General features: G+C 39.4%; 4 protein-coding genes and 1 long non-coding RNA gene across 15 annotated transcripts in view; 3 read left to right on the forward strand and 2 right to left on the reverse strand.

The window, feature by feature from the left end:
• LOC121861306 overlaps nt 1-5,352 on the reverse strand; it is a 115,769-nt gene extending 110,417 nt beyond the window's left edge. The window contains exon 1 of one of the 2 annotated variants that reach the window (XM_042358953.1): nt 5,289-5,352. The gene's annotated coding sequence lies outside the window, so the exon portion shown is untranslated. Of the gene's footprint in view, nt 1-5,241 lie in introns of both variants that reach the window. The other variant, XM_042358952.1, reaches the window with a different exon arrangement.
• Nucleotides 5,353-17,387: 12,035 nt separating this feature from the next.
• Nucleotides 17,388-21,166, forward strand: LOC121861309. The gene is made up of 4 exons (XM_042358960.1): nt 17,388-17,598; nt 19,208-19,432; nt 19,660-19,776; nt 20,789-21,166. The coding sequence occupies exons 1-4, from the start codon at nt 17,524-17,526 to the stop codon at nt 20,840-20,842; spliced, it is 471 nt and encodes a 156-aa protein (XP_042214894.1). The 5' UTR covers nt 17,388-17,523; the 3' UTR covers nt 20,843-21,166.
• An 889-nt stretch (nt 21,167-22,055) lies between these two features.
• LOC121861308 (failed axon connections homolog) lies at nt 22,056-30,002 on the forward strand. Of its 4 annotated transcripts, none has more exons than XM_042358956.1 (7): nt 22,056-22,186; nt 25,726-25,899; nt 26,494-26,626; nt 26,951-27,147; nt 27,597-27,805; nt 29,004-29,120; nt 29,229-30,002. In XM_042358956.1, the coding sequence occupies exons 2-7, from the start codon at nt 25,766-25,768 to the stop codon at nt 29,339-29,341; spliced, it is 903 nt and encodes a 300-aa protein (XP_042214890.1). In that variant the 5' UTR covers nt 22,056-22,186; nt 25,726-25,765; the 3' UTR covers nt 29,342-30,002. The 4 variants fall into 4 exon arrangements, with proteins under 4 accessions (XP_042214890.1, XP_042214893.1, XP_042214891.1 ...); XM_042358959.1 differs by having other exon boundaries at nt 22,064-22,186; nt 25,738-25,899; XM_042358957.1 differs by lacking the exon at nt 22,056-22,186 and adding an exon at nt 24,538-24,645.
• Nucleotides 30,003-35,377: 5,375 nt separating this feature from the next.
• Nucleotides 35,378-36,832, reverse strand: LOC121861311. The gene is made up of 2 exons (XR_006088005.1): nt 36,580-36,832; nt 35,378-36,374 (listed from the first exon to the last, which is right to left on the reverse strand). It is a non-coding gene; the product is annotated as an uncharacterized LOC121861311 (long non-coding RNA).
• A 243-nt stretch (nt 36,833-37,075) lies between these two features.
• LOC121861310 (solute carrier family 22 member 21-like) lies at nt 37,076-60,689 on the forward strand. Of its 7 annotated transcripts, none has more exons than XM_042358966.1 (11): nt 37,076-37,095; nt 45,584-45,854; nt 48,744-48,926; nt 49,103-49,206; nt 49,512-49,666; nt 55,412-55,580; nt 56,007-56,267; nt 57,616-57,827; nt 58,048-58,229; nt 59,442-59,602; nt 60,074-60,689. In XM_042358966.1, the coding sequence occupies exons 2-11, from the start codon at nt 45,630-45,632 to the stop codon at nt 60,213-60,215; spliced, it is 1,794 nt and encodes a 597-aa protein (XP_042214900.1). In that variant the 5' UTR covers nt 37,076-37,095; nt 45,584-45,629; the 3' UTR covers nt 60,216-60,689. The 7 variants fall into 7 exon arrangements, with proteins under 7 accessions (XP_042214900.1, XP_042214898.1, XP_042214895.1 ...); XM_042358964.1 differs by lacking the exon at nt 37,076-37,095 and adding an exon at nt 43,000-43,053; XM_042358961.1 differs by lacking the exon at nt 37,076-37,095 and adding an exon at nt 43,458-43,586 and having other exon boundaries at nt 45,417-45,854.
• The last annotated feature ends 4,449 nt before the right edge of the window (nt 60,690-65,138 follow it).

A 65,138-nucleotide genomic window follows, 5' to 3' on the forward strand; every position in this document is an offset into this window, starting at 1 on the left:
CCGAGTATTGATTTTATCCTGGCAGAGCCGCGGGACTAAGACTCACCCTCCCACGGCGTCCTTGGAGGAAAAACCCTACGAAAATTACACTTTACTCTTCCACCCCAAGTGACTCCTCAACATGGTCCATAAATAATTATTATTTTTAATTCATTCATCAACAGTTTCCAAATATTTGCGCCAATTTGTAGTATACTCGCTAAACTTACAGGTATTTGTCAACATTAGTTTCTGTGTGATTAGTGTTTATCAAGAAAAGCAGATTGAATAATTATCCCTTTAAGCATAAATCACGTAATCAATACAATCTCCTAATTCCATCTTCACAGGAGTTCAGAGTTCAAGAGGATACGTATAAACATTTCTTCAACACCACCTACTACACCTAGCCCGGTATTGAAAATTTTTACACCGACACTTTTCAGTTGTTGGACTCGGACACTTCCGCCACCCGTCCCACACACACACACACACTACGGGCGGGTGAACTATGACAGAGGTAACGAGAGACGGAGACAACCACACTCAAACACCCATCATGGAATTTGTCACCATATCGGAAATTTTCATCAATAACTGGTAAAAGGTTATGTACGGCGCTGAAGATTAATATTCCATTCTATCGACACAGCTACCAGGACTTAACCAGTAGATGCTAAGCCCTATACAAAGACTCATAATGGACCCGCTAACTATTGTGTTACTAATACTCTCTGAGTGTCAATAAGGAGAACACATAATCCATTTACGATCTATGTTACAGTTACTATGATAATGTGGGGAAGTACTGAGCTAACCATAGCCTAGGAGGGAGGTGGAACAATAATAGGGTACTAAGCTGGGTGGTACAACACAAGGGTAAGGCAATGGTATGTACTAGGTAGAGATCGGCATATGTCTGGTAACTATATACACAACTGACTCGCCTAGATATTACCTACTGTAAAACTTAGTGTTTATGTCTTCATTATCACCTAAAATACTAGCAATATTAAGAGGAAATTATTTAAAATGCACAGTGATTCAATATTTTCTTTACTATTTGCTACTCTTAAATGTGTAGTGTAGATTTTACTTCAGACTTTAATTAAGACCATTTCATTTGCAATGCTTTTACGTGTTTAATTCTTTTTCGAATATTTGTTTTGTACTTTCTTCTAGCACTAAGTTTGTTGTGAGGTAAGGAGTGTAGGGTAGGAAATGTGCGGCAAAGTTAAAATAAGGACACGTATCTATGTCCCTGTGGGGTGGGATGGGGCTGTTGCAAAACAGCAACCACACGACCCTTCAGTTCCCAGGGACACCAAGAGTAGCATTAAGCCAGGCTGTGTCCTTGCACTAACACTTTTGGGGATCTTTCTTGCCATCCTCCTCGAGTATGTGTTCCAAAACAACGAAGGTAGAATCTAGCTTTAAATGCTACACCCGAGGGTAATCTTTACAATCCTGCTCGTCTCAGCACACTAGACGGAGGAAAACTTCCATTAGAAAATATATATAATCACCGAGGATGTTGCACTCGTCGCCCACGAGGAATATTAACTCCATAGCACTATGTTCCATGAATGTTAATTACCCTAACTGGACATCGGGGTGACGAAAATAATGGTATTGAGACAAGGAGTGCTTTCTTGATCATGGTTCCCATAAGAAATATCCCCCCTCGAAGAAGACCTCCCTGGGTTTAACCATAATTAGAACCTCCTCACTCCAAGAGGTACTCAAATCTGTGCCTGAGAAAAAAAGTCCCTACCTCTGGCAGTTTCAGCAAGTGGACCTGAACTACCGACAAACTACTGTATCAACATCTATGACTGAAAAGTGAACAACATATAACCACAAAGAGAACAATTTGAACTTCTTTCACTTACTGTCTTCAACGCATCTGAGGATGACAGGACAGAACCACCAATGCAAACAACCTTCCCCAAGCCAACATACTCACAACAAACTTATTTGCTTAGTTGAAACAAAATCGCTTGCGCTGGACTGGTCATGTGCACAAATTGTAGGGTGGCCAACTACCCACAGGAAGTACCTTGTGTGACGATGTAGCAAAAGAAGAGAGACCCATAAGTTGTCCCAAACTTTGCTTTATAGATGAATCCGAAACAAGACAAGAAGGCCCGCAGCATCAACAGTCGAAGTCTAAGAGCGCCTCTTGGTGAGATGGGGGAGTGGCTTCGACAACTGCGGTAAGGAATCAAAATTCACGACAGGGACTTGCGCAGAACTGGTCTACCAAGGCACTTCATCAGTAATTAGGCTACTGTAAGACTATCATCTCTCACTAACGACCGGAGGCCACATACACATGAACTGATGAACCAAACTCTTAAGTTATCTAAATTATCTATATTATTATCATTATAGTAACTTAACTACATTCTCAAACATTCCTAAGTTGTTATAAACAAACACTGGAACAACACACACCCTAGGCCATTTAGAACCATCACACAATTTCTTGTAAGTCCAGTCAAATTTATCACGCAATCCCCCCCCCCCCCAATATATATAATTATAAATGGAATTACCGTTAATCTGAACAGTGTAGGCTGAAACACGTACCGATTACACACCATTCATAATCAAACAAGTTAAATATATGAGTGCGTCGAAAGTGAAAAATAATCTGACCACGGACTACTTCCCAAAACTAACAAGAATATATTGGACGTTATCGTGTTTCTCAGCGTTATTAATAGGTGTTGTCTTCCCGTTATGTTAGGCCTTTAAGGTAATTATTGTGTTCAACTACGTTATAACTGTCTTGTGTCCTCAAAGCTGTGTGGTCATGTTGGCAGAGGCGAGAGAGACTCCACCAGTCTTAGTCTCCCAGGACAGGTGACCTCCAAGACTGAGCCAACATCTGGTAAGAAAAAAAACCTATCAATTTTCTTTCCGAGACTTTACTGTTACCTGCATTATTAATATTATAATTATTCACGTCTACGTCACAGCACTTTTTCGATGGTGTTACAAGGAACTGGAATCAGATTGTGAATGTTCGCCCACGTAATTCAGTTGTCTCTAGAGATTGTTTCCTTTTCCCCTGTGCATATCGTCAAGGTCACCCACGCTCTCATGGAGTGTGGGGACCAATGTCCCCGCCAAGTTATGGAAAATATATTCTTCAAGAGTCCCACAGAACTATCCTTGGCGAGGGCGTACACGAAATTCCTAAGTATCCTTAAAACTCGCTAAATGGCAATTACCCTCCTAATATTGTATACGTTATTCTGAACACTGTCAATAACAGTACCGCATTAATAATGTTGTACTTTGATTTATATGAGAAAAATGTCTTAATCTATTAAAGAAGTGTATTGAGGTCGATTGTGACACGAAATGACGTTCGAAACCGAGTTAGCTTCTTATTATCACTCAGATATCAGGTTACTTTATACTGAGGTCCAGCCGCTCATCACTGCAGGATCTTGTAGCCAGCATTTTTGACTGCTGGCTCACTGTAACGGTCTCCTCACTACTATGTGGTCTTAAACCCTGATAAGTTTCACAAGGCGTGCGTTAGGAGAGAAGTATATTAATGTAAATGTACGTTCACTTGTGCGTATGTGTCCAGGAGTCACAGGCCACCACAAGGACAAAATGGTTTGTCGATACATACTGTCAAACTGGCATTTTGTGGTGTGGCTTACTTCAGGTCTCGTTCGGTAACATTAAACCTACACTGGCGTATTCTTTCGCTCCTGTGATTCCATACATAGGTACGTTCGCACTTATTTCACCCAGGTTAGTACAACACTGTCTCTAGTGCAGTAGTAATACCCTGTAGGCTCTCTCGGTTTATTGTGCACGTTGATTATTTCTTCAAGCTGTTTGATTGTTTTGTTTTTTTCATTGACCTTATCAATATAATCGTTCGTCGGTTTTTGGTCTTTGACATTTGACTAACAATGAAGGAACACAAGATTTACAACCACAAGTTAATGTTTTTACCGTAAGAGGGGGGGGGGGGTAAAAGGTAGACTACATAGCTGAGCGTCGTGGCCGAAGTGACCTTGGCAACACTACTCCAGTATGCCACTCACTACTTTACCTACAAGTCGAACCTTTTACCATTGATGATGATAAAATATTAATAATAATTACGTTATAACATAAAACATACTATCGATACATACTACCACATTCACACACAAAAAAATCATAAATCTGATAACGACAAACCCAAATATTAATGAAAATTAAGATATTAAAAAAAATAATATAAGAAAATTGTAACAAAAAGTGAGAACACCTTTACGACGCTCGCTGTCTGATAGAACGGTGCACATAACCCTGGCTGGCAGTTGAGGAACCTTACACAAAAAACTGACGACAGCAACGGTAATGAGAGTTCGAGAATGAAGTTCAATCTGCCATCCATCAACACTGGTTCTTGTTGAGCATATCTTGTCTAAATGCCACCAGTACTGTTCTCACAAGTTTTTACAAAGATTGTTCGTAAGTGACCCCCTATAATGTTTTGTTAGATTTGAAGATATACAAACTTGGGTAAGAATTTAGTATGTGACTGAACCACAAATGATGAATTAATAAAAGAACCAAAATTAACCTTATGATTTTAACAATGTTTTTAGTTAGATTTGATTTAATTAACTCCTTCAAAAATATTTCAGCTAACTTAACAGAAATATTTTTAGTTTTTTATTGTTAATTTATGCATTTAAACAACTTAAGTCCACAAGTATTTAGGTAAAGTCAGTTCACTCTGGGATACAACTGTTAACACTGAAGGGCAATACTGGAGAAATTAAAGTGATTCATTCATCACTCTTGTGAGTCTCACTATCATTATGTGATCAAATAGAACAAAATGCAAAAAACAGGACATATACATACAATACAATATTTACAGTGCAATGGGCCTATGGATCCCCTTATCGACCCCATTAAACCTACTCACCGTTTCTATTATAAATTATTGACAAGACGCAATGTTATGATACGACAAACACCATTGACAATGTTTATATAAAGTAAAGCAATGCAAGCACAGGAAGGGGACTTCTCGTGGGCATCGATCATTGCACAGTGTTCCCTGCCTGGCCTACACCAACTGCCAAGCACGAAACTATTTCCATTTTTAACGTAATTATCACAAGCACAGCAGAGTAAGCCATCATCGTAAATATGGCTATGAAAAAGTAAATAAGTGTAATATAAAATATATGGTAATTTCTGAAATATTTCAATCATTAAGGAGGTACAGACTATCACTGGTTGTATATATCCAGGTGGCCAGATGACAAATCGATTACCTACACCACTTGCGAGGGCTGAGCCAAGACTGTACCGGCGCCACCCAGCTAACCTGTCTACGCGCTGCCACCTGATGGGAAAAATGACGTACCGGACAGAGAAACCACCTTGCCCGTCAAACGTCTCTCACGGGTCTTTACGGGTCCCTTAGGTGGTGGCTCCTGAGAAGAGTGTCCTGGTGAGGGCTGACAGATTGTACCATCAGGCTCTGCCAGTAGAAAGGGTGACTGACTGGGAGGTATGGGGGTGACTTTCTTCCGACAGACACTGACGCGGACACACGTGAGAAGGGTGTGTTATCCAGTGTGACCTTATCAAACGCAGTTTTCCAGACTCCGGTTGCCTCCTGTACTAACACTGTGTGGGTCAACCGCCCAAACGGCTGGTAAGCTGATAAGTGGTTAAATGATGGAAAAGAACAAATCTTGACAGCAGAGATGAGTTGTCTCTTTTGTACGAGATCGAGAAAGTCGTTTGGGGGGAATACCTGTATGGTTAGTTCTTGATGTCACTGTGTAAAACTCAATGCTTGGAAAAAATCCTACTCGCCATACTATACTAGTAAGAAATAATAAAAAAGATAAAGGATTGGGCGGAAGGACGAGCACAGTCTGACGAAGGGCAGTAATCTGTGACAGGATGAGGCAGAGATAAGGAGAAATATCCTCATACACTCACATCCTTTCCTTGGACGCCTCAGTACACGTTTAGTTATGGCACTCACGGTGATCCACTACACAGTAATGTTTTAAAGTATTACTGCCCGTCAACAGCTAAGGTCTTTAAACGCTATTCCATATTAGTAAATATTTTAGTCATAAAAAAAAATATTAAGAAAATTACAATTCCGTTTATTACGCAGGATCGTCACAATACAGGTAAACTCGCAGGTTTCATATACAATAGGGATTCTTTTGGCTGACTGGCGTAAAAAATGTCATGAAACACATCCTTTATTTGTTTACATTTATTTTTCATGAACTGTGAAAAATGGGACTACTTGTGACATCACTTACTGCACCTAATAGAGGAAATTATCACTATTATCTAAATGGTGTTTATTAGTTGTGGTAATTAATTTAATTTAATATATAATGCAGTATCTGTTTGCGAGTGTGGTGGTTCACTATGTACAGCTATAGTATTAAATATACCTATACACTGTAGAGCTGAACTTTGGCATGGAGCTGCTCATACACCCCATCAAGGGTTTACCTCCAACCCCCCATGGTGGGACCCTCTCATTTAGAATACATATAATTTTTCTGTTTCTCTTCTATTTATTTCCACAATTTTTAACATGTAAATAGCCCCGAGAATACTCACGAAAGTCTAAATTGTGAGGACCTCCGCGGGCCCTCCAGTGCACGACCACAGTTTTTAACAGGGACATGTCATGTTGTCGGGGTGTTTTGGCTGCAATCATTCTAGTTAACATCATTTGGTCAAAAACAAACCCAGTAGGTATGAAATTGAATGACAAGTTAAAATTATCAAACAATAAAAAACATCGTTGATAAACCACACTCTCGCGGACACCATATTCCGAGATGACGACAAACATACTGTCATTTTCTGTCGTGCTGGACAGTGTTTAACCCCTCCACTACTGGACGTCACTTTTAATACTTTATTTGGTTAACACCAGATGATTTTATTCAGAACAGACAGACCCCTCGTACCCAAGTGAAGCTCCCTTTATGGCCACTATAAGGCTTGTCTTACCTGTTAGTGTTTGAGGTCTTGTGGCCTCTATGCAAACACGCTTACAACTTATTCCTTGAAAGAAATACCAAATACTTGTGTATCAAGATAACTAGATGCACACAAGGAAACATAAGACTTAGTTATATTACAATCTGAAAGTGTGTAAAAGATAATATTTTAACACAAAAGAAGGAAGATAAAATGTAATGAAATATTAAATTTATCTTGAGTATTAACACATATTGCACATTATAACAAGAACACACAGTAGCAAGTTGTGAGTACTGTACAACCTTTTCTAGACATTTATTAGCCAGATCAGTTTTTCATGTCATAATTTATAATAATAATTCTCGTATTTTGTCCTGTACAGTAAGTGTGCGAGCGTGTCTGTTTTTGTTCGTCGGCATGTATCGGAAACTATAGCATAGCTCCCAGTGATCTGTGACACGGCCAGGAGAGGTCGGATGTCTTGACGTAATGTACCCAAGTAAGTACAGTGCGTCAGTGCCAAGGTGGTTTCACGTCTCTCTGTACGTATACAATTCTTATAACATGATACACAACGTTTATCATTAGTAATGTTTGTACGTCACCCAGATATAGACGACAATACAGAAACAACATTTAAGTTTTGTTTATACAGATACTATTTGTCATTTAATTACAATAGTTTGGATGAACAGTTACACGGCTTCACCATAATAATACACACTAACCAAATATCGATGTCATGTGTTAACTTATAATGGCGACGACATGATGCTCTCTCTGTCACGTAGAACACACGCACAAACTGGCGGCCTCATGTAGAGAGAGAGAGAGACAAAGACAGATATAGAGAGAGATATAGATATGCTGTAGACAGACAGACAGAGAGAGACAGACAGACAGACAGACAGATAGATAGATAGATAAAGTTTATTGACCACAAATTACATATTATAGTTTAAGAGCTCAACAGTATGTCAGTCAATTAATCTGACACATTCAAACTGATGATGCAGCCTTGTATAGCCTCCTCTCCCACCCGTGTAAGGTCAACCTCCTCACCCAGGTCCTTCTCCAACACTCAGTTACGTCACCCACCTCCTGAACATAACTCATGCAACACCTAATTTTAATTAGATCGTCAATGTTTCTCGTCCACTTATTTTGTCATCGCCACGTTTATAAATATTACCAATGGCGACTATCTATCTATCTATCTATCCATCTATCTCTGTCTGTCTGTCTATGTCAGTCTGTCTGTCTGTCTCTCTATACCTACCTACCTGCCTGTCAGCCTGCTTGCTTGCCTAATACACACAAGCGTAATCACTGTACAAAAGGGTAATGATAAATACCTCCCCCCCCCAACAAAAAAGTCTCTAACGTAATTAATTAATGCCCTTGTTGTCCACCAATCAGCCCCGAGGGACGTGATGTGTTAGGGCGAGATTGTCTGATGGCGGATACTCCTAAGGTGAGGCACTTGACGGCGTCTTACTCGAGAGATCCTTGAGAGTACTTATATGGTGAGGTGGGGGAGGTGAGACACACACACGAAAATTATCCGTAAAAAGACAACAAATTATTATAGGTATGAGTGTGGTAGTCATACAGCAGCAGAAGATTGCCACCCGCACACAGTACAGACAAGAACCGGCGAGTGTGAAAGCAAACCAGATGAAGATAGAAAGTAAGAGTAGTGTGGTGACGGTGGGAGGAGAGAGTAACAAAATTAATAAGAAAAATAGAAATCGTACAAGTTTTTGGCACCAACTGTATTGTAGGTCTTGTCATTCTGTTCTGTGGTACCATTCTTGCCGCCTCTTACTATTAACTCTTTTGAAATAAAATATGATCTTTGGAACAATATATATATATATATATATATATATATATATATATATATATATATATATATATATATATATATATATATATATATTAGATTTTTTTCCAATATACAGTATATTTGTACACTTCAGGCACGATAATTATTCTTTACGGACGATGAATAACAACGCGTGTTAAGCAACTGTGGGTAAAGAATTGAGAACGGAAACAAGTGCTTAGTGCTATCATTATTTCGCCTTTCTGAAACTTTTTTTTCAGATTTCTGGCGTTAATTTGTAGTGTCTCTTTTTAAAGTTAGTTGAGTTAACTTTAACAAGCGCTATTATATACGATACAAAACTTGGTGTATCAGTGAAGAGCCCCAAGTTTTGCACACTTCCTGAAAACATCTGTGTGAATTATAAAATTGGTGAAGATGTGGGAGGCGTAAATAACAAAGAGACGCCGGACTTGCTTCCCACCCACACTAACCAGCTTAACATGTGGTTGCCAGTATTGTCTCACTGGTGTCAGGGAAGAAGCTTTTGTTGTTTTGCGTGAGCGAGAGAGCGTGCAGGTGCCTCCATTCTTGGCTTGCCCTCCTCCGTACATATACCTGTACGCAAGTAAATCACTGTAGGTGCGCGTGATCCAAGTGTATGCTGATAACCTCAAGGAACTTCGTGTTTTCTTGTTTCCTTGTGGTTATCAGCATATACCTATACATATAAATAATCAAAAGCAATCTAACTGATTATCTTATTTTTCTTTCATCTCTCTTACGTGTGATGTCTAAGCCAAGTGTATGATCACATGGTTTACTAAACCATTTATCAAATCCTTAAATAATACCGAATATTGTGTTATTATTCCGTTTTTTTTCTGGAGTATATCATGACCATAATACTGTACAGTACTTGAGAAATGTTCATTGGCGGCGAGACGATCGTACGTCTGGCAGATGCCCCTCCCGGCGCTGGTGTGTCGCCAGTGTTGCCACAATACCGCTGGTGACAAGAATGGGAGAGGCATCACTTTCTTTAATTCCCTAAATACACAATTAAGCACATTTTTATATGAATTCTAGTCGTTAGTTTCCAAAATGCTGTATACTGACTTCTTGAAATAATATTGTACTACTATTTCTGTTTAATGATATCAGTGGCCTGTGGCCACAAATTATGGATTTACAGGAGTGTTATTAGTGGTTAAGGTGATGTTGCCCGCCACACGTGGTGTACCAAGACCACCTTCACCGTCACCTTTAATAGAATGATTCTCAGCTGTATTATTTCTACCATATTCACAGTAAAGTGTGTTGGGTGTCTCAGTTATAAATCAACGAATGATGCCTCAAGTAAGATTATAAATAAGAGGCAAGTGTAACCATTTAAGCAATTTGTTATAAATAAGGATGTCCAATATTTACCCGGCAGAGGGGAGCCAGGGAACTCAGTATATTCTTAGGGGTTGTCAGGTAATTCTGTATAATCCAACGTGCTCTCGGTTACGGGTTAAAGAACCGAACAAAGACGTGAGCCGTGCGCACAACACTGTGGCAGCAGCAGCTTATGCAAACGACAAGTGTTGACTCACGACGAGGGTGACTTGTACACAACAGGAGGTGGATATCTAGCGGAGGGAGAGGAAGAGGGTGAAGGATCTTATTAATGGAAACTAGACAAAAAATAAGTACTTCACCAACAGAGAAAAAAAAAAGAATAAATGACCTGAAGCGGAGAACTATATAGTGTTAGGAGGAACTGGTCATTGACGGCAGTGGCGGGTTCCCCCAGCAGGGGGCACCATGTTTACCGAGCAGCTGCCGGAGCTGTACAGTGTGTTAGTTCTCACGGCCGGGGTGAAAACTTATGGATATTTATTCTATTACCTCGCCTTATTGTTAGAGGATCACCACCCTCGTCCCCCTACTGTACTGCACAGGGCTGTGTGGTTAGTCCTAGCGGACCTCTGCTAATCATAACACAGTGTAATACTTCTGTCTGTTTCTGTCCCCAGAACTGAAGTAACAAACACATTACTATTAAAAGACACCCATAATAACTAGTCTATATAAAACAATATTAATGCCGCGTCACATTGTCGCGCCTGACTCCCCTGCCCGTGTTGAAAATAAGTCATAGATCAGAGCAATGAAACACAAACTTTGTTAATATTATGCAACATTTACATTAGTACTAAGGACTATCTTTACCCTCAAAATATGTACAACATTTCACCCTTGGAGAGAAGTGATTTAGCTCACCCACTTGTATGAAAGGAACTTTATATGATCAAGAAAAGTCCTAGCCGATATAAATATAAAATATCAGATAAATTAAATTCCATTTCATCACTGGATGTCTTGAGGAGGGAGACTTCCAGTAGGAGCAAATACTAAGGCGCAGATCACATTCCGAACATTTACCACCAAGATCAGCGCAGGTTTGTCGTTGTTAAACAAGACATTGACAATTATTATAGGCCGCCGAGAAATTTTATTAGTGTTACATTAAGACTCTTTAGTCAGTGCCTTCAATATAAAGGTGGAGGTGTTGGGGTATGTGGGGGTAAGTGGGGTTTGTGGGGGAAGGTGGGGTACGTGGATGTGTTGGGGTATGTGGAGGTGTTGGGGTATGTGGAGGTGTTGGGGTATGTGGAGGTGTTGGGGTATGTTGGGGTATGGGGGAAGGTGGGGTACGTGGATGTGTTGGGGTATGTGGAGGTGTTGGGGTATGTGGGGGGGGTGGGTGGGGTATGTGGGGAAGTGGGGTGTGGGGTATGGAGGTGTTGGGGTATGTGTATGTGGGGAAGTGGGGTATGTGGGGGAAGGTGGGGTATGTGGATGTGTTGGGGTATGTGGAGGTGTTGGGGTATGTGGGGAAGGTGGGGTATGTGGATGTGTTGGGGTATGTGGAGGTGTTGGGGTATGTGGAGGTGTTGGGGTATGTGGAGGTGTTGGGGTATGTGGGGGTAAGTGAGGTATGTGGGGGGAAGGTGGGGTATGTGGAGGTGTTGGGGCAAGTGGAGGTATTGGGGTAGGTGTAGGAAAGTGTTTGGGTGGGTGGAGGTGTGTGTTGGGACAAGCTAAGGAAGAGGCTGGGGCTTGTATTGAGGATGTTGGGGCAAGTGGAAGGAAGAGGAGTTGGGACAGGAGTTGGGGCAGGAGGTTGGGACAGGAGTTGGGGTAGCAGGTGGTGTGGGGTAACACTACACTAGGCACAGTAAGTAACCTGAACAAGCCTCTGGCTGGGCCGTGGTTCGTGCCTGATTCAAACACCTCGACTCGAATTCCCAAAGGTTTCTTGAATTAAAATATCTGCCTTACTGGGGACGTGAGAGTACCCCAGACAGGACCGCCTTTACTTTAACTAGGACACACAAGAAAAAGGAAACTGTAGTTCAAAATGGCGTTGAAACCAATCTGAGACTTTAATGGATGTCTCTTGATTTTTGGTTGGGTTACTCTCTCTCTCTCTCTCTCTCTCTCTCTCTCTCTCTCTCTCTCTCTCTCTCTCTCTCTCTCTCTTTCACAGTTTCTTTCTGTCTCTTTGCCGAACTATCTGTCTCACACACTTTCAGTATATGTCATACTATACCGCCATACTGTCTCTTTGTCTCTCACATTTCTTCTCTTTATGTCTCATGCAATTTGTCTGTCTTCGTGTGTTTGTCTTAAGGTCCTTCCACATGAGCGTACCTTTTATCGCCAACATGTGATCAACAGGAGGAATCACTAATCTAGCGCACGTGGCCGCACCCTACCAGAGTCGGAACCCTGTGCCTCATTTCGTCTTGTCGATCACATGTTGGAGACAAAATGTACGCACGTGTGGAAGGACTTTTACGCATTCTGTCTGTGTCTTTTGTAGGGCGGCGTAAATGCTCCAGCAGTGCCCCGCCCACACCACGCCCAGCCTACCAGTAACGCGAGTAATAAATGAATAAAAATAACTCCACAAAATAAAGCTAAATTTATATAAAGTTTCATGAAACTAAAAATGAACAAAATACAAAATAAAGTTTGCAATAGTAGGAAGAAATAAAACCAAGTAAAATCATGAGCTTATGAAAAAAAAGCCGGAGAAACAACAACAACAACAACAACACCCATAGAATTAATACATCATATATGCAATAGAAGGAAACAAAATTTAACAATAAAATAAAAGCTTGAATTTAAAACACTATGATGAGGCTTCGAAATGTAGGAATTACTGGCGGATAATTTTAGCGTCTGGGCCGCCCCACCAAGATTACTTCCGCTAAGTGACGTCAACCAGGTTCACTGTACCCTGTGTATGTGTGTGTGTTAACTTTATTACCTTAACAACGTAAACATGGTAAAATTATTAAAAGAAATTAGGTTGATATTTCGTGTATTAAATAATGCTGGTTATTAACAATTGTTGTTGTAATATTTAAATTATAATGTTATATTCTGTAAGCTGATAGGATTTAAAAGTCATAATATCATTCCTTTTAGTTAGATAATAATATATTATAGATGTCAAATTTGTGTTGTAAACAAATGCTCCCGTCTACTCCTGCCCCCTTCCCCATAGATCCGCCAGCGGACAGGGACGAAATAATCTAAAGATCGAGTTAAGCGCAAGAACAGTATTGATTCCCCCGACAGTCAGTCAGATGATGCCGTGAATAAGATTACACACATGGCATAATGAATATTCAAACATTTATAGAGACAACCTGAATATGTTTGTCGTTTTATTACTGTAGATTAGGCACATCAAGCTAAAGACTCAGGAGTATAAACAACGTCCCGTCAGTGGTAAGTCACCGTACAGGCGAATTATACACACGTTGACACCTGCCAAACCAATTGTAATCTTATGTGCTGATTTTACTGAATAGATATCGAAGACTATCTTCATGGTTGTAAGTAGTGTGTGGTGATAAATGGCACGAAATCGTCATGTGTACCCATGACAAGCTGGGTACAACAGGGCAGTGTACTGGGCCCGTTGTTGTTTGTTTGTTTCATAAATGACATGCCAGGAGGCATACACTCCTCATACAAATATTTGCGGAAGATGCTAAGTTATTCAGGAAAATTAACAAGCAAATGCATTGCGAGTTATAGAAAGAGCTCTGTGAGCTTCAAGAGTGGTGGAAGAAATGGCTGTTAAGATTCGATGTCACGAAATGTAAGAGGCTACACCTGGGTCGTATCAACGGTAAGGAGGCGTATCACATGTCCCAACAGTACGAAAAAACTGCATTAATAGAGACCGAATGTGAATAGGACCTGAGTGTGTATGTTGACAACGAACTGAAGTTCTCGGGCTATTGTGAGAAGAAGGTAAATGAAGCAACTAAACAAGTAGGTCTTATAAGAAGGTTGTTCAGATATCTAGACGGTCTGTCCCTCGTAACGCTCTTCAAGAGCGAGGTGCTTCTTCTCCTGGAGTAGTCACCCCGCCTGGTTCCCGAGATATGCTTGGGACTGTCAGTTGATAGAAAGTGTCCAAAGAAGGGGCACCAGACTAGTACTTGCACTACGGCACCTTAGTTACCCAGAGGGATTAAAAAGCCTGCAATTGTCTAGCTTATACTATAGGTGGGCAAGAGGTAACTTATTAATTGAAGTTTATAAACATCTCAGAGGGCACTACTCAGTCGTGTGTTCATACTGGAGCTGGCTGATGCCCACCCTCTACGGGTAACAATTCAGTATCGAAGAAGCAACAAGTTCGGACATGTGTCAGGGAAAACTTTTTAGGAGTGAGAATTGTGAACTCTTGGATCAATATTTACAGTGTTATAACGGCACCGAGTGTGAGCTCATTCAAGACCAGACTTGACCAATACTGGCACAGGTACAGATGCAGTCTGGTTTCTTGAAGCAGTACATGTCCAGTACTTTCCAAGAGTATATAACAGAGACTCAAGTGACCGACCGTCCAAGAGGCTAACGAGTGGATCAGTGATGAAGAGGATAGAAGTAAAAGGTAAAAACTAATTATTTTAAGGTGTGGCGTCACTTAAGTCAGTGTACCCAATTTTATCGTTTTCTTCCACGTCAACGATACTTTAAGAGAACCAAGAAGAAATTGAGGGAGCTCTGAACAAGAATTAGATATTGACTAATTTATATTATACAACGAGATGGCGAAGAATTGTACTTTCAACCTTGTGTCAAACGTTGCAACAAATAGGAGAAACTGAAAAAAAGGTTAAGATTAGTTTTAACGTCCCCGTCAGTTTCTTTAAAAAATATAATATTTTGCTATTTGGACTTTACAGTAGATATAGGTTGCATAACCTTTCAACATTCTTGGATAGTCATTATTTTGTAGGTAATGTTGAAAGTTGAATTATTTACAGTAAATACTCCTCAGAAAAATCTGCCAAGTCTCCGCGTTTCATCTGTTAGTTTACCACCGACCCGCTCAGTCCGAGCGTGCTCTCACGTCCAATAAAAACGTAAAATTACACCATGATGCCTCAACAAAGTTACTTCCATTGGTACCAGGTATCAAAATAAGTACTTTCGGTTTAATTTTACCAAATAATTCTCGGAGAACATGAACCCACAAGTTTATTGTTACCTGCCTACACCAAGACATGTATTTTTGCCATTATAAATCTAGATAATATGATAACTTTCTCTCTCTGTTACTGAAATAAATATAATGTATGTGAAAAATAATAATAAGAGTTAATATTAGTTTAAAATATTGATAATGATTAGTCTTATAGTATGGGGTTTAGTGTAAGGGCAGCAACTCTGGCCAAATTTACATTTATATTATCCTGAGGCGCATCGAATGACCTCCTTTCACTGTGACGTCAGATAGTAGAGTACCAAACCTGCTGCTGAGCTGCATTCTATTATGATCAGGGGGAAGTGACCGAGTGGATAAAAAATTTGCCTCCTGTCTTGCGGGTCGCTGGTTCATACTAAGAGCATCCTTATTCAACCCAACATTACTGTTGGGATAGAAATGGCGGGCAAGTGCAGTGCCGGCCACACCGTCTCCTTGCAGAATCGGGAAAAAATAGTTTGCTGTGTGTTGCATCAACACTGCCTGTAAATACACGGTTATGTTAGCTTCGTTAGCTTTATGGAGGGTTTGGTTGAAATGATACGATACGTTTGAAAATAGGTGAGGGGGGGCGGGGGGGAGTCACTAGGAAGCAATCATGGTGGTTGAGGTGAATCAGTGAATACCTTGTCCGCAAACGCGTAGATTCTGCTGAAGGCCGGCCACTTATAGCATAACCTCCTAATCTCGCTGACCCGGCAGCCAACACGCTCCTCCTCTCACTAGTCCCACTGATCCTAATCCTAGTTCATCCATCATGTCCGAATTTATTGAACTATTGACACTCTTATACTATAACTAATTGCTGGTGCATATCATTAAATTATACGTGCTACTACGACTACCTTTTTAACGTAGCCTCCAGCCTCCCCTAATAGTCACATCTACGCCTCCATTTTATTACTTTAATATTAAATATATTATTACTACTACTACTACTATGCTACAATTACTACTAGACTGATCAAGTAAGAAAACCCATTTCGAGCTTACAGGTTGTCAACAAGCATGTAGAACGTGTTTTTGACAGGAAGAAAATCTTGAGTTACACCAACGACCCTCAGTAACACCGTGAACTTGTCAGCGTGATGAATATGCTCTCATAAACACAATTATCAAGAATCTCTGGATGCAAACACGTTTCATTTTCTTTTTATCTTAACTCGTATGACCATGATGTAATACACAACAAGCCTTAAGCCGCCATTCATAGAAGATGGATTCATATACTGTACAAGTCTTAAGTATGTTGTTTAAAGTTGTTCAGGATTTACAAAACATTTTACTTGTATATTGAGACGAATAATATTAACAGTTTAGTGGCTGACCTACAGTGAATATAAATAGAAAATATTGAAAACCAAAAATTATCCTGTAATGAGTAATATTAATATAATATAATTACGATTTTTATGGTAGCTAGTGGGGCCAAGGGACAGATAGGTTATTGTTAGACGTAAAAGATTTAACACCTTCAGTACAGGGACGCCAGTTTTAGATGTTATTTGGCTAACGTCAGACGATTTTATCCAGCAGAGAAAAGACCTTTATACAAGTGGCGAATTGCAGCGTAAAATTATGACTATTGAACTTTCTTTGCTTTGCTTTCACTATTAAACACACAATCCCGGTAACTCTTAGGTAACGGGTCATCCATATGTTGGTGTCATAGTCACCCGTGTGTTGGTGGTGTCACAGGTGAGAGCTGGACCATCAATATGTGCCACCTGTGGAACACCTGAGGGCCACATGTTAATGCTCATATCCTCCACACCTGTGATCTTTTCACACTCCAATAATCAAGTACAAGTTTGAAATATTTTAAGTACAATGTTTAAGTATTAAGAGAGATGCATCAGCTTCTAGTTATCACTAAAAGTAAGGCCAATATCGTTCTCACAGAGGAGGATGTGTAACAGTAAAGCTTTCTTAATCTATGGCAGTTAAAAGAAATAACAACTTAAAGCTCATGCTGGCAGTTGGTACCAAAGACACAGCGCTCGACACCTGAGCGGGAGTAGGTGTGGCAGTCCGCCCCCAACAGCGGTAACAGCTTCGTCAGCAGCAACAGGGATAAAATCATCATCCTTATCTTTTGGTGGACAAGAAACAGCGGTCGTATTAGTGATAAAAAACAATGATGACGCAGAAGGTTGTGTTGGTGATGGTGTTGTATGGTGTGATGGCAGCCAGCCTCGTACTTGCCCATAAGGTAAATATAACTATCACACCCTCCTGACTCACTATGTTATGTTATGATGTATTACTGCTCTTCAACCACTAGGATATTTCAGCTCTTAGTCACCAATACCGTTTTAGTGATGGGAGGGGGGGGGGGGCTTGCAATATTGAGTGTATTTTTCTTGTTATTGTTCATGAGACAAACCGGTCATAGATGTAACCCACCCGTCGGTGTTCGTGCAGTGTTGACAAGAGTCGGGGGAATTTTTGACAGCGACTGTGCATACTAATTCATGTTGATAAATGTAAATAATGATCTAAAGAAAAAATGCCATAATGTAAATAATGTAGAGAAAGATATATCAGAATATTAAGTAGATTTTTTTTACTCATGTTACTGAAGAAGACAAAAAAGTAGCTCATAGCCAAGCCTGTCCTAAGTAGACAAACAGAACCTAACGTAACATTAATTTTGTTATACATGGGAATTCGGAAAATTAATGATCGGTTGTATCTGTCTATCTGGCGACATATTTATGCTTAGATTAAGAACCACTACGAATATTAATGTACAGAGTTACTTTGGCTAATGTTGCACGTATCGAGTTTCTACAAATGAAAATCAATTCGCCTTTGAAAGTTTCATCAATATGTAACCAGAGTAATTATACTCGGTAAAAACTAATAATGTGACAGAGGAAACAATAGTGAGACATTGATGCAGTTCACGTTGTGGCCTGGTTGTAATAGGTGTAGAAACTTGGCCTGGGGACATATTGGCCACTGTCATTGTTTTGATGGCGAGAAAATGTCCAGTACCAATATAACTACTGTACATGCATTTGACGGGCCTTCCTCGGTGACACAGGCTTTCTCACATCACTCTACGTCTTGAACAGTAGAGTAAACAAAGTTACCAGAGAATATAACATACACTGAGAGAGATACAGCAACGCTAGTATGGGGAACTGATCGGTGGTATATACGGATTGAATCACACCGAAGAAAATCCTGCAAATTTTCACAGAGAGTATAATACCCATCACCAAAATAATAAAATGGTTATTATTTTGGTTTCAGTCATCTGGGGAATCTTATGAATTAGGTTAGTTCGGTTAGGTTAGGTTAGGTTAGGTTAGGATATCTAAATTGTTTTTCCGATGTTTTTGAGGCGTTTTGAACGATTTTAACCTTTATATCTGTTATAAATCACATAGTTTGGATATCTAAATACAGGGATGACTGAAACTAAAATTTTATCATAGAGCGATCAATATTCCATCATCTAAAACGATTTATGTACGATTACTTGCTACGAGGGTTTTGGTTAATTATGAGAGAAAATAAGTTAGGTTAGGTTGGGTTAGTGATAGGACATTGAGGTTATTAATTCGGATAACTTTTAATAAATGTTGATATCATTGTTGTGTAATTATATTCATACCTGGGAAGACAGTAGTTCAATATTTATGATATAGATTAATTACACTCACGTACAGTATATATTTCGGCTTCCTTAATTACATTATTAACTAAAAAAACTAAAAAAAAAAATGTAGGACTTACTTACACAGCTGTTCAGACCTCCATTAATGAGAGCCACTGAATCTTAACTTTTTGAGAACATTTGTGTATTAAAGGTGGAGGAAAGGAACCCATTGGAAGAAGAGATGGAGGAGGATGACGAGAGCGAGGAGATGGATTGGACACTGGAGGATGAGGTCTTCGGTCCAAGTGAGAATAGGCATCAAGGTATACACATTCTGGACGAGGACCACCAGATCATCATGAGTGAACCTTCTGATCGAGTCTTGAGGCTGATAGCTCCACGTGACGGCCAACCAAACGATATCACCATTAAACAGGTCTGTGCTTGGGGGCGAAAAATATTTGACTCATAGTAAAATTTTTCCACTAATATCATGTATCATACACCATACATAACATACGTCATACACAACACAAACAGTGGAGGTACATACATTGTTTATTTATACTGAGATTGATGAGTGTCATATGTTAGTTATTTCTCGCCTACTGTTTATTAGTGCACACAAGCATCCTGTTCCTCACATGTTATGATGGTGGACAGGTGAAGGCCCTGTACCGGAAGCTGAACGAGCGCAACGCAGACCACAGCCAAGCCCGTTACTCCAAAGACAACTTCCTGGAGATGCTGGCCATGGAACAGCAGGCAAACAAGGAAAAGGTGAGGGTTAAAGGCCGAAGGGTTAAATGGATTCCAGTTATGATAGTAATCCAGCTTAACCATTAGGTTTGCATACCCTTTACTGGGGCACTACATTTAATAGGCACCAACCCCATTAGGCATCAGATTTGATGGGAATTATTTCTAGTGGGCATCAGACTTAATGGGTAGTAATACTAATGTTTCTTGAGGAGTTTTGGGAGTGAGAGGAAGACAAGAGTGAACAGAGGTGGTGGAGTATGGAATTATACTGAGATGCGCTCCGTTTAAGTGGAAGATGGAATACCTGTTTAAGTGGAAGAAGAAACAGTTGATTAAGTGGGGGGTTGGAATACTTGTCTGGGTGAGAGATAAAACGTTTCTATAGGAGGAAATTTAAATGCCTGCCAAAGGGAAGAATGAAAGATTTAATTAAGTGGGAGATGAGGATTTTAAGTGGTTCAGAGACAGTTTATTGAAGAGGTATATGTGTGTGTGTGTGTGTGTGTGTGTGTGTGTGTGGGTGGGTGGGTGTGTGTGTGTAGTTTTTAGTTGAGTGTGGTGTGTGTGTATATAATGTACAGTTTATTGTGGCATATGTTTGTGTATGTGATATGTATATTACTTGTTGTATGATGTACTCTGCTTTACATAAGTCCTGTCAGACGTGCTATGTACACTACAACTATAGAGAGAAATGGATACACGTTAATATGATGTTTGCTGATGTCCATGAGAAACTTTGCTCCATGTGAGTTAATCTAGATAAGTTGGAAGATGATACGGGGTATGGGGAGGGAGGCGGGAGACTGTATTAGAGAAATATGTAACAATATATTATGTAGTTACGGGTGTCTGAAATTTTAATACCGATTGTTCAGTGGCACAAATAGTTACATTTTTTAAAATTAGGACGATTATATCCAGGTACGTACACAAAATCTCATATATATCGTAATTGCACACACTAAAAAAATATATAATACTTTTCGAATGTAAGAAAGTAACAGATATTTATACTTTCCCCCAACAGGACGCCAAACAACAGGACTCTCTCTTGAAGCGCCTCATTAATTTGGTTTGGTAAACACATCATGGGAGATAATATTGGAGAGTCAAAAGGATATTAAACACTTAAATAAAGCTTGACAATATCTGAAGCACCTGCACACAAGGTAGAGAGACTAGCCCGACTTGCATTTAAAGCTATGTGACAGTTAATGTTTGCTATCACAAAGAAGTTATCCAGTTTTCATTATTTTGGGACAAATTATATTTCTGGGTGTAGTTAATGGAAATAGATGACGCTATAGTTGTTGTATTCATGTTTGATCTTTGCGATATACTGTACGTAACTATTTCTGGGAATAAATTATATGACTGACTGTGTAAATAAACACTTTAAATGCTATACTGTGCGAAGTCTGTTATTACCTACGAAGACATCATTTGTTTTCGTCTTGTGGTTTATGAATGATCAAAATTTTTAATTTACAAAGGACTGTAAAATCCACCATAGGCCTATACTCGTATATATTTATTTTTATTTTCTATAAATATTGAGATATTATTGGAATAAAACTTGTCTTCAAGATATTTTCAAAAATGCTATAAAATGTACTTTAGACTCACAATGAACAAGTTTACCAGTGTGTGTGTGTGTGTGTGTGTGTGTGTGTGTGTGTGTACGCGCAGAAATAAACAATAAAATTAATATCCCACACGTAATTTAGCTTTCAGAGCAGATAAAGTTAAATGTTTTCTTTTACACACAAAAAAAGAAAATGGGTAACAATATTAAAGTAAGTGTTCCGTGTGGAATAATGAGAACATTGTCGTCTAAAGTGATTCTAAGACTCACATCTGAGTCACTTCCTATATTTTCCGGAATGTCTCCTGTGGTCGAGTGATGGACACTTTAACAATGACCCCCATAACGTCTACACCTTGGCCTACTGTTAACACTAACACAATAAGTATATTAGTAAATTAAGTGTTTCAGGGGCACTAATCCGGGAACTATTACAATTGCTACTAGAACACTTTCGGCCGGGTCTCAGAAAGTAAGTACTGGACAAAAGGGCTCCAAATGCTGTAATTTTTAAACAACAAATTTCTTATATCATGCAGTCAAGAAACCTTTGAATTTTAAGTTTTAAATATCCATGAATATAAGCCTTCCAATTTATTTGTTTAATATGTATAATTTTAAGGAGGCGATCAGAGTCTCTACGCTTCCCGCCCAAATATTTAAATTATCTCTATTGTAGTTTCTGTAGATGCCAACAGATGACTCTGTAGGCGTGTAAACATTAGGTAAGAATATATTCGTAGACTTGAGTTCCGTTGGGTGATTGCCTTTTAACTATTGGGGGGCAGTCGGTACTCAACCGCGACTGCAAGCAGTCTTCAAGAACGTCTTCATTATTCAGTAAGATAAAATTAGATGTGTAAATGTAGTTTATTGATATCAGAATATAGAATAGCTTAAAGTGATAATATACGTTGTATAATCAGTGTGTTGCTTGTGAGATGAGTTTTCAAAATGTATTTGTACCGAACATAACAGAAATCAATGCGTCAGTTACGCTAGGCCACCCATAAAGCGTTGTTCTTGCTTGTGACATGAAAAATGCAGTTACATAATCAACTTTAGAATATGGTACTATGAATAATGCCCCAATATGCCTGTTTTTACTTGTAATTTATTTGGGTACTATTAATTTCAGATTGCAAACTTGGAAATCAATAATTTTCTGGATAAGTTGAACTTAAGTTGGAGTCTTGAAAAATAATCCGTCTTTATTTTAGTTACTCCCATCAGGATAAGTTTTCTTTTATAAAATAAGGGGGAGACTACAAGAACTTCAGAGTGCCAAGGACGACGTTTCTGGGAATAAGTGGTTGTTTGGTGCCGTATATGAAGATTTAGATTCATACCTCAGTAATTATAACCTTATCATTATAGTTGATTGCTAGTGGATTCGTTAATTTTAATGTACGGTTAACCTTTAGCCACGATGGTGGTAATTTTGACGAGTAATTATTGAAACAGTTGAAGCAGGGATTTGAAGTAACAAGATGCTTTTATATAAAACTTAGCGACATAAATATTTTGCAACATAAATTGGAAATTAAAATTATAATTCACTTTATTTTCCAGGAATTTTTCAGTCATGCATAAACTACTATTTTTATGAAACCTGGACAGCTGTGCCTTTTAATGAGATTTCCCGCCAAGGTAAATTTAAGTACATAACCTACAGTGATGACCTCAGGTACTGACACGTTGTTACTGATCTTAAGATTTTTAAATGCACCATCATCTAAAAAACGTTCATCAGTAATAATAATAATAATAATAATAATAATAATAATAATAATAATAATAATAATAATTGTTACCGCAAGCAGTAATGAGTAGGATGACACAAACAAACATTATGTTAGGCTGTAAGTCATGTCATGTTTATTGGGTGTGCCTGCCAGTATACAGTATATAGAGTATCGAGATGGTGGACATGGAGAGACCCAGAGGAGGCTGGGGTGTTCGGTGGTAGTAAGGGGAGCATGTTTGCGTAACTATCCCTATCACAGAGTCAACACTTAACCTGATTCTCTTGAGACTTTCATCACGTAAGTTTAACCTGTACTTAAGTTTACACAGGTGGACTGTGTCCACTGCATCGGTTATCATTGTGACAACATAGAGATATGGCAAATTAAGTACTCGTTATAAGTGTTAAGGTTAGACTAATTACATAACTATGATTGTTATGTGAATATATATTGGATTAAACATTTATGTATGATTGCCTATGTATGATTTATTTGAAATAATAAAATGAATTGTATTCAACAGGTTTGACCGAATTATAACGTTAGAGTTCAACGTGAAGAATCTGATTAACCTATAAACACTCAGAAGGCGTTTATAATAATAATAATAACAATAATAATAATAATAATAATAATAATAATAATAATAATAATAATAATAATAATAATAATAATAATAAAATATTGATTGATTGATCATAAGTCTAAAAAATATGGTAAGATAGGCCTAAGCTATGCTATCTCTTCACCTTTGGCTTGACAGATTACACATTGTCGTCTCGTAAACTAACCAACCAACAAAAAATTTGTATCCTCGTCTCCACATCCCGATTAATATTCCCTCCTGATAGAAGAGACGTCACAGTATATTTTTACCTTGTACTTGTTCCGACTTTATTCATTCCATCCACCGCGAACGACTGCTGGAGAGAAAAGTTTTTTAGCCCACCGTGAAAAAAAAAAATCTATTGATGATCCGTTTTGGTCTGGGGGAATTCAGAGGCTAAGTATTACATAATATATTTTATCTTGTAAATCCTTTGAGTATGATTAATTCCAGAAAAGGTTTAGGTGGAGGGTAACTCATAACACCTCTTGTATCTTGAGTCTATAATGAAGATATTTTTTAATGTTAAGAGACAAAAAATCCAAACAAATCGGTCGCCTCTGATGTGGTTTTATTAGTATTTTTATTAATTTAATAAGATCATGCATATAAATTTTGTTGATAATTCCTTAGAACATCTGTAACGGTTTTAGGAAATATGATATTCTTAACATTTCGCTATTAACTATGAACTATATAAAGCCATATTATATTCGACCATTCGTCTTTCTTCATTAATACTGGTTCTTGCGTTTAGATCACATTTTCTTATAAATATGTTGTGTGTTTTCTAGTTCAACATTGACATTTTCATCTGTGGTATAGACGTGTATCTTCTCGCGGTATCTGTTGGGTATTAACAAGATAACCGAGATGCTGGCAGTTGCTGTTGAGAGTTTGTCCACGTAGGGTCGCGCCTCCACTCTTATCTGAACCCTACCAAGGTAAACTTAGAAGCGGACTTAATTATCTGCAATTGTGTTCGGGATGATTATGAAGTACATTGATTCTTTGTTACTAATGTGTACATGCTTATTCTGATAGGAGTTACGTATGTTATGGAAGATTATGAAACTGGCTCATTCTATTTGGGCTGTACTGTACGTGGGGTTGAGAACATCTATGATATGTTTTAATGAATACGTTACCCAGGTGAATTTTATATATGATTCTGTATTTGCACTAATATTTTATGAGGTGTTGGTGGATGGTTGTATGTGATGGTGGTGGTGGCGTTAGTGGATGGGTGTATGCGGTGGTTGTTGCCGGGTGAGTGTGCATGAAATAAGTTCGTGCCACAGAATAAACAACAACTGTGAGAATGTGAAAGGCCGCTCGTGTGAGGTGTGTTAGATGTTTTGGTGACCTCGGCTATATCAGGCCACGTATCTGGCCAACACCATCATCACTTTAGCTAGAAAACACATTAAATCGCTAAGAATCATTTGTGGGATATGAACTAAATGATAAAAAAAAATGAACTAAAGAGATGGACATATTAGTCGTTTCAGCACAGTGGCTGATGACCATGAACGTCTTGGATTATTATTGGTTTCACTTTAAAGATTCATTTTGCACGTTAAAGATACGATCACTGTCTACATCATACATAAGTTACTTCCCCCAAACAATGTAAATCGTCCAGTATTATTTTCTCTTGCTATAAAACTATTACCCATTGCTCATAAATTAATTCTGTACCTAATGACCAGAGTTATTAGCACTTAACATTATTTCCACTCTCTGTTAACATCAACCTTCTACTGATAAATATTTTTCATGAGATTAAGTTGAAGCTTCAGTACAAATGAGAAATATTTTATCAGATGGTCAAGGAATCAAAGGCTGTGATATACAGTAAGTCGTAGGAAAAACAAAATATACAAAGTGTAGTGAAAAAAGCTTATCTCCCTGATTATTATTGTGGGTTTATCATATCTTACTATTCACCCATTAAGTGAATTTACTACTTCTACTTGCAGATGGTGATGTTGGAGAACTACTCTATTAATTAATATATACAGAATTTCTTACAGGTGGTGCTACTGGGAGAGTTTGGTGGTGATGGGGGTGACGGAGGTGTTGGAGGTGATCTGGCCGGGGGACTGGATGGGGCGAGGCCGAACTCTCCTCACTACACTGGGAGTCATTGTCCTAACCACCAAGATCGTCAAGGAGAGGAAGAGGCGGCGGCTCAGGTATACCTTGAACCCCCCAAAACAATATCTTTAATGTGTTAATTAACCTTTTTTTTAGCAGGGCGATGATTTTGTTTTGAGATTCACTTAAGTTATATACTAACCTAGGCAACACAGGGAGACAGGTGTAGTGGTACTTTAACTTAACTGGGTCTATGGTGATAAGGGATATGGCTCCATGTCTAATAATAGTACTTGCAGGGATAGTTTATTAGAGACATGATAGTTCAGGGTGTGATTCTTTGAATAGTAAGACACGGACATCTGATATATATATATCCCAAAATTTGAACATTTAAGGTCAATGAATTATGTCTTTGGGTTCCTATACTCTCGTGTTTTGTTAATATGGAGACTATAGGCACTATGCTCTCGGCTGCTCACCAATTACAACATAGACGAAGAAACCCTCACCAGAGAATAATAAATGTGATGATTTTACACCGGCATATCACACTTACATTGTATATACAAAAACCCACCACCACACACTAGACTTCACAAAACAAATTTAAAAAGTTCACCGAAGAATCAAGATTTATAATTAATGACGCCATAGAAGTGTGATATTCAATGTTTTTTTCCTTGCATAAGGCGGGAGTGGGACAGTGCAGGGAAGGACGTGGTATTACTCCATCAATTCAAGTCAGGCAAGTATTGCCCCAACCTCAGCCCCTTCGCGCTCAAGCTTGAGACTTTCTTCAGGTTGGCCAACATTAAATATGTGGTGAGTAATGCTGCACAGACAGACAGACAACTTATTTATAGATACTGTGTGTGTGTGTGTGTGTGTGTGTGTGTGTGTGTGTGTGTGTGTGTAACATCTTTATCTTTAGAAATAAGAATTCAATAACTCATTTATTTCAAATTCAAACCCAAGACAAGTGCACCCTGACAGCGTGGTGAGCCTTGGACACTAATGCCTTACTTGCTGGAGGTGTTCTCCTGCTCCATTGTGTGAGTGCTCTTATTCTCTCCCGCCCACATTCCTCCATTAATCTGACGACGTTTCTGTGTCATCAGAATTTTCCTCTTCATTATCCATCCTCAGGTGGACACCAAGAGCCCCTATGGGTCAAAGGGGAAGTGCCCGTGGATCACCGTGAATGGGACGGACGTGGCCGACTCTGAGTTCATTGTGGAGTATATTACCGAGCACTTCAACGTGAACATTGACGCCCATCTTGACCCACGGAAGGTGGCCATCCTGGAGGCTGTCAGAGTCCTGGCTGATGAACACCTTTTTTGGTGAGTTTAGTGGTAATGGTGAGGCAGCATTGGCAAGGGACGGTGATAGAAGGTAGCAGAGGGTTGTATTAGTGAGAGGGGTGGTGGTGGAGATAATGATAGGTTGCACACCGGAAATAGGGGATGCGGGATGGTTGGGGCAGCGGTTGTAGTGGCTGTGTACTGTAGGGTAGGGGTAGAGGATAGTCGAAAGGAGGAGGAGAGGGTGAGTATCAGAAGGAACACCAAAATAATACACATGTAACTGCACACAACCTTGCTGAGGGTGTATAAAACTACAGGGGAAATCTATACATACAGAAGAATGTGTGGAGATACACGGGGAGGACAGGAACTTGGAACAAGCAGTAAAGGGAATGTCAGCAGACTTCTGACATGTAACGTAGGCCAAGAGAGGTGCTTTGTTGTTCACCTTTTTTGCAGATGTGTCAGTGTTCACCGTGTTCCAGGTGTGTAGTGGTGTGGCGCTATTGGCTCGATGGATGCGTCACCTTCCTCAAGTCACAGTCGTTTAGTCCCTTCCTGAGGTTTATTTTCCCGATATTCCTGAAGCCCGGGATGAGGGACCGCTCTCGGCATCACGGCATTGGCCTCCACTCCCCAGAGGAAATCTACCACATCTGTAAAAAGGACTGCAGGACTCTGGCCGGAGTTCTAGGTACGTCCTCACTTCTGCAACACTTTGACTTCTGCCACACCATGGCCGACCACAGTCTGTATTGAAGATGACATTCTTCTTGTTTCAGAATGTTGGTATAGATTGTATTAAGAAACAGTACTGCAGTTCATTGTTCGGGCAATCTTTCACTGTGTGTACTATACTGCTCTGCTGGATCAAAATTAGTTGCTGATCTAAACATAAAGTTGTATGTACAGTCCTTCCCCCCCCCCCTAAAAAAATATTGATATTTTTTTTGTCTTTAAAATCTAAAACGCAGGACGAAATGTTTTGATATCTTTGCCAGTACATCGTCATATGTTGGTATGACTACTGCCCATATCGGAAACAGTATCCAAATATACAAAACATATATTTGCTGAAATATTTACAGTCGATAATGATGTATACCAATACCGGTGGTCGACTGTGCAAACCGTTCCGAAATTAGTGGACCAACACTGCTTACAAAACTATGAAACACATCGACTCCCACGGGTAACGATACTTTTTTCGGGACTATACAACAAATTGAGGTTTATGACCACCTGTGAGGGCATACGATGATTCGCACTGAACATTGGGATTTTCCTTATATTATTTAGCAGAATGTAAATGGTCCTACGAATGACCTTCCTACCTTCCTTCCTACCTTCCTTCCTTCCTTCCTTCCTTGAGAATTAGCTTTCTTTCTCAGATCGCTTCCGTAGTTCTGCTAGATGTATCTTTAACTCGTCACTTCATCCAACAGTGACTAATTTTGTTCACTATTTCAATTTTATTTTCTAATAAAGATTATTATCAAAGTGTCCCTAGAATTAGATATACCGAATTAGGTCATTTTGTAAGCATTTTCAGCAGGTTCTGGGTCGAAATTACAATCTATTCATGTTAAATTGAGGAAATATTCACTTCCAGTTTTCACGTAATAACTAAGAGGTGCGTTTATGGGTGGTCTCGAATGTCGTGCCTTAAGTTTTTAATTCTAGTCTTCGATATATGTAAAGGGATATTGACTAAATACATCAGAATTAATAGATTTTTTTATGATTTTTTGTTGTATCATCACCATTTAATTGCCTTCATATCATTAAGACTTAAAGACTTTTTTTCGATTATCTAGATTAGAAAGTCCCACAATTTCGTAAAAAAAAAAAAAATCTTAAGTTTATATAATATACGTTTATCTTAATATCAGGTGATGATAAGTTCTTCGGGGGTGATGAGCCTTGCACAGCTGACTGTACTGCGTTCGGTCAGCTCGCCCAGCTCATGTGGAACGCTCCGGGCTCACGCTACCAGGCTTTGGTTACTGGTGAGTGCAGCTAAATAAAATCTGTTTGTTGATGCACATTAATTCTCAATTGGTTTTAATGGAAGGTTTTTAATGTGTTAAAGGGTGTTCCTTGTGTGTTTTGGCCAGAGGTGTACCCGAGTCTCGCCCGCTACTGTCTCAACATGAAGGAACGACTCTACCCGGACTGGAACAAACTGCTCAAACCTCCTCAGCAAGACCTGCCATCGCCTCCTCAGTAGCGGGTCATCCCCTCAGTAACACCTTGTTGCCCCTCAATAACATCTGGCACTCCCCTCAGTAACACCTGTCACTCTCCCCAGTACCACCTGTCACTCCCCTCAGTAACACCTGTTATCCCTTTCAGTAACACCTGTTATCTCCCTCAACAACACTTGCCACCTCTGTCAGTAGCATCTGCCGTCCCGCTCAGTAACACCTGTCATCCCCCCAATGACACCTGCCACTCCCCTAGTAACATCTGTCACCCCCTTCAGTAACACCTGTCATTTGTTATTGCTCGGTAACATGTGCCATCAATGCTATTCAATTACAGTTATTCCACCCCTATTTTGTTCAGTAACTTCTGCTCTCCTCCTTCCCATTCAGTGATACTTACCACCCCACCCCCACCCTCCCCCCAGTGATCCATGAGTGAGGGATGTACTGTCTACCTCAGCCACGTTTGCCATTCCTACATAATAAAAATCCGAAACTTCTCGAGAATCATCAGCAAATAGCACAGCAGAACTAAGAATGTAAATGATCCTAATGTAATATCACTTTCTTGTATATACTGTATGTGTATTGCCTCCTGTAAGTTTTCGTAAGATAGTTTGAGAGATGTGTTGTATGTATAGATTTACAAAGGTATCTTACTTAGAAATAAAAAGAGTCCTCCCACATGTTTGGTTCTGTACTATCATAAGTCACCTGAGTCCTGGGCAAGCACTGGTTTCGTACGACTACTACTACTATTTTTTTTTTATTTTTTTAACGTGGCCTCCAGCCTCCCCCAATAGCCACACCTTCGCCACCATTTAATTACCTTAATATTAAATATCCTAATACATAAATAGCCATCCTATCTGTGTTAAATTAGTTGAGCCGCAGATCTATGCGGGATTCAGCGACAGTAGCCTCATAGTCAATATCTGCAGCAGTTGTCGGAGTTGGGGCAGAAGCTCTCGTTCCCCTGAGGCAGAGCAAAGCCAACCGAAGGAGAGAGAAAGACAGTCGACATCTCATCCAGGCTGTAACATAACTTCTGGGCCGCTGCTTCTGTTCAGAGATCACCTCCGCGAGTCTGGCGTAGAAACATCTTGCACCTGGTCCCATCCCACCAGAGGTTGTGAGCACTAGAGTAGTGAAGCTGCCTTGATCAACGTTTTGAATTCTCTCCCCATATGCCCTTCTCTTGTCGTTCTCGTTCCTCCTATGTGCAGCATCGAGAGCTAGGTTACGGTGACAAGCGGCCATGGGATCAAAAATCCTGATGTCGAAGAAAGCTCGCTGTCCCAGCGTCCAGAATCCTTGAGCATTGACGTCCACACGGGCTTCGTTAGATGTGCTTGAAGTCCTGTGTTGGAAGATCTCACCATCCAATGGAAGGAGGGTCGGTTCTACCATGACATCCTGGCAGATTTCCTTCAACATATTTGTTGTGAGGTCCCTTACCTCGTCATGCCTCATGCATATGAAGCCCCCTTTCTTGCACACCATGGCGTGATCGCCATCATAGGAAGAGCCACACACGCATTGGGAGGGCAAACCTTCTACTGGCCGACAGTATCCTTAGAGTAATGGCATCTGTAAATTCTTGTTTATTAAGACTGAAACCATTTGCCCTTATCGGTAACGTAGTTAAACAGTTCGAGGCGCCCACCTCCAGCGCTATGGCTACTTTTTTTTTCAAATTTTCTGGTACCTGCAGCAACAGTTGCTGCAACTTATCATTTTGGCAGTGCTGTCGATCTGTCGTAATGGACCTACGAATCTTATTTACCTCACTGGTATCCACTTCCCCTGTTGCATTCTGGGCTATTATGTGGGCCGTGAGGGCTGCCGTGAGCTTAAGTGAATTTTGATGTTCAGTGGCAGCAATCTCCTCTGGATTTGTTAGTCCCATCCCTCCCAGTCTTGATGGAAGTTCAAGAAGTGCTTTTTCTGCTGGGGTTAAGTCAGGGTGTTTCACTAATTTAGGAATGAAATTGACACTGATAACTTCTTCCAGAGGGTGGATACTACTACTACTACTACTACTACTACTACTACTACTACTACTACTACTACTACTACTAATAATAATAATAATAATAATAATAATAATAAATAAAAGAATTTAATTGGTTTGGGTTTATAGCTAATATATTTTCTCATATGGACTTATTTTCTTTTCTAAGAGTCTCTAGATTTTCGGAGAACATGTATAGTATAGAGTTTTAATGAACCCGGTCCTGTGGCACAGTGGGCATCCAGGGTGGCAAGGAGTGGTGGTCTGGAAGAGGCTGGGTGATTTAGGAGGAGGGGATTACAGATCTAAGTCAGGTTGGGAGATTACTGATCTGTAATAAAATTACTTTCATGCACTTATTATTGAAAGTGCTTTAGGCAGGCTTTAATAGGTCAATTGTTATCTAATTGTGAAGGAGAAAACCCAGTGATAAATATACTTACTTTACTTTTACCCTCTTCACCATTGATCGGCTCGTTTGTCGCTTGGGTGATAGGTCACGTCTCTGTGACGGACTGTTGGCAAATACTGGGCATGTACTGGCTTCTGAGTGTATCTGAACCTGCTCTAGTGCTTGCCAAGTCTAATCTTGAAAGAGCTCACACTCTGTGCCGTCGCTACATTCTCTGGCAGATTGTTCCAAGAGATCACAACTCTCATTCCGAATAAGTTACACCTCACAGTTTTCTGGGCTTGCGGTTTCTTCAACCTGTGACCCCTTTGGAGCGAGCGTCCGCCAGCTCCATGTAAGGGCACTCGACTAAGTAGTAGTTCCCTTTGAGATGTTTATACACCTCAATTAGGTCTCCCCTTGCCCGTCTGCAGTATAAGCTAGGCAAGTTCAGGGGCTCCAATCTCTCAGGGTAGTTGAGGTGCCGAAGTGCAGGCACCAGTCTGGTGGCCCTCCTTTGGACATTTTCAATCAACTGACAGTCCTTAGCATATCTTGGGAGCCAAGTACTCAAGACGGGGAAGCACTTCACTCTTGAAGATCGTTACGAGGAACGGACCCCGTCTAGACAGCTGAACGACCTTCTTCTAAAACCCAACAATTTAGTTGCCTGATTTACCTTCTTCTCACAATGGCCCGAGAACTTAAACAAACCAATATATTTACAGAGAAAACTCACGCATGAACATTACAAGACAAAACAGAATGGTACCTTAATTTCAATTCCTATTAAACATCCTAAATATTATACCTACAGTCATAACAAGAATAACTTATCTGTTGAGTTGAATCCAGGTCAGCCACACAAGTAAAGAAAATAAATACCCAGGCAACACCAAGAAAATTGGAGAAGCAGCTCCGACACACAGCAGTCGGTGTCAGAGTAAAACTGACTCAGCCGGCTTTTTCCAACCCGACAGGTGAAAGGCAGGAATTTAAGGTGCTCTGGTGTTCATTACCGGGACCACAGTAACTAGTTTAATGGCTGTTATGCATAAACTAGATGATTAGAGTAAATCAACTAAATAAATGTACTTTACATGTCATATTACTACAAAATAGTCAAAATAATATAATTAAAATATAATATATACAATACACCTGCATCTATATGAGCTCCACTGAAATCACCAATAACTGATTCACTGGAACTCTCCGTAACCCCGAGTCATCTTGACTAAGGATTCATGATAGAGGGATGTAACAAGCCGTTGAGTGAAGCAATAAATGACACCCCCGCCGCCACAGTTACTATTACATCTAAGTGCTTGTCTTTTTTTGTTCTCAACCACGCCACACCACCACTCTGCCTCGCCGTTTTATTGGAGTCATGAGTTTTGAGGTGAAAGAAGATTATTAGGGATTGAAGAAAAGTGGTGAAACTGAAATACAGTAGGAGTAGAAAGAATCTGGGCTCAACCAGGTCTCGTCATCTGATCTATTAGTTTTTTATCTTCTTTTTTTTTTTGCTCCCTCGGGCCGTCAGAAATTTGTATTAATATTTGTTTATTATATGGTGCTGCTAATTATACTTCTTACTTTACTTTGTGTGTGTGGAGTTAGTGAGCCCTCCCAGGTCCTTGTGTGGCTGGTAGGGTAGCATTTCTTCTTTTTTTTTTTGCTTATAAAATATGCTCTTCAACGGATGGTGGTGCGGAGATGGTGTAGAATTGTAGATGATAGTGTAAATGATTGTGTACAGTACAGTACTTTATTTACTTACTTATTAGTGTAATAATGTTTATAAGTGATTTTATTAAGTAGGCGATGAAGTTCTTACCAATTCTAAACTGACTGAGCCTTCTCCAAAGAAAATGAAATTATATTAATGGGTTGACATGCTAATATTAGATGTCTGCCATTACGATATATGCTTTGGTAAATTTGCATTAGTTCACACAACTCTGTTTGAAAGTAAAAACTATGTTTTTCTGGTGTATTTTTGTGTGTTTTGATTGGTTTTGATCTTGATTTCCGTCGGAAATTGCCTGTGTTTTAGTTAACGGTGGTTTTGGATGGGCCGTTTTCCGACAAAAATCATGGCCAAGCAAATACAAAAAAAAAAAAAAAAACACTAGAAAACATATAAACCTTACCTAACCTTACCTAACTATCACCATATGATGGAATCACTTATATCTTACCTTATTGGCCTGGTTCATGCCAACTATGTTGGTCTTGATATTTACACTCATTCTTAAACTAAAGAAACTTTACTGAGGTCGGGAGAACATCACGAGATCTATTAAATGCTATAGCTTGCTCGTTTTTTTCCCCCAAACTCGCAATCAGCTCCATATAATTGAAGTGACACCCATGGCAGACTTCCATGGTCAGAAATTAATTTGAATTTCGAAAAATAAGAGACCCAAAATCACAATCGAATCTGATTAGGCAAAAAATACCGCGAATTAAACCACAATATATTTTAATTGGTGGCCCCCCCAAAAAAAAAACACTTTTGATTGGCCGCTTGACGTGTACGGGAACGCATGCGCATGATGATTTATGAAGGAAACACGCAGTGTGGGAGGTCGGGTAGGCGATAATGGCGGAAGAATAATGGAAGAAAATAGAGAAAGATTTGGCATGTGCTATCTCCGTTATTATACGTTTGCGACGGTAATGTAATAGAAGAAAATTATCTTAAAATTAGACGTCTTTTTCGAATATGATAATAAATTTGGGGTAGGAAAGTTGTGTGAACTAATGCAAAAATACCTTTGTTTTTAGGGGCTTAGAATATGAATGTTATTGATTTTAAGGTCACAGTAATTTCAGGAATGATGTTTTCTGTTTTTTTTTCTTTTGTGCAATCTGTTCATGCTATTTGAGAGAGTGTGAGACGGAAAAAAACTGGAGGAGCTGATACTTGTCACCATCTTATTAATAAAAATCACAATGGATATATGTACAACAGCCATATTGACGTACTTTGTTGTTGGTAAATTTATAGTAGAGGATTAATTAAAATATCAGGAATTTTATCTTTGCAATCAAGAGTTTAGATTTCAGACAATTCTAAGACATTTTTCTTCTATAATCTTTCCTTTGCCAACGACCTATAGTAAGTCCTCTTCTATAAATTGACTTTGTTGTTAATAGTCAGGTTAGGCCATCTTAGTAACTTTCATTATATAATCTGCTTCCGTACTCATAGACATCAATGTTTCGTTAATGGCTGCCGCACCTATATCCTGTGCCAATAAAAAAATCTACAAGAACAACAACGACAATTTCTTACTAAAAGGTCAAGAGTTGCTCCTCCATGTACAGAAAACTGTCCAAATTTTTCAAAGTAAAGTGACACAAAACACTTTTCTTCTCCATTTTTTGAATGTTTTTAAAGGAGTGAAAACTTTTATCATCAATGAAGAAATTTTGTCAGCTCCTAAAGCCAAATCGCACATATCAAGTATTACTAGGCAAACATATTATGACAAACTCTTATCATATTCTTTTGATGTTATAATGTTATTGATGCCCTTCAACAACTAAGTTCTTTAAGCACCTAACAAGGTTTGTAAACACTCATCTCCATCAAAAACTAAAAATTATGAGATGGGACACTGAGTTGGAAGGACCAAATAATGCTCTAGGTCTAGATGGTGTATTAAAGTAGACATTGAATAAATTTCTCACAAAACATTTGTGTAAGAATGTAACTTGGTGCTGCACATCAGGCAGTGTATACGTAGTGCTGGATGATGTACAGTAGCCAAAACAACTATCTGTGCATACCTTGTGGGAAACAATATGAGACCATGAACGATAAATTTTGGTATATGAGGGCTGTCACTAGTCACACGTAAAATTTCGGAGCATATCGACCCCCTCCTGCACAAATAGTTGTTTTAGCTACTGTACAACTACCCGTTTGACTGCCTATATTTACAAGCTATAATAATAAAAAGGTGTCTGTGAGTTTGTCTGTCTTTCTGTGTTCAATCATAGCTCCAAAACGGTAGCAGTTAGAGACTTTAAACTTGGCACGAATATTACATGGGTCCCAAAGTTATGTCTCTTTGTATTACAGTATTTTTAACCACTGACCCATGGGTGGTCCAGGCAAGAACCAAAAATCTTCCACGACTGAGATATTGTCACAGCAATTGCAAGAGGTGTTACCTGTGTCAGGGAGGACAAGCTGTGGCAGTTCAGGTTATACGGTACCTATACTCGTATACCTAACCTGAGTGAAGCCAGATATGTTTATTTATTATTTTGTAAATTTATCATTTGTATTTTTGTTACTCGTTAAATTTTGCAAGTATTTTCAATAACACACACAAGCTATTATCACTAAACACGTTCTTAATTAAATTACTGCACTTGCCCAGGGCACAAAGATGTATGGCTACGGCTCTGACAGGTGCCACGGTGGCCAACACAAATGCTAGAGCGGATGGCAAAGGTTGACACAGCAGCGAGGTGACCACAAAGCTGAGGTGAATCTAGTTGCCTCAAGTAAAGATACAGGTCAATGGTTGACGCTTGTGACCTGTGACACCTCATGACCATACTCCTGGACCGTCTGGGCACCACGGAACTGTAGGACGATCACCAGGTAGGAGATGATGAACCCTGCAATCTGGGGAAGTAGTGGTATGAGGGATCCTTAGGAAACGCGGGGAGTGCTGTATCCATTCGGCAGTCACACTCCTTTGAAAAGTAAATAAATCGACAAAATATTCTGAATATAAATATACAAGACAGCGCTCTAGGCTTAAACACACACACACACACACACATGGAGACGAGGATCACCATGGTAAAAGACACGCCACGTCACCCACCGATGTGAAACAGGCACGACTGAGACAGAAGAAGCCGAGGATGCTGAAGTGTGGAGGGCGATCCAGTAGACCAAACACCAGACCTGCCTGTAGGAGGGAGAGTATGAGGCAGGGCGTATTGTTACGTGCAATGTATTTCATAAGATAACCTTAGAACCCTTAACAACCCATTGCTTCATCAGCTGTACTTAACTGTTCGGCCACTACCCTGGCGGACGTACTGTACCGTTTGTTTATTCTTCATATGTTTTGTCAGTACATCATCACATTGGATATTGTCTGAGTGAATATTTATAATAACTTCTATAATCTAAAATTAACAATGACATGTTGAGTACAATGTTAAGGCCAGGCTGCTCAAAACGCCCCGTAGAAGCAGTCAGCAGATGGTTTGAGATCCGGGCGAGTCACACACATAACCTTGAGTCGTCACTGGCTTAAGTCGTCAGTTCACTTGTGTCTTCGATCTGGTGATGTACTCATGGCAATCACTGTTGAGGCTGGCTGGCTGTTATGGTAGTTTATGTATTTGTGTTACTTGCATTTATAATTGTGTATTAATTTGTTTATCAGTGATGTTTGTGACCCTAGAGTAACTTTGTATGTTCAAGGTGATTATATTCCATTTCATTGTTAATTGTGGTAAGAGATGTAAACATAGTTATATATTTTACTTCAACTTTCTTTACTCCAATCATCATGTACTCACGTATAAAAGGGGCCACATTCAATCCGCATATTATACCGTAGTTGGAGCTCTTCCCAATACAAACATTAAGAACCATATACAGTAATTCACTTTAAATACATTCACTGTTTGTTTGTTACGAAATTTACCCCTTTGACACATAACAGTATGTACCGTAGGGGAGACTATGTAGGATGAACGCTTTTACCAGATAAGGATAACTTATATATTTATTGCTACAACTCAATGGAAATTGATTCGTAAATGGTAAAATTTGCTCAGTTTCATTTAAGACATCGTCTGCCACCATTTAACAGCCAATGGTAAGGTCAGGTTTGCTGTGAAACTAGCCATTGGTATGTACAGAATTATGACGATCTATAATTCAGTGGTTCCCAAACTGAGGGAGCGAAGTAAAAAAAAAGAAAAGAATGCTTGATTCTTGTTAAACATTAAAAAATTGATAAATTTAGCTACAACAACTAGACGGCTAGATATTTCTACGAACACTAACATCCTTTGCCTTGCAATACATCTACAATCAGTACACCATAACAAATAATATAAATATCAGTACATATACAAATTGTAAAACTTAGTTAAATGAAAAATAAGGGACATGAGGGTTTTGTGAAAACCAAAAGAAGGTCTTCATGCCAAAATTTTTGGTGACCATTTATCGCTCATGGCTAGCCAGAATTAAGACAAAAATATTGAAATTAATGCCATGAGATAATTATCCCCATGTAGCATAATATATATATATATATATATATATATATATATATATATATATATATATATATATATATATATATATATATATATATATATATATATATATTGCTCTAAGTAACTAAAAGGTAGAGATAGAACGTACCTGAAGGTCTCTGAAGTTGTTTACTTGCCCACGTAACCTGAGGGCTTGTCGCCGCCGCTGTAAATATAGAGAAAAAAAGATTAAGTAAATAGGGAAAAGTTAAATTACTGAATAACTCCTGAGAAAAGTTCATAAATACTTGTTGATCAATGATTATGCAAGCGTGCATGCATACAAATGTAACACACCATATTATATATATATATATATATATATATATATATATATATATTTCATTAGCCCAATAAAGCACGCGGATTCGAACCCACTGCCCACAAGCCTATGACTGACCGGGGAACGCTAACCGCTGGACCACCAGGATATATATATATATATATATATATATATATATATATATATATATATATATATATATATATATATTATATATATATATATATATATATATATATATATATATATATATATATATATATATATATATATATATATATATATATATATATATATATATATATATATATATATATATATATATATATATATTATATATATATATATATATATATATATATATATATATATATATATATATATAATATATATATATATATATATATATATATATATATATATATATATATATATATATATATGTATAAAGACGAAAGCTAAGGTGCTCCGCTGTTTCCCTTTTCCCGTGTGTTTTTATCAAGATATATGATAGCGCCACTTGCCTGGTTATTGAAGTTATCAGGCCCAGAGTTCAAGACGAGGAACAAGGTCGCCATGATGATCGCCGTCAGCAACAGCCTCCACTCCACCTGACCGCTGACCATGTACTCATCGATGACGAAGTAGAAGGAAAGAGTGATGCCGGTACTCATGATGATGAACACTGTCAGTAAGGTGGGGCCGTAGTAATGTAGCACACACTACTCCAGGGCTACCAGCTTTCTCTCCATCGTCTCAAACGTCCTGAGGCTGAGTAACGCTTCTTGTTTCATCCTTCCGTCACCACCTGATGTTCTGTGACTGATGGCGAGGTGTTGGTGACAGTTTCTTATTCTTTCGGGAACTTGGAGGTCATGGGATTCTATTGTTTCGGTGGAGAATTGTTTATCTTCTTTCATCCATACATCCGTAGTTGTGTCTCCTCTGTCCACAGATGAGCGGTTGGAAGCGTCCTGATGATCCACTTCACGATTGTATCCTGTGATTTTCTCCTGAGATTCTTGCAATTTTCTGATTATGATGATAAACAAACCTATTTTGACCATTAAGGAGAATCCGCCAATACCCCACACAATGGCGTAGGCAATAGTGTAACAAATATTATTTACGGTTACGTTTTGTGGGTTATCAGGCGTCCTGAAGAAACCAATAGACTCGAGTGTGTAGGTTGCCAGGACCACAGCACTGGCTACATAAACGCAGATGTCAAAACAGTTGGTCTTTTTTTCCAGCTGGTAACTTACTTCGAGATTGTCCAAGGCGTGGAGAAACTTTGCCAGACGTGGGCAGGTCACCACCAGGAGAACGCTGAAAGTGGTATATGCGACCATGTAACAATAGGACCAAAGTCTGTCTATCACGACACTGGTGTTATTCTCGAAGGCGACGTATACCTGAGGGAGGAGCAACAGCACGAAGGTAGTCACAAGAACAGCGAGTCTGAGACACAGCATCCATAACAGCCACCAACACCCAATTTTACACTTCCCATCTTCATTTTCCTTGGTATAAGGAAACCCTCCAAACACCTTGAGCATCAACAAACCTACCTGAAGACACTTTTAGCCACCTTCAGTCCTCGTCTAACAACTGGGGGATGACAGGGGTGTTTGGCTGTACTGTACATTCACTTCACGTCTCGGTCTACGCTTAATGTTCCTCTGGCGACAAGACCTTTCGTCCACGTCTGTTCCTCTGAAAACTCGGGCGTTGACGAAACTATCTACCGCTCTTCCTCCGTCTCAAGCGTCCTGTCCTCAACAAGCACCAATAAATAATTCCTAGTAATATATGCATGCAATTACGAGTTGTTTGTAAAGAGAAGGACGCATAACACAAAGTAACATTGGTAAACACAATTATGAAGTAAGTGGTATATATTGCCGTTATTTTAATCGATATATCCCAATTTCACCGGTAATATGTTAATAATGTAAACAGCTCAAGGCGTGGTATTTTCGTGGTGTAGATTAAAATAGTCTTTCTCTTTTCTATATTTAATTTCTTTTTACCTTTATTTTTTGCCCCCCCCCCGCCCCACCAGGCTCCGTTGTGGGTCGATGACCTGTGTTCGGGTGGGCTATTCCCCGTAAAAAAAATAAAAAATAAAAAAATAAGTTTGTTGTGTGGAAGAAGTAGAAGAAAGAAAACAATTTGACTCCCTCCTTATGGGGCAGACACAATAACAACAATCATTATAACGAGGATATGAATTCATAACAGCTGTAATAATTGTATTAACAAATAATAATAATAATAATAATAATAATAACGGAGGCACCTGTACCTGTATCCCTGTATGAATCTACCTACGTCACTGTACATTAGGGGGCAGGGAAAAACACTTTTATTTGAGTTGCAGGCTGCACTTTTCAGGCATCGTTTGTATGGCTGTAACAAACACCTGTGCAAAATTTCATGCCATTTCATGCATACTTACCCTGCCGCATCGCGAACGACTTTTTGTCAACTTTTAGTGTACAGTATACCAAAAATTAGGTGTCATTTAATGTTTTCCAGGATAATGATAAATTTTACATGGGTGACATCGATTTAATTCACATGTTATTTTACAGGTACACCGTATAGAAAATCATTACAAGTTCATATTGAAATTCTTTTTTGTGCGGAACCTTGGCATCATTTTCCTAGACAATAATCTTTGCCTAATATATCCATCTCTCGATTCGTATCCCGTCACTTCAGTGCAAGCTTCAGTCATCACTTTTATGCCTCTCTCGACCGCCTGAGTGCTGTTTGGCCACTTGGGCACCACTAATGGTGTCTCAAGAATGTCATTAACCTGTAGATTTGACAGAGAAGCAATGTAAGGAGGCTCAGTCTTGAGTTCATTCCTCCAGTTAATCATGGAATGATAGTTTTTTGCTTGCCACTTTAGTTTCGGAGTCACCACCTTTCTCATGTTGACTACAGGAGGCACATCCTCATTCCCATCTCCATCTTTACCCTCCTCATCAGTATAGTTTAACAAATTCTCGTCAACAGCAGCATCAGAATCTTCCTCCTCCTCTTCAGATCTGCCAGTGCATTCTTCCTTTTGCTGATTCTCCTCTCTAATTTTTCTTATCATTGAGACAGCTTTTTCTCTGACAGTCATGTCCTCATCTGCACACATACCAAGAAGAAGTTGATCTGTGTGGGCGAAGTATGCATTTCTCTGGACAGCCTTCTTCACTATCGTCTCCTCCTCACTATTCAGGTGTTTCATATATAGCAGGGACTGGAATACGTTCCTTGAACCGTGTGTTACGTAAGGGTGTATCTTGATGTAAAACCACATTGGAGCACTGAACTTTATTATTGTAATGACAATTCTTTTCAACTCATGGCTGGGTCTTGATGTTGCTACATACAGCCTGAGGATTCTACTCCATAAGGTGTTCCACCTTGACACACAGGGAGGACCTGGCTCAATAGCAGCCAAGTCATCTTCAACAACACCTGTGATAACTCCTTTACAAATCCTATACAGGTATTTCTGATCCCAGGACAGATCTTTCTCCACTTCATCATTAAACACAGGGAAATCAGGGAAACTGACTGGCTGGAAGGCGACAACTGGAAGCTCAGACAAAGACTCCTTGATCTGCTTTCCAATGGGACCACGCCAATGCTCAGGACCACTTGGTTTACCATCATAGTGATAAAAAACTGCGCGGAAAGGCAGCTCATTTCCGTGAAGCTGACATATGAAATAATGGAGCGGGTGACCAAGTAACATTTCAAGATGATGAATGACTCCATTTTCTGATCCTACATTTACATTGGTTCCATCATAACCAACACACACAATGGGCTGCTGGGTTAGATTTTTCTCCACCAGAAACTCGTGAATAGTTTTGGCAATCTGCTTTCCGTGTCCAGTCTTGGGAGTCACATGTGTGAGATATTCATTGTCAGGCTCAACCATGATGACATAATGATCTTTCACCATCATCCTCGAACTCCATTTCTCGGTCTTCTCATTCTTTATCATCACACGAGTGGCGGTCTTCCCTACATTACAGTACAGTAACACAACATTGAGAAATGAAATGAGAAAAGGCTGATAATCAATATAGACATAGCACCATACTCATCTGCAACAAGACAACTTAAATGAAATAAGAGATATGAAAAAAAAGTTGATAAACACTGAACAGAACATTGCACCGCCACAGCGGCTGTTTGGCTAGTACTGTAGGTAAATTTAAAAATTTCAGTAGAAAATGCGGCAGACTAAACCTCGACATATCAGCTTCAAATTTGGCATGGAGTCTTAGATATGTATAAGGAACAATGCCTGAAGAGTGCAGCTTTGAGCAAAATTTCACTGCCCCCTACTGTACATCATAGATACAAACATATATGCATACGTAAATTTATAGTACATACAAAATTTGCCCATTCAAGTGTCAGCTGAGGGTGGTGGATGAGGGCGGTGGGTGAAGTTCGTGGGTGGATGTGGTGGATAAAGAAACTGTTGAAGGTGATGAGAAAGTGGGTGGAGGTGAATATGGGAAGGTGGTGTGTGGTAGTGGTGTGTGGTAGTGGTCTGTGAAGTACAGTTGATATATGGTAGAGGGTGGGATGGAGGGGGAGAAAGAGAGAGAGGGAGGGGAGCTATTGTAAGATGTGGGTGGGTGGGTGGATGGTGCATCAGTCGTGTTTTTCATCCTACATAAGACGCTCCTCTTCTACATCTCCACCTGTGAGTAGTAGCTTAATTAACACACCTGTCTTAAGTGCCCAGCCATCTCTCCGTACACGTCACTTTAAAGATAAATCTACACTTATAACCATAACTATTTATCAATATGACTCAACAACAGTGACCATTTAATAAGTAAATCAGTTTCAAATCTATTTCTACACTTAGCGCTCCGATCCTTTTGTTAAACACTAATATGACTCCTTCATTGTTTCCAAAGTGCAGTGAAGAACTGAACAGTCAAAGGTATAATGTTAGGATGAAATATTGAACTCAAGATTATTCATTAGCATCGTACAGTAAGTAAGATGCAGTGAGTGTTTTATGTAAGCTGTGTTTACCTGCGTCTTAACTGTCTTATCTATGAGTGTGTAGATTTTATCGTTGTTGATAATTACCTGTAAACACGTCTGAGTACTCGCACTTCACTGTTAATTAAGTCTCGTAAAGACTCTGAGAGTTATAAAGTGTGAGGTGTACAGTACAGAACAAGAATTACAGACCTACTAGATCGGCGAAACCGCATTTATGAGGTATTTAATGACAAAAATTGCAGGTCTTATGAAAGTGTTCAAGAATGCAGGAGAGAAAGATAGCTGTACAGAGACACAGTCGGTGTTCATATATAAGTTTCAGGCGTAAATGTACGATTAATGACATAATTACCTTATTTTTCGTACATTATCTTTAGATACATAAAATGGAAAAGGACTTAATGTAACCATCACCGTCTGGACGTTACCTTCACCATCTGTATGTTACCTTCACCATCTGTACGTTAGTATCACCATCTGGACTTTACCATCACCATCTGTGCGTTACTATCACCATCTGTACGTTACTATCACCATCTGTACGTTACTAGCACCATCTGTACGTTACTAGCACCATCAGGACGTTACTATCATCACCTGGACGTTACCTTCACCATCTGTACGTTAGTATCACCATCTGGACTTTACCATCACCATCTGTACGTTACTATCACCATCTGTACGTTACTAGCACCATCTGTACGTTACTAGCACCATCAGGATGTTACTATCATCACCTGGACGTTACTTTCACCATCTATCTGTATGTTACTAGCACCATATGGACGTTACTAGCACCACTTGAACGTTACTAGCGCCATCTGGCTGTTACTAGTTCCCTCTGAACGTCACTAGCTCCATTTGACTGTAACTCCTCCCAATAAAGATTATAACATTCCTTTAATACTCTGGCAAATATCTCATTGGGACCTGGTGACTTATTAGGCTTTAGTATGTCTATTTGCTTACTAACATCGTTACTAGTGATTACTATCACGCTTTATTTATTTTCTTCACTATCTCTGTATAGAGTCGGTGCCTCGGGTATCAGTCGCTGCTCTTGAGATGATATTTGTTAAGAGGTTATCAAGTACTGTTTGTTTTTACTTCTTGTCTCCCCCATGACGCAACGTACAGTAGGTGATGTTTCAAATTATTGTAATTAAAGGTTTAAAGCATCATTATAAACCGTTAAACCATCACAATACTCAAAAAGGATAAGAGGGTGAGAGTCTTATTAACTACCTAAGAAGCACCAGTGACTATTTTACATAACCATACGACTGACCATCTTATCTTCATTGAACTGTTCGTAAGCGGTGAGCCTCCAGATTCACTTCATACTTAACACAACTGATTAATTCACAATGTCGACTTACTCCCTCTTTTATCAGTCCTATAAACGCCTCAACTACCTTCATTAATATCAGAGCGTGATCCTTGAAGAATGTGACTCTGTTAAGACAAAAAACATTAACTGCAGTTTTGTGACAACTGTAACAGCGTAGTTCTGGTGTTATCACCCAGGGTCATGCTAATGGTTCAAGGTTGGGCTGTTACTATTTACGGATCCTGTGTGTGTGTGTGTTATGCCTTAAATCCCTTACATACTCTTCTTACCTTATGTAACATAATTAAAAAGAATATCTTTATGGAGAAGTTCGATGAATTTCAGAATGAACACTGTTACTACTGTTGTCTCGGTAGGGTTGTCAAAATCCTTCGTCCGTTGTGTCATAGTATTTAACACAAAAGATGTCTTAGATAAAGACGAAAGCTAAGGTGCTCCATTGTTTCTCTTTTCCCTGAGTGATTTTATAAAGATTTATCTTATCCACGTTTTAATTGTGGATCTACATGATATACATACATATATATATATATATATATATATATATATATATATATATATATATATATATATATATATATATATATATATATATATATATATATATATATATATATATATATATATATATATATATATATATATATATATATATATATTACCGTATGTACACTTCAGTTATCATCTTGTTTCCTCAGACTTGATCACCATATCCCAGTAAGGAGAAGGATTACTTAACCAGCACCACAACACAACCACACCACCACAGTAACCACATCACAACCACACGAATACACTCACCAACAACCATCACCACTCCTTCACCACCAATAATCAGATCCTAAAAAAAACCTCCTTAAAACAGTTAAACTTCCTCGCCTGCCACCACCACCTCTTCCTCCTCCACCAATATGCACTTCGAGGACCTGCTGTCAGTCATCGGGTCCTTTGGGTTGTATCAGCGTCTATTGTGTTTCCTGCTGATACCACTCACCACAGGGATCGTTGCCTTCACCTTCTACACGCAGCTCTTCGTGTTGACGGCGCCTCTTCACACCTGCAACCAGAGACCTCATGAAGGAAGAGACCAAGAGTTATATAACCATCTTGTTCCTCTGCTCAATAAGACGCCCTTTGTAAGAACCAAGGTAGAAGGAGGAGAGAGAGAGACAGAGAGAGAGAGCCAGGAGGGGAAGGGAAGGGGGGGAGAAGTAAACACAAGTAGTTAAGATATACTAAGCGCTTCAGGTAGTGTGGTCAACAATGCACTAGAAACCCCTTCCAAAAATGTAATAAGAAACCCATATTCCTCTACAATGCTTAAACCAACACTCGTGTTAACAAGGTCGCCAAGTACCAGGTGTTAGAGGATAATGTTAACTCCTTTACATGGGCTCCCGTGTCTCCTGAGAACAAAGAAACAATATTAAGGGATAGACTATAGCCTCTTCAGGGCTCCTCTCTCCTCCTACAGACACCCATCCTGTTCAAATTAGTGAGGCTCTTGAATGGTTCTTCACCACTATTACATACCCGATCAAAAACTTATTTAAAGATTGCTTAAATTATTATTTTTATACTAGACTACTGTACAGGTGAGTTACACGGCCCCGTTACCTGTTCTTTAACCATAACTTAATCCAATTTATAATTTCCCCTCCACCTTTGCTGAGGTCGAGGTAAATAACATCATCGAACAAAGATTAAAAAACACTTGAAAAAATTATAACGTAAATATTCTCATACAATCAAACATATCTACATACTATCATACATACATACATACATTCATACATACATACATTTAGTCAGTACTAACATACATACAGGTACATACATACATACATACACACATACATAAATACATATGTACATACATTTAGTCAGTACTAACATTCATACATACATACATACATACATACTAACATACATACATACATACATACATACTAACATACATACATACATACATACTAACATACGTACATACATACATACATACATTCATACATACATACATACATACTAACATAAGAACATAAGAAAATAAGAAAATAAGGAGTCTGCAAAAGGCTGGTTGGCCTGTGCATGGCAGCTCCTGTCGAGAGTTACTACCACTCTCTATCATCCATGAATCTATCTAGCCTCCTTTGAAACTTTCCAGAGTTCCCGCACTTACTACAAAGTTGCTAAGCTTGTTCCACTCGTCCACCACCCTATTTGTGAACCAGTTTCTTCCTATCTCCCTCCTAAACCTAAACTTATCCAACTTGAATCCGTTGCTCCGAGTCCTATCCTGCTCGGATATTATAAGAACTTTATCTATATCCCCTTTATTGATTTCTTTCACCCACTTAAATACTTCTATCATATCTCCCCGCACTCTTCGTCTTTCTAGGGAATGCAAGTTAAGTTTCTTTAACCTATCCTGATATGGAAGGTTTCTAAGTCCCGGAATCATTTTTGTCATTCTTCGCTGCACCGACTCTAGTGAATTTATATCCATTCTAGAATAGGGGCACCAGAACTGAACCGCATAATCGAGGTGCGGCCTGACTAGCGCAAGATATAGTTGCAATAAGACCTCTGCACTCTTGTTACTTACACTTCTAGATATAAAACCCAATACTCTGTTTGCCATATTTCGAACATTAACGCACTGTTTTCTAGGCCGTAGGTCCGGGCTTACAAGTACCCCTAGGTCTCTTTCACAAGTCGACTTCTCTAGGTTGATGTTGTTAAGGCTGTATACATTATAAGTATTTGTTCTTCCAATATTAAGTACGCTGCACTTGCTGGTGTTGAATTTCATTTGCCATTTTTCAGACCACCCCTGCAGTTTATTTAGATCCTCCTGTAATGCATTTGCATCCTGCCCTGAATTAATTTGCCGCCCTATTTTGGTGTCATCCGGAAACTTGCTTATGTCACTGCTGATCCCAGTATCTAAATCGTTTATGTAGATTATGAACAAGAGTGGGCCTAGTACTGACCCCTGGGGAACCCCACTGGTTACACGGCCCCACTCAGATTTAACACCATCTACGCTGACCCTCTGCGTTCTATCGGTGAGCCATGATTTTATCCAATTTAAAACTTTCCCCTCGATACCATGAGTCTCAATTTTTCTCAGAAGCCTCTGATGCGGTACTCTGTCAAATGCTTTGCTAAAGTCTAAGTAAATAACATCGTAATTTTCGTCATTATCTACTACCTCGAAGACTTTCCTAAAAAACGTTAGCAAATTTGTTAGACAAGATTTTCCCTTTGTAAACCCATGTTGAGAGTCTTAGATTAATTTGCTTTTCTCTAGATGCGATCGGATGCTATCTGCTATAATTGATTCAAGAAATTTCCCCACTACTGACGTCAAACTGATCGGCCGGTAATTTGACGCTGATGCTCTGTCTCCCTTTTTGAATATGGGTACTACATTTGCCTGTTTCCACAACTCTGGCACAACTCCAGTGTCTAATGATTTTGTAAATAAGTTTACGAGGGGTCCGCTAATCTGTTCCCTACACTCTTTTAAGACTCGAGGGAAAATTTCATCCGGCCCTGGAGATTTTGTATTCCTTAGTCTATTTATCTTCTTAAGAACATCCTCTTTTCTGATAGTGATATTCTTTAATTTCTCTTCTTCCTTTCCCTTAAATATCAGTTCCACCTCCGGAATTTCATAGCAAATTTCTTCTGTGAAAACTGATAAGAAGTAGCTGTTCAATGCTTTGCTTATTTCTTCACTGCCATTTATCAATTCTCCCCTCCCTCCCTTTAAAGGCCCAACTTTGTCCTTGACCTTTGTCCTATATACATGGAAAAACCCCTTGGGATTCGCCTTGGATTCTCTTGCTATTTTGATTTCATAGTCTCTCTTTGCTTTCCTTACATTATTCTTAACATACATACATACATACATACATTTAGTCAGTACTTAACATACATACATACATACATACTAACATACATACATACATACATATATACATACATTTAGTCAGTACTAACATACATACATACTGCAGGACTCGGACTCCAGGAAGCCTTACGCTTGTCACCAGTTTGACCTTAATGTGACCCAGTCTTACTTGGCCGATCATGACGTCATGAACGTGACCTCGCTGGAGCAACTGCCCGAACCTATCGCAGCCTGTGTCGACGGTTGGAAGTATGAGTTCGATCTCATGTTCTCATCTTACACCTCAGAGGTCAGTAAAGCTCATTAAAGGTTTGTTAAAGTTAAAGTTGATCAATTACGTTTATGGTTTGACTAAAGATTTATGTTGAAAAGAAAGGTGGGCAAATAACGAGAGAGAATGAGAGAGAGAGAGAGAGAGAGAGAGAGAGAGAGAGAGCCAACACTGATGCTCTCACAACTCGTCAGCACAACTGGGTGTGTGAGGACGCCTGGCGACCCTACATAGTGGTAACGATGTTCTGGATTGGCAACACTGTCGGCTCTTGGCTCTGGGGCGTCGCTTCTGATATGTGAGTCTCTCTTCCAGGTTATGTCAGGTCAGTGTAAGTTAATTCATGTCAGTCCCAAATATATCAAGTCAGCACGAGTCATGTCGGGTCAACACAGGTTATGCCAGGACAGTAGAGGTCACCTAATATGAAAAAAAATCATGTCAGGTCAGCTCAAATCATGTCACTTGAGGTCAACACAAGCCACTCTAGATCATCACAGACCATACGAGAATAAAATAAAGACACACTAGGTGCTAGGACAACATAGCTCACCATAGGTAGGTAATGGGTCATCACAGGTAAAAGAGCCATAACCCCGACAGGTGTGGTAGGCGGCCTACGTTGGGACTGAGTTTGTTGGTGTATGGCGTAGCGGGCGTGGCCAGTGTATTCGTCAAGGACTTCTACGGTTTCACCGCCCTGAGGTTCCTGGTGGGCTCCTCTCACCACATAGTGTGTCACCTACCCTTCGTCTTAGGTGGGTAATTTCTCTCTCTCTTGTCTACCTTAATCCTTTCCATACTAATAAGAACAAAATTATTGAATATAATATATAGATAATTACAAAATGTTTGTGTGTGTGGGGGTTGCGTTCGTACATGGAATAATTCATGTTAAAATAATAAACTCTTCGACCCAGGTACTGTATTTCAAACTTAGGCAACAAGCTGACCAGGAACCTACGTCGTCTAGTTCCTCCTGCCGGCTGCCGGTAGTGAACACTGTTGAACTACATCATTCTCTAATAAATGCGTCCGTTCATTTCATTAGTTTTTGTTATATTAAATGACGTGGAATACTGGAATTATAGCAAAGAGTTAATCCACAGAGGCACATTCCCCACAGGTTGTTTTGAACAGTGAGCAGTTGTGTAATATAAAAAAAAAATTAAAAGGACGTAACCCACAGAATGTTAACACATCACACTCGTGCAGTGGCAGTTTGGCGTGAGATAACTTAAGAACATAAGAATGGAGGAAACTGCTGCGGGCCTATTGGCACAACCTTTCTCACAGTCGGATTTCTCTATAACAACATTGTTCATCTGATATCTGGTTTATCTGTTTACCTCTCCTAGACTATTACTTTACATTTGTCCAGATTAAATTTCATCTGCCATTTTTTAGATTATTCGAGAAATTTGTTTAGATCTTCCAGTAGTTTTGCGGAGATCTCGTCAGATTGAAATACACGCCCTATTTTAGTGTCGTCAGCAAATCAACTTATGTTGCTGTCTTCGCCGTTTATGTATATAATAAATAGTAATTGTCCAAGTTCTGAGCCTTTGGGTACTCCACTAGTGACTTTACGCCAATCGGATATATAGCCGTTAATGCTTACTCGCTGTTTCCTATCCTGTAACCATGCCTTAATCCATTTTAGAGTATCTCCTCCAATGCAATATGAGTCTCCACTTTTCGTATTAGTGTTTCGTGGGGGACTCTGTCGAAGGCTTTGCTAAAGTCGAGATATACCGCATCATAATCGTGCCCGCAGTACACTGATTCGAAAATAGATGAAAAGAATGTTAATATAGAGGAAATAATATCCTCGATTTAGTTCTCAGTAATAATGAAAATCTAGTAAAAGATGTTGGGATTGGAGACGAACTAGGAAACAGTGATCATAAAGCCATATATTTTAACATAATATGGGATGGCAGGAAGAAGGAAAATTCGGCCTTGATCCCGGATTTTAGGAAGGCTAATTACGGTAGCATAAGGAGAGACCTAAGGGATGACCCAATGGTCAAAAGATTAATCCCCCACACACCTTCGGAAACTGTCAACTTAGGACGGGATAACCCCGAATTTAATTTAGCAGCTACTTATGAACAATTTATTGCGACAATCAATAATGCCCAAAATAAACACATCCCTGAAAGAAAATTCAGATCGATACGGAACCAACCAAAATGGATGAATAATAGACTCTTAGATCTTCTAGGGAAAAAGAAAGGAGTATATAGAAAAGTTAAGAAAGGCGAAAATCACTTACTTGGTTACTATCAGAACCTAACAAGACAGGTAAAACAGAAATTAGGAAAGCAAAGAGAAATTATGAAATCAAGGTAGCAAACGAATCGAAAAATAACCCCAAAGCTTTTTATCAACTGTATAAATCAAAGGTTAGAGATACAATAGGTCCCCTTAAAACTACGACAGGAGAAATGACTGATGATGAGTTAGAAATGTGTAGTAAGTTAAATAGTCATTTTCGCTCCGTATTCACAAATGAAAACCTAGCACAGTTTCCAGAAGTTCATAAGGTATATAACGACAGTATAGAAAATATGTTGATGAATGTCAATATTACTAGTAACGATGTGCTTAAAGTAATTAACAAACTGAAGCCTCATAAATCGCCTGGTCCAGACGAGGTATATGCTAGAATATTAAAAGAATGTAGAGATGAGTTGAGTAATCCATTAGCAGTTTTATTTAATAAGTCATTAGAATCGGGCCTAGTGCCAGAAGCTTGGAAACTTGCAAATGTAGTTCCGATTTTCAAAAGGGTGATAAATCAATAGCATCAAATTACCGTCCCATTAGTCTCACGTCAATCATAGGCAAGTTGCTAGAGTCAATTATTGCTACAAAAATCAGAAGCCACCTTGAAACATTCAACTTAATTCATTCTTCTCAGCACGGGTTCACCCAGGGACGTTCTTGTCTCACAAATTTGCTTTGCTTTTTCTCAGAAGTATTTGAAGCGGTAGATAATGATAAATCATATGATATAATTTATTTAGATTTCAGTAAAGCATTCGATAGAGTCCCTCATGAGAGATTGATAAGGAAGGTAGAAGCACATGGAATAGGTGGATCAGTATTAAAATGGATTAGGTCATGGTTAACTGGTAGGAAACAAAGAGTCAGCATAAATGGATTAAAGTCAGACTGGGGTGCGGTCAAAAGCAGAGTTCCCCAGGGATCTGTATTAGGCCCTCTGCTGTTTGTTATATTCATTAATGATCTTGATTTAGGCATAACTAGTAGGATTAGTAAATTTGCAGATGATACCAAAATGGGGAGAGTGATAAATTCAGACAGTGACTTTGAACACCTTCAAAGAGATCTAGATACCTTACATGAGTGGTCAGTAGACTGGCAAATGAATTTTAATACTGATAAATGCAAGGTACTACAGATAGGGAAGACGAATACAAACGTTAAGTATAAACTAGGTAACACGGAAATAGAAAACTCAGTTTGTGAAAAAGATCTAGGTGTATTTGTTAGCAACGACTTGAAACCTAGAAAACAATGTATTAGCGTTCGCAACAAGGCAAACAGGATTCTTGGGTTCATATCTAGGTCTGTGAGTAACAGAACTGCTGACGTTATCTTGAAACTTTACCTAGCATTAGTGAGGCCACACATGGATTATGCGGTTCAGTTCTGGTGTCCTTATTATAGAATGGACATAGATTCTTTGGAGAGAGTACAAAGAAGAATGACAAAAATGATCCATAATATTAGAAACCTTCCATATGAAGAAAGACTGAAAAGCTTAGGCTTACATTCATTAGAGAGGCGTAGAGTTAGGGGAGATATGATAGAGGTGTACAAGTGGGTAAGTGGGATTCACAAGGGTAAAATGGAAGATGTTCTGAAGCTCAGTAATAACGAAATAACTAGAACAAATGGCTTTAAATTAGATAAATTCCGATTCAGAAAGGATATAGGCAAGCACTGGTTTGGTAATAGAGTTGTGGATATGTGGAATAGGCTACCGAGTGCTATAGTAGGATCGGGGACGCTAGGAAGCTTCAAGACGAAGTTGGATAGGCACATGGAAGTGCTGGGATGGGTGTGAAAGGGATCTGCCCTGTATGGGCCAGTCGGCCTCCTGCAGTATCCCACTTTCTTATGTTCTTATATGTAAAACATGAACGTGTACTTGTGAAGCCATACTGGGAATCATTGATCAATTTGTGCTTCTCCAGGTGATTTCGAATAGAGTTTGAAATTATTGCTTCCAGCAATTTGCCTACAATTGTCGTTAAACTGATTGGACGGTAATTAGAGGATAGTGATCTATCTCCCTTCTTAAAAATCGAAATACACTACTGTACATGCTGGAGCTTATATAAAATGTACACGTCACAATGTGTTTAGTGGGGGTATTATTCACAGTGGTGGAGTACTGTTGGATTATGTTACAGTGGTTTGTACTGGTGTATGTTACAGTGGTGGAGTACTGGTGTATGTTACAGTGGTGGAGTACTGTTGGATTATGTTACAGTGGTGGCGTACTGGTGTATGTTACAGTGGTGGAGTACTGGTGTATGTTACAGTGGTGGAGTACTGTTGGATTATGTTACAGTGGTGGCGTACTGGTGTATGTTACAGTGGTGGCATACTGGTGTATGTTACAGTGGTGGAGTACTGGTGTATGTTACAGTGGTGGAGTACTGGTGTACGTTACAGTGGTGGAGTACTGGTGTATGTTACAGTGGTGGAGTACTGGTGTATGTTACAGTGGTGGAATGCTGGTGTATGTTACAGTGGTGGAGTACTGGTGTATGTTACAGTGGTGGAGTACTGGTGTACGTTACAGTGGTGGAGTACTGGTGTATGTTACAGTGGTGAGTACTGGTTATGTTGCAGTGGTGGAGTGCTGGTGTATGTTGCAGTGGTGGAGTACTGGTGTATGTTGCAGTGTGGAGTACTGGTGTACGTTACAGTGGTGGAGTGGTGTATGTTACAGTGGTGGTGCTGTTGGATTATGTTACAGTGGTGGAGTACTGGTGTATGTTACAGTGGTGGAGTGCTGGTGTATGTTACAGTGGTGGAGTACTGTTGGATTATGTTACAGTGGTGGCGTACTGGTGTATGTACAGTGGTGGTACTGGTGTATGTTACAGTGGTGGAGTACTGGTGTATGTTACAGTGGTGGAGTACTGGTGTATGTTGCAGTGGTGGAGTACTGGTGTATGTGTGTATGTTGCTGGTGTATGTTGCATTGGAGTACTGGTGTATGTTGCAGTGGTGGAGTACTGGTGTATGTTGCAGTGTGGATGCTGGTGTACGTTACAGTGGTGGAGTACTGGTGTATGTTACAGTGGTGGAGTGCTGGTGTATGTTACAGTGGTGGAGTGCTGGTGTATGTTACAGTGGTCTAGTACTGGTGTAGTATATGTTACAGTGGTGGAGTATATGCTACAGTGGTGGAGTACTGGTGGAGTATATATAACAGTGGTGAAGTACTGGTGTAGTATATGTTACAGTGGTAGAGAGTACTGGTGTAGTATACAGTATGTTATAGTGGTGGAGTACTGGTGTAGTATAGGTTACAGTGGTGGAGTACTAGTGTAGTATATGTTATAGTGGTGGAGTACTGGTGTAGTATATGTTACAGTGGTGGAGTACTGGTGTAGTATATGCTACAGTCGTGGAGTACTGGTGGAGTATATGTTACAGTGGTGGAGGACTGGTGTAGTATATGTTACATTGGTGGAGTACTGGTGTATGTTACAGTGGTGAAGTACTGGTGTAGTATATGTTACAGTGGTGGAGTACTGGTGTATGTTACAGTGGTGGAGTACTGGTAGAGTATATGTAATAGTGGTGGAGTATTGGTGTAATATATGTTACAGTGTTGAAGTACTGGTGTAGTATATGTTACAGTGGTGGAGTACTGGTGTAGTATATGTTACAGCGGTGGAGTACTGGTGGAGTATATGTTACAGTGGTGGAGTACTGGTGGAGTATATGTTACAGTGGTGGAGTACTGGTGTAGTATATGTTACAGCGGTGGAGTACTGGTGGAGTATATGTTACAGTGGTGGAGTACTGGGTGTAGTATACGTTACAGCGGTGGAGTACTGGTGTAGTATATGTTACAGCGGTGGAGTACTGGTGGAGTATATGTTACAGTGGTGGAGTGCTGGTGTAGTATACGTTACAGCGGTGGAGTACTGGTGGAGTATATGTTACAGTGGTGGAGTACTGGTGGAGTATATGTTACAGTGGTGGAGTACTGGTGTAGTATACGTTACGGCGGTGGAGTACTGGTGTAGTATATGTTACAGCGGTGGAGTACTGGTGTAGTATATGTTACAGCGGTGGAGTACTGGTGTAGTATATGTTACAGCGGTGGAGTATTGGTGGAGTATATGTTACAGTGGTGGAGTACTGGTGTAGTATATGTTACAGCGGTGGAGTACTGGTGTAGTATATGTTACAGCGGTGGAGTACTGGTGGAGTATATGTTACAGTGGTGGAGTACTGTGGGCGAGAGAGTCGTGTGGTGCCGCTGCTGACCATCATGATGAGCTACACCATCGCCTCTATCCTAGCTGCAGCTCTCGCCTTGGTCGTCTGGGACTGGTACACCCTTGCTCTCATGAGTGGCATTCCTCCTCTAGTCCTCTTGCTGGCTTACAAGTAGGTGCTGCTTCTCTTGTTGCATTAATATTATTCATTCTCATATACTGACAACACCTTTGTGCCGGGAATCTGAATAAAAGCTGTCTTGGACCCGGGTGTGTGGGGACTAAACCTACTCTCTGAGTCACGCAGTGGTGTGCGGTGAACCTTCAGCTAGACAGTAGTTAAGGTGGAGTAGCTTTTAATCCCATCGTTGTCTAGCGTATAAGCTCCCCGATTACCAACTGTTCGACACCGGCACAAGAAGTGAAGTATTTTTTACATTAATTTACCTGTGTTTATATTACAGGTATAGAAACAATTTCAATTGCCAATATGGGGAGAGTTTTACGGTATTGTACATATTTTTTGTTACATCACATTTAGAATGCCTTGTAGTGCTCACAAGCTTGAAACTTATACCTGACTATACCAAAATTACAGGTGGATCCCAGAGTCTTCGTCCTGGCTGATAGCTGGAGGGAAGAGCGAGGCTGCTCGAGCCCAGCTTTCTACGGTGGCCAAGGTGAACAGTCACCGTCTGCCAGAGGAATTGTTCACGCAGTTCCTCACTGACACTAACAACGACCAGCACGACGATCAGACGGAGAGAAGAGACAAAGACAACGAAACGAGTCGGTCGATCATCGATGCCGTGAAGTATCCTAACCTCCGCAAGAACATCCTGCTGGTGCTGGTGGTATGGTAAGTACCTGAAGATGAATTTGTCGTCTGGTAAACTAGGCGATATGATCTTTAGTCTGAAAAATAATTAACAAGTCATTTATATACTCAAATATTTGAAGGGCACAGTGTGATGTCTCTCCTTGTTACCCACAACATTGAAGAAAAGCAAAGTTGACACGTAAAAATGCAGAGTGAATAATCTAGGGGTTGAAATACATGGATGCAGCAAGTAAGGAGAATACACACAAGAATCACTGTTTGTGACAGACAAATTTAAGTTCATGAAAGGGATAAGAAGATTATTATGTAAATCCAGTAATTTAATAACATTTATATTAAGTATTGATTAAGATAAGTTATTAGGTGTATTACATAGCACAAGTAAAACAATACATGCAATTATCAAAACAAAAGTAACAACTATGCATCTATCAAAACACACCAGAATATTCCCCGATTATTCTTAATTTAAACATTAATTTCACACACTATATTTAACAACACCAAAACCTGATAGAGATGGCAGCTCAGGTAGCAAGTCTAGGATTCGATGGCCAACCACAAGGAACCAGAGATTAACTCCGTAGACCACTACCATCAAACCAACCACACCACCACCAGCAGTAGTCCTTAATACAATTCGTCGTTCACACCCCGAGTGAAGTGGAACACCGTAGGCCGCAGAGAAAAGACCGAGCCAGTGAGCTACTGAGATTACCAGGAAGACACCCTTGCCTCGATACCTCGGTCTCATAGTCAGACGGGAAACTGGTCTCATAGTTGGATGGGAAACTGGTCTCATAGTCGGATGGGAAACTGGTTCTGAATCGGTGCTCATTGGGGTCGAGTAGCTTCGTGAAACAGTTTCTTCTCGTGGTATCAAGTTGGAGCAGGTGATGGTTATGGTGGTAATTTTTTTATGACGGTAAACGTCTCTTAAGAGTATACTGTATTCACCTACAAAACTCATTGTTCGAAAAATATATATTATGTAGCAGTCTCCAGGACACAAGAGAAAACCAGATATGAGTTAAAACTTCATGAGATCAGATATAAATCAGAAAACAAATAATTTAGATCAACGTTTATTATGGCTGAGTTTGACCATTCCTGTTGGGGCAAGACAATACGGAAACGCGCGTAGTGCCACATTAGCTGTAAGGCAGCGCCTAGCTTGTGTTAATTATCATAGCACCTCACATTCTCTGCTTCCAAATGGGCACTAGTCCATCACTATAGCTTGGGGCCATCAGTACCCCATCAGGGCCATTCTCCAATCCTAAATCCTTAGTTAGGTTAGGTTAGGGCCTATCAAGATCATGAAGGGACCATTTTTTCAATCGCCTCCTCACCCTTGCTGCCACAGGATGCTGGCCTGTATGTGTTTCTACGGCCACTGTCAGAACACGGTGAATCTGGGAAGCAACATGTTCATGAGCTACCTGTTGGGGGCGGTGGTGGAGGTGCCGTCGTGGTGCGTTCCCTGGCTCATCCACCGCCTGGGACGACGTCTTCCCCTTACCGCCGCCTTCTTCCTCTCCAGCACCGCTGGCTTCATCTACGCTGCCGTGCCGGAAGGTGTGTGGTGGTGATGAGAGAACCCTGTAGATGAGTTCACGATCTCTGCAGTGGTTTGTCATCTCCGTGTGGCGGTGGTGTGGTTCTAAAGGTGTGTGTCTGATATCTACAAGTGAGCGGTACTTACCGGTGTGTGAGTTTGTGATGATACCAACAGGTGAGTGATGGTGGTGTGGAGGACTTTCAGCTGTGTGGTGCCTACAATGTGCTCTTCCAATAGATATGGAGTGGCTGGTGCTGACGGTGGCACTGGTGGGGCGGGCGACCATCACAGGAGCCTACTACATCACTCTGCAGTATTGCCCGGAGGTGTTTCCCACGGTGGTGCGGGGTCAGGGCGTTGCCTTGGCCGAGACTTTGGGCGGAGTCGCTATCTTCCTCTCTCCCTCCATCGTTTATCTGGTATTGTGTCAAGGATAAACACTGAATGAATTCTCTAACAGATACCTGTACTATTTACTAGGTTACTCACCTGTTTTTTTAAGTTCTTCCATTTTTTTCAGTATCTTTATAATTTACGACCACCAAACAAACTTTAGATTTTGAAAAGTTACATAAATTTAGGAAATAATTATTTGATGTTTACCCACAGCTTATGAGGAGTGCGTGAGTGTTCTGCTTGGTGACGTCATATTCCAACCATAGTAAAGTTGCTTCAGCTTCGGTATTCGTTTGATAGTCGTTTTCCAGAGGTCGAATATTTTTAACGAAATTGTCTAAATTTCAAACCATTTACATTCCTTTCGAAAGCAGGTGTGGAAATTTTTCACAAGTATTTCTTTTTCCTGTCAATGATTTTAATATTTGTAAAGAGAAATAGACATCATTCCACAATAAATGTCTAACAGAACCTGGGATAGGTTTCTTTAGACGTCTATAGCGCTTCAATTATAAGAATTTATCAACGTAAAACTGACTAAATTCCCAAGGGGACGAGTTGTAGTATGTTTTACAGGAACTTCCTTATTTAACAAACCTACAAAAAAAAAAATATTTTAAGATATCACCATAAGACACATGGTATATGCAGTATAATCTTTCATAAGCCCTATAAAATAAGTGCAGTGCGAAGAGAGCTGCTTGTGTATATTTCGACAACTTTCTGTTTGTCTGTGAAACACGTCAGTTATTTTAGCCGTCCAAGAAATTATTGATTGGTTAAGGTTCCTCGTGGGTGTGGGTGCTATGAAAGCCTTAACAAACCCCCGAACACTGAATATATTTTTTGATAATCAAGAACACTTTGTAGAGATTCGACAATTCACAATTTCATAATCTAACCTAACCTAACCTTGCATGGAAGTGCATTATTTTAGGTTAAATTTCGTCAAGGTGTCATTTTATCCTACCTCATTGTCAAAAAAAGGAAGAGCACGATCATATTTACTCTTAATGAAACTAGAGAAAAACATAATTAGGAAACTTCCAAACTTGCAATTCATCCACTTTTTTGTGTGGGGGTGGGGGGGGGGGGATGTTTGGGGGGTAATCCAACGATAAGAAAAAAAAATTCTATATACAATTTTCTTGAAGTTGTTGCTTTTGAAGAGATAGTTCTCTAAATTATTACCCATGGAGAGAACTGTATCTGTACTATACTGTACTGTGTTACAGGGAGAGTGGCACAAGAGGGCACCGTTGCTAGTGTTCGGCGGTTTGTCACTGGTAGCTGGGGTGTCCACGCTCCTGCTGCCAGAGACTGCAGGTGTAGCACTGCCCCAGACTATCCCCCAGGCCGAACTCTTCTTCAGCCACTCCCGTACTTCCTCCCGCAGGTTAGTCTTCTCTCTTGATCATTCCCCACCTGTTATTGCACGTTAGAAATATATTGCTTTATTTTAATATTATTAAAGAATAAACATATAAATTCAGCATCAATTTAAATTAAGTAGAAAAAACAGTTCAAGCAAACTTTTTACTTTGTCGAGTAATTGAAGATAAATAATATTCATCACCTGTTAAAGACTCTGTGGAGTAAACACCGAATGATTTACTTATTTATCAAATATTATTAACTTAAATCAAAATTATACCTGACTTCTTTACGTTATGCATTATATATTAGTTTAATTACTCGTGTTTGTTATTACATTTGTTGAGGTTAAGTAATTAAACATAAAGCCGATATCCATACGTCAATTTTACCACCAATTTTTGTGTTACAGCTAAAGAAAGTAAACTAAATGAGTTCTCCTCACAGTGAATAACGTAGAAATAAATTACAAATAAGTAAAATTAATACCTAGGTCGGTGACGCCGCAGTGTGACCACAGTCTTTGCTTTAGATCCAAAATTCCCTTGGGTGTCGACGTAGACAAGATGGAAGCTGCACAAGACGCCCAACTTGTTCTGAGAGACCGAAGCCGACCGTCTGAACCTGATTCGTAAGATGTGAACCTGACTTGAAAATTATTTTCACACAACACAAAGTACAGCCTTCCAAGGGTGACCGTCCGCTGTTTTTCATTGAAAATGGGTTTAACAATACTAAGTTTTCACTGATTTTATTAGGGAATATTGTAGTATGTTGGGAAAAATATAAAAATGGCGGAAATCATGTGCTAACCTAACCTAGTCTATATTTTAACTCGTCTATATCTAGAAATTCATAGAAGTGAAAGTAATCAGCATACAAAACTGTGTCTAAACACACCCATCATAATTACCGAACTGCTGACGGTCACAAGTCTTATATTAGCGCCTTCCTCGTATACTGGCCATCAAAATAAATGTATTCTTTCTTTTCACTTTATTTGTCTTTGGATGTTAAACTAACAATTCATAAGAAATATATATTTTTTAAATATGGTGTGAGTGTATTATGTATTTTATGAGCAAGTAAATAATAAAAAGGAATTGATATTTTTCCTCTCTTTCTGCCATCTTTTATTAATATTTATGGAGAAACTGTATTCACTTAATACGATCTCACTAAAGGGTGAAGACAACGGGCAAAGATCCGCATTTCTCGGGAGAAAACGAAGATCCCGCCGTTCTTGGTCAGATTTGATTACAGCTGGAGTCCAATTGACGTTTTATAATATTTATAATTGAAAGGCATTAGTTTTATTGAAACATAGTACTGGGAAGCAATTCTAAGTTATTTTAATTTACATACAAATTAATATTGCAGATAATATTTCAATTGACTTTTGTTTACATCCAGTGAGTGTGGCCAGCGTGGATTCTCAAGCCTTACGAATTATTATTGGGACAGGGAACTCTGAAACTTCCCCTGTTGATAAAGTGATGGAGTGCAGAGTGTTGTGGGACTTCAGACGTCCATCGAATCTCAATAAAAAACTTAAAATGACAGCACTTTTGGACGACCCGCCATCTTTGCTATGCGAGTTTTGTTCCGAGCGACAGGGATACGCGAAAGGTGTTACGACTGAGCACGTGATCGGAAAGTCATTTTTTTTTACCAAGATAAATAAGAATATAAAACGGCGGAAATAGCCAAATGAATCACTGAGGCACTGGGCTGAAATACTGAATCAGTAAGTTGAAACATCAAATTGCTGGTCTTGAAGGTTGAGTCCTTACATCGAAACACTAAGTTACTTTATTGAATCACCGAATTCCAATATTTCAAACAAGAGTCCAGTAAATTCTATGCCACTCCTTATATAAACTTTAAAAATAGACCCTTAACCGTCTCTCATATAGATATAGGATACTCTATAGTTAGGGTACTCCAAAGTTATGGTACTCTATAGTTACGGTACTCTATAGTTATGGTACTCTATATTTACGGTAATCTATAGTTACGGTACTCTATAGTTACGGTAATCTATAGTTATGGTACTCTGTAGTTATTGTACTCTGTAGTTAGGGTACTCTATAGTTAGGGTACTCTATAGTTATGGTACTCTGTAGGTAGGGTACTCTATAGTTATAGTACTCTATAGTTAGGGTACTCTATAGTTAGGGTACTCTATAGTTAGGGTACTCTATACTTAGGGTACCTCTAAATATGGTACTCTATAGTTATGGTCATCTAAAGTTATGGTACTCTGAAGTTATTGTACTCTATAGTTAGGGTACTCTATAGTTTGGGTACTCTATAGTTAAGGTACTCTATTGTTATGGTACTCTGTAGGTAGGGTACTCTATAGTTATAGTACTCTATAGTTAGGGTACTCTATAGTTAGGGTACTCTATAGTTAGGGTACTCTATACTTAGGGTACCTCTAAATATGGTACTCTATAGTTATGGTCATCTAAAGTTATGGTACTCTGTAGTTATTGTACTCTATAGTTAGGGTACTCTATAGTTTGGGTACTCTATAGTTAGGGTACTCTATTGTTATGGTACTCTATAGTTATGGTACTCTGTAGTTATGGTACTCTATAGTTAGGGTACTCTATAGTTAGGGTACTCTATATTTAGGGTACTCTATAGTTATAGTACTCTATAGTTATAGTACTCTATAGTTATGGTACTCTATAGTTAGGGTACTCTATAGTTATAGTACTCGATAGTTATAGTATTCAATAGTTATAGTACTCTATAGTTAGGGTACTCTATAGTTATAGTACTCGATAGTTATAGTATTCAATAGTTATAGTACTCTATAGTTAGGGTACTCTATGGTCAGTATGATACATCATTATGCAGTGTTCCCTTTATTTTATTTATTTTTATCAGCAACATTGAGTCATCATTCAATTTTGTCTTTAATTATCAGGAAACTGTGCAGGAATATTCCGTTGTACAGTATGCCATTACCTGACATTTATACCTCTCCGTAAAGTTTGGACAGCGACTATTATCATCATCTGTGCTGTTCGTCTGTTGTGCTCTGTTTATTCACCCCAAACCAGGCAGTATAACTAACCATACAATATTGGGGAGATTATCTGGAGTTTGGGCAGACCATCATCATTAATACTTGAGAAGGCTTTTGTGTCTCCAAGTATAACTGTTGTTGGGCAATGTTTATATTTAGATCTACTTTTTCGGGCCAGGCAAAGATTAATTGCTGGAAAAAGGCATCATCACTATTTGATGTTCAATTCAACATTTAGCCCTTAAGCGAGGTTAACTGGTGACACAGAACACCTTCAACAGAGTTTATTATGAGTTAATTTCACGGGTTAAGGGTTGACGGAACTTGGCTGTAGACGATATCTGTATGTCAGTGTGAGTGTATTAAACAAGTCAATAACACTGGGGAACACACTTTCGGTTGCATGAGTTCTGACACTTGATTCTGGTAGATTTGAGATCACAGATTCTGAAAATGGCATTCGTTTGTGCAGATCAGGTCTAGTTTTGATGCTACGCGGCAATTTACATATCAGGTCACAGATTCTGAAAATAGCAAAGGGAGGTAATAAGCACTCAACTTGCTTCCGTTGAATCTGACAGTGAATATGATACTGAGGTCACAGAGGAGTCAACTAACAGAAATAGTGACTCAGATTTTGCAGGCATATCAACAGAACCGCAAACATTTAGCCAAGCAGAACTCATTGACTTAGTTCGAGATCTGGGTCTGTCTAAAAAGCTGTCAGAATTGCTGGCTTCACGGTTAAAAGATAAAAACTTGTTGAAAATAGACACAAAGGTAACATTGTTTCGCAACAGAGAAAAGAACCTCTTACAGTTCTTTGATTCTAAATTTGACTTCGTCTACTGTTGTGATATTTCTGGATTAGTCACCGCGATGGGAGCTCCAGGTTATGATCCGAAAGAGTGGCGCCTCTTTATAGATAGCTCTAAGCGGAGTCTGAAGTGTGTTTTATTACATATTGGCAACATCTTTGGTGCAATACCCATAGGACACTCAGTACACCTGAAAGAAAAATATGAACACATCAAAACGGTTTTGGAGCTACTCAAATATGAAGAACACAAATGGATCATCTGTGTTGATCTAAAAATGGTCAATTTTTTGCTAGGACAGCAAGGTGGGTATACAAAATTTCTTTGCTTTATCTGCCTCTGGGACAGCAGAGCCAAAGACAGACACTGGATTCAGAAGGAATGGCCAGTTAGGGAAAGCCTCAATGTTGGGGAAAAGAACATCATTTATGAACCCCTAGTGGAACGTGAAAAAATTGTTTTCCCGCCCCTTCACATCAAGCTGGGCCTTATGAAACTCAAAGCAGGTATTTTCGACGACCCTCAAATTAGGACGCTGATTAAAGACCAAGCCTTCACTCATTCCATGACTGATGTTGAGAGAAATGCATGGGGAGCATTCGTTTCTGTTGTAAGGAACTTTCTTGGAAACGGTAAATCAGAGCACTATAAAAAGCTCGTTGAATCTTTGATGGAAAGTTTCCATGTGTTAGGTTGCAACATGAGCATTGAGATGCATTTCCTGAACAGTCATCTTGAACTGTTTCCGGCAAACTTGGGGGACGTGAGTGATGAGCAAGGTGAACGCTTTCACCAGGATATCAAAGTCATGGAAGACAGGTATCAAGGTCACTGGGATATTCACATGATGGCGGACTATTGCTGGAGCATTCAGCGAGACTGCACTGAGAGGCGATACTCAAGACAGTCCCTTAAACGCAAGTTTGTGCCTGAATAAATCTGGCATAGTTCACAAAAGCAACTGATGAATCCAAAATATGCTTGTCAAGGTAAATTAAAGTAATTAAAAATTAATTCTACGTGTTTGGTAATTCCTCTCTGTGTGCTGGTTTAGATTTTTAGCAGTAGTATATGGTAGTCTAACTATATATAGTAGTAAATGGTAGGTAACTCACCGCAACAAAACTAGACCCGATAGAAAAAAACCGGTGCCATATTTGAAATTAGTGACCTCAATTTACCCAGAAACAGGTTTCAAAATGTATGCAACTGACAAAAAGTTGAATTTTGTTCCCCAGTGTAATCTATCACTGCAAAATGGATAAATTTTCTCATATTAAAGACTAACCCTGAATATGAAATAATTCAGGGCTTTAAAAGTTGACAATACATTTGTTGTGGACCAGAATCATAATACAGTATATACATCTCGGTTACACACACACACACACACACACACACACACACAGGTTTGTTAATGGCACCTTGGAGATGCACTCTTTCCACCACCTTCCTTATTTAACCATCCATATTATATGAGCCCACTATTATTTTTCTGTATATCACTACTTAATATTTTACCTGGTGGTTAAATTTTGTATCTATTACAGCCAAGAAAGTTAACGTTACCCACTAAACTCTTTATTAGCACCAAAAGAAAATACATTACATTGACGAGTGACGCACACGAGGGCGAAGTCTGACAGACTGTCTGAACCTGTGTGCCAGGTATCAACCAACATTTTTCTGTAGATTGAAGG

This window comes from Homarus americanus, unplaced genomic scaffold (genome assembly GCF_018991925.1).
Source record: "Homarus americanus isolate GMGI-L3 unplaced genomic scaffold, GMGI_Hamer_2.0 scaffold44003, whole genome shotgun sequence".
In the NCBI taxonomy this organism is placed as follows: Eukaryota; Metazoa; Arthropoda; class Malacostraca; order Decapoda; family Nephropidae; genus Homarus; species Homarus americanus.

Excerpts from the sequence above, each read along its gene's own strand:
- LOC121861309 (XM_042358960.1), top strand. The coding sequence starts at position 17,524 with ATGATGACGCAGAAGGTTGTGTTGGTGATGGTGTTGTATGGTGTGATG. Across the intron at positions 19,433-19,659 it reads ACGATATCACCATTAAACAG|GTGAAGGCCCTGTACCGGAA; the intron begins GTCTGTGCTTGG and ends GATGGTGGACAG. Across the intron at positions 19,777-20,788 it reads AGCAGGCAAACAAGGAAAAG|GACGCCAAACAACAGGACTC; the intron begins GTGAGGGTTAAA and ends TTCCCCCAACAG.
- LOC121861308 (XM_042358956.1), top strand. The coding sequence starts at position 25,766 with ATGGGGGTGACGGAGGTGTTGGAGGTGATCTGGCCGGGGGACTGGATG. Across the intron at positions 26,627-26,950 it reads TGGCCAACATTAAATATGTG|GTGGACACCAAGAGCCCCTA; the intron begins GTGAGTAATGCT and ends ATCCATCCTCAG. Across the intron at positions 29,121-29,228 it reads CTACCAGGCTTTGGTTACTG|AGGTGTACCCGAGTCTCGCC; the intron begins GTGAGTGCAGCT and ends TGTTTTGGCCAG.
- LOC121861310 (XM_042358966.1), top strand. The coding sequence starts at position 45,630 with ATGCACTTCGAGGACCTGCTGTCAGTCATCGGGTCCTTTGGGTTGTAT. Across the intron at positions 55,581-56,006 it reads GTCCTCTTGCTGGCTTACAA|GTGGATCCCAGAGTCTTCGT; the intron begins GTAGGTGCTGCT and ends CCAAAATTACAG. Across the intron at positions 59,603-60,073 it reads TCCCGTACTTCCTCCCGCAG|GTCGGTGACGCCGCAGTGTG; the intron begins GTTAGTCTTCTC and ends ATTAATACCTAG.